The 55,466-nt window shown below is 39.8% G+C and overlaps 2 protein-coding genes across 3 annotated transcripts; one reads left to right on the top strand and one right to left on the bottom strand.

Annotated features, from left to right (window-relative positions):
• Nucleotides 1–1,093: 1,093 nt before the first annotated feature.
• TBP (TATA-box binding protein) lies at nt 1,094–19,758 on the bottom strand. Of its 2 annotated transcripts, none has more exons than XM_004044987.4 (8): nt 19,546–19,758; nt 16,927–17,128; nt 11,803–12,221; nt 9,346–9,433; nt 6,977–7,068; nt 4,180–4,347; nt 2,455–2,549; nt 1,094–1,773 (listed from the first exon to the last, which is right to left on the bottom strand). In XM_004044987.4, exons 2-8 carry the CDS (start codon nt 16,978–16,980, stop codon nt 1,694–1,696), a joined length of 996 nt encoding a protein of 331 aa, XP_004045035.3. In that variant the 5' UTR covers nt 16,981–17,128; nt 19,546–19,758; the 3' UTR covers nt 1,094–1,693. The 2 variants fall into 2 exon arrangements, with proteins under 2 accessions (XP_004045035.3, XP_018885303.2); XM_019029758.4 differs by having other exon boundaries at nt 16,927–17,131; nt 19,546–19,757.
• An 814-nt stretch (nt 19,759–20,572) lies between these two features.
• On the top strand, nt 20,573–38,821 carry PSMB1 (proteasome 20S subunit beta 1). The gene is made up of 6 exons (XM_031011887.2): nt 20,573–20,873; nt 24,871–24,978; nt 27,800–27,881; nt 30,259–30,388; nt 36,606–36,712; nt 38,536–38,821. Exons 1-6 carry the CDS (start codon nt 20,761–20,763, stop codon nt 38,719–38,721), a joined length of 726 nt encoding a protein of 241 aa, XP_030867747.1. The 5' UTR covers nt 20,573–20,760; the 3' UTR covers nt 38,722–38,821.
• Nucleotides 38,822–55,466: the final 16,645 nt, after the last annotated feature.

Below are 55,466 nucleotides of genomic sequence, written 5' to 3'. Positions count from 1 at the left end.
TTCTTAGATAGGAGATAATATTGGAATGATGTCTTTCCAATTAATCCATACATTATTGGCATCACTAATGATTGGGAAATGCAAGAAAAGGGCATTTCATGCACCGTTCTCTTTGGACTGCAATCTGGTATCAACTGATTAAAACTCAGAATGTATAGTCTTTAGTTCCTCTTCTAGGAAAGTCTACTACATGAATACCTGCACTCATCCAAAAAATACACATACAAGGATGTTCCCTGCAGCGCTGTTGATGATCTTGAAAAACTAGAGGTCATGTAAATGACCATAATGACAGGAATAGCTCAGTAAGTGAGGGCACCTAAGAAGAGTATCCTAGATTCCCAATCATGGAAATAGGGTTATGATACATTGACTGAAAAAAGGGAAAGCTATAAAATTGAATGTATTATTTCTTTTTTCCAAAAATGGGATCAAATGCCATGCCCAGAGGATAGACAGAACAGGGCTTAGAAGATACCCACTCATCTGGTCGTTATCTTGGGGAAAGAGGCAGAAGAGAAAGGAAGGAAGGACCTCCCCTTTCTGATTTTATTCCTCTGAGTCAGCTGAAGATATACTTTTACAATTAAAAAAAACAAACCACTCTAACAATAAAACCTAAGAACCCACAAATGTCCACCTGATAGTCCATGAGAAAGAAACTGCAAAACAAGCAAAAAAAAGTTACTGCAGAGAGTTGGCAGCCTGTGGATAGGGCACCAGCTTCTACACCTGAAGGACTCACTCATTTTTACCACTTACTAGCTGTGTAACCTCAGCCAAGTCCCTCAGCTGGGGCTTCCTTATCTCCTCACCTCCAACAGAGGAACAAAACCTAACTGAAGCTTTGTGAGGATTCCAGGCATTGTATGCAAAATACCTAGAAAACAGGAGTTGCTCAATATATGGAAGGTAATAAATACACATTTCCTGAGCAACTGTGAGTTCTCAGATCATTAATCTGTTTTCATTGCAGCATACAATGAAATATTGACTGAAGCAAACACCAAAATGGTTTCAGGCATTATATCTAAAATACAGCTTTGTAGAAAACAGTATGATCACATGACTCTTACAAGGTATAACAACAATCTAACACTTTTATAAACTGCATTTATTGTACAGAGTACTCTGAAGAAAGAAAAAATATGTACAGCCATTCATTTTCATTAACACATGTATTCTGTCCTGCAATACTGGAGAGGTGGAATGTGTCTGGCACAGAAATAACCCCTAGGAGTTATAAATTAGAAAAACAACACTTTTAAAAAAGATTTTTACTTTTCTGGTAGAAATATAAAAACTGTGGTTCATGGGGAAAAACATTAAAATTAAAAAGTCCAATCAATTATAGAGGTGGCTTTAACACTTAAAGTTTTCTCCCTCAAACCAACTTGTCAACAGCAGTGTTTAAAATCTACATATAAATAAATGGGCAGCGCTGCCCAGATAGCAGCACGGTATGAGCAACTCACAGTCACGCTGCGCGGTGTTCTCAGTGCACAAATAATGCCCCTTTCTGGCATCCCGCGGTGGGCACTTACAGAAGGGCATCACCTGGTGCCGCACCCTGCAACTCAACTCAACATCCATCTTCTCACAACACCACCATTTAAAGGTACCAAAACAAACTGATTTGTTTAAAAAAAAAAAAAAAAAAGGGGGTGGGGGAGGCAAGGGTACATGAGAGCCATTACGTAGTCTTCCTGAATCCCTTTAGAATAGGGTAGATGTTTTCAAATGCTTCATAAATTTCTGCTCTGACTTTAGCACCTAAGAAGACAAGTTGGAGTAGAGATGAGAGACTGAAATGGCATTTCTTAACATATTAAGACAGTAAAATTCTTACCTTAAAGCTGCAAGCACAATTCTCACCATACCCAGTCAGATTAAGGCACAGGCATGAAAACATTAATGGTGGAATCCCTTGTCACAATCTTATTTTTGTTTATAAAACAATACTTTTAAAAAATCATCTTAGTGACTCCAGCATCTCATTCTATAACTCAAGAGGCATGTATTCACGCTTCTCTCCTTGGTCCTGAACCAGGCCATAAACCAAGCAGGACGGCAATGATAACAACTGAATCTTCTTCTCTGAATTGGTGCCTTCAACTAGACTCATTTCTGAATCTTCCTTTCTTGTCTCATAATCATATTGCTGAGGAATCCTAAAGCTTCAGATAACTAATTCCAAGTGAAAACACCATCTTTTGTTCAATGCAATGCTCACCTCCTCACTGTAAATGGAAGTCTGCTTGCAGAGCTGTGGTCAGACTTCCCTGCTCTCACTGTGCCTTTAGTGGGCACGTTTCTCATCAGACTTTGGGTGGGAGGCGTTTGTACAAGAAGCTAGCCCACTGTCCGAACACTGAAATTTCTTTTCAGCACTGAGAAAATGCCATACCCAAAACACTTACAAACTTTCAGATACTACTTCCTGTTACAACTTACCTGTTAATACAACTTTTCCAGAAACAAAAATAAGGAGAACAATTCTGGGTTTGATCATTCTGTAGATTAAACCAGGAAATAACTCTGGCTCATAACTAGAAGGAAAATTGCAAAAAGTTTAGAAATCAAGAGCTTTGTGTGCTTTTAGATAAAATGAGGACCTGTACAAGGAAAAATACTGAATAAACAAGCAAACCAGTCAAGAGGTAAAACACAGTTCTTCAAGCAGCATCAAAGGATAGAATAATTAAAGCAAGTGAGGCCGACTTGTAGTCGTCAGTTGATAACCACTGGATGGAAGGCTATTTGTCCTCCTATCACTTTACCCTATTTCTATTGAATCTGGATTTTCTGATTTAAGAAAAAGAGCCCTGTAGTTATGTCTGCAGTCTCTATATCATTAGATATAATGATATCTAATGCAGATAATAATCCTTTACTTTTACAGTCCTAATAATTATTATTACAGTCCTAATAATCATTTACTTCTAAGATCCAATACTGACAGTTTAACTTTTAATCATATCTTACTTCCTTAAATTGAAATATTCTCTAGCTGTCAATTGTGGTCAGGAAATTTAATCAAACTTATATACTAGCCTGAGAATTAACCTATACCTGATTAAGCTGTCTGACTGAATGGACTATTGGTATATATTCTTTTTTTTTTGAGACGGAGTCTTGCTGTGTCGCCCAGGCTGGAGTACAGTGGCACGATCTTGGCTCACTGCAACCTCCACCTCCTGGGTTCGAATGATTGTCCTGCCTCAGCCTCCCATGTAACTGGGATTACAGGCATGCACCACCATGTCCAGCTAATTTTTGTATTTTTAGTAGAGACGGGGTTTCACCATGTTGGCCAGGCTAGTCTTGAACTCCTGAACTCAAGTGATGTGCCTGCCTCGGCCTCCCAAAATGCTGGGATTACAGGCGTGAGCCACCAGGCCAGGCCTGGTACATATTCTTCTAAGCCTAGTAATCTCATTTTTCTCAGTTTGGAGAGACTGAAAACAGGATGCCTCTGTTTCTGTGTGTCTGACCTAAGACAAAATTCAGGACAGGCTTCTCTGAGGAAGAGTGGAATGGGTAGACATATGGAACTCAAGTGGGAGCTTCCTAGGTGAAAAGGGAAATGAGCATACTAGGCATAAAAGTGGCAAGTGCAAAGGCCTAGGGCAGGAGGAACCAAGTGAGCCCAAGGGACACACAGAACTAATGTGCCTGTGAACAGACACCAGAAGACCATGAGATGAAGCAGTGAGGTGGGCAGGGCTGCCTGCCTGTGAGTCTTCACCTGCAAGTAGCAGGGAAGATAATTAGAAAGTTGTTCCTATTGCTCAACTTCACACTTTGCTGGTAGATCTGACACAATGTTGACTAAAAGAGAAGATCCAAACTGGGAAAAAAAATTGATACAAGAGGTTAGGGTCAATTCATGCATTCCAAGTGTATTCAGCAATAAAATGATAAAACATACAGAAGTAGAATCAAATTCATTCCAGTAAAGGGGAGTTATGGGTACCACAAAGTGATAAGGGAAGCAGAGGCTGGTGAGGGTGATAAATATGACTGAGAACATCAGGAAGACAATGCAAGAATACATACAACTATAACCATGTCAACTGTTCTCATATACTGAATATTTTGCATGTGTTTTATTCTGAACAATGTTTAGATTATAAATGAACTGTTGCCAAGAACAATCATAATACATTTCAGACTTACCTACTAAATTGTTGGTGGGTGAGCACAAGGCCTTCCAACCTTATAGGAAACTTCACATCACAGCTCCCCACCATGTTCTGAATCTTGAAGTCCAAGAACTTAGCTGGAAAACCCAACTTCTGTACAACTCTAGCATATTTTCTTGCTGCCAGTCTGGACTGTTCTTCACTAGGGAAAGGAAAAAAGTGAGTTATTCATACTCAGAGCCAGCTAAAATACTTATTTAGACTAATAACTTATAAAAAGTCCAAAACAGTAAACTAATAAAGTGTAAACTGGTCAGCCTTCTTGCAATAGGAGAAAAGACTGACAGGCATTCACAATTCCTTATAAAGTATTCCTGGATCCTTGACAGAAAACTGTAGGCCTGCCAAATGACCTTTCAATCCGCCAAATTATTGTAGCCCTAGATTTTATGGATGTGAATTATCACCATCATCAATCATCACTATTTCTGTATTTTAGCCCATGCATTTCTACTGAGAGGAAAACTAACAAACTTCATTTTGATCAGAAAATGTTGATGAGATTTATTATTGAACAATGTATTCACTAATTCTATCCTCTTTTATACCAAGACTCATCATGAATAGACATTCCTATGTCATTTGTTGAATAAATACGACTCAGCAGTTCAGAGCTTACATAAGAAAAGCAGAATGTGGGCCAGGCATGGTGCCTCACGCCTGTAATCCCAAGCACTTTGGGAGGCCAAGGCGGATAGCTCACCTGAGGTCAAGAGTTCGAGACCAGCTTGGTCAACATGGTGAAACCCTATCTCTACTAAAAATACAAAAATTCGCCGGGCATGATGCCAGGCACCTGTAATCCCAGCTACTTGGGAGGCTGAGGCAGGAGAATCACTTGAACCTGGGAGGTGGAGGTTGCAGTGAGCCAAGATTGTGCCACTGCACTCCAGCCTAGGTGACTCTGCCAAAAAAAAAAAAAAAAAAAAAAAAAAGAAAAGAAAAGAAAAGAGAAGAGAAGAGAAAAAAGAAAAAAGAAAAGAGAAAAAGGAAGGCAGGCAGGCAGGTCGGGCACGGTGGCTCACACCTGTAATCCTAACACTTTGGGAGGCTGAGGCAGGCGGATCATGAGGTCAGGAGATTGAGACCATCCTGGCTAACATAGTGAAACTCCATCTCTACTAAAAATACAAAAATTAGCCAGGCATGGTGGTGGGCACCTGTAGTCTCAGCTACTCAGGAGGCTGAGGCAAGAGAATGGCGTGAACCCAGGAGGCGGAGCTTGCAGTGAGCCGAGATCACGCCACTGCGCTCCAGCCTGGGCGCAGAGCGAGACTCCATCTCAAAAACAACAACAACAACAAAAAAGAATGTGAAAATATTACCATAAAGAGACTATCAGGTGCAGGGGATCAGGAAGAACAAAAATCAAGCATATATATATATATATATATATATATATATATATATATATGCTACGCTTTTAAATTTCAGGTAAATTTATTGGTGGTTTCTTGTCTTGATGAAATAGTCATCCAACTAGATATACAATATTCAGTTTTCAGATGCTCTGGGACAAAAAGGCTAAATGCTGCATGAAAAGCTTGCCTTGATAAACCAAAAGTTTCTGATGTTCCATGCAGGGGAAAACAAGCAAACAAAAACGCTCTTAATTAAAGAGGTTACTACTGCATGTTGTGGCCAAGGGGAAGTGAAAGGCAAGAACACATCCTTGTCCTGCATTCTGAAAAAACTTGGAGATCAGGAGCCAGAATGTCCACACCAATGGCATTCCCATCACTGAAAGACAATTTCAAACTTCAGAATAAGCAAAAATATCCACAGCCCCCTTCTATGTGTTGGATACCTCCAAGTACATTTAATACTCTTTCATTTAAAAAGTTTTAGTTTATTTGTTCAGTTCATTTATGAAGCTAATGTCACTAATTTTCCCCCTAGTTTTTGACTTCTACCAAGTATATAAGCTCTGTTTAGAACAGTCAGGGCCGCAGAGTACTAACCTTCAGACAGGATCACTTCAGATGGAGAATATAGGCAATGACATTTTATAACAAGGGTGCATTCCTTAAGATCTGCACAACTCAAACACTATTAATGAAAGCTAGTTCCAGTGAGAAGGCAGGTTTCTGCGGCCAACACATGTGATGCTGTCACGCTGCCAGGCCCAATAAGGTCTGCAAAGCCCTTACACCATTAGCTTAGAAGTGTTTTAATTCTTGATCAATTTTTTCTTCCAAGATGTATTTGTGTTATTTACAATATTTTTCACATAAAGGGAATTTTATTAATAGTTCTGATGTTGTATTACATCTTACCTAATTTTTTTTTTTTCCTGGAGAAAGTGTCTTGTTCTGTCTCCCATGCTGGAGTACAGTAGCATGATCTCAGCTCACTGCAACCTCCACCTCCCGGATTTAAGCGATTCTCGTGCTTCAGCCTCCCAAGTAGCTGGGACTACAGATGTCCACTACCACGCCTGGCTAATTTTTGTATTTTTAGTAGAGATGGAGTTTCACCATGTTGGTCAGGCTGGTCTCAAACTCCTGGCCTCAAGTGATTTGCCCGCCTTGGTGAGACACCACGCCTGCCCATATCTAATTTTTAAGAAAATGAAATCACTGCTATCTAACATTAATAGAATCAAATAATAAATAAATAAATAAAAATAATTAATAGAATCATATTAAAATGGTTTTTATAAGAAAGCAATAATAACATGTTAAAGTGCTAACCTAATAACCTAAAAACAATGAGATATCACCTTTTCATTCATAACCCATAGACCAGAAGAATGAATTTCTTACGGCTACCTCTTGGCTCCTGTGCACACCATTTTCCCAGAACTGAAAATCAGTGCCGTGGTTCGTGGCTCTCTTATCCTCATGATTACTGCAGCAAACCGCTACAATGGTCAGAGAGAATCATTAGTGAGGTCATGCCAAATTGCTCAATTTTGTTAGGAGAACCACCCATTGACAAAAAAATCACAACTGGTAGGAAGGACATAGTACATCTAGTTATCAAAATATTTGTCCTGTATTTCTGTATATCTGTAAAGGATTTGCATACACCACACGTAACAAATATTCCTTTGCATAAGGAGCAGAAAATAATCAATTGTGACTAAGTTATACCAAATCTGTATGTTCTTTCACATGAGCATTCCATCAAGAGAAATGTTTGCAAAATTTGGTTATGTTCTCAATAAATACAAGTGCTTCTGTTTCTACTTTATATTTGCTGCTTATCATGACTATAGCTTCTCTAATGATACATTTTGTTTTATTAATATGAATTTTGAGGCAAATAAACCAATAAACCTTTTCTACCTTACTGGAATTAATAAATCAGATTACAAGCCTATCAATACGTAATGAAGTAAAATCATGCTTCCAATTGGTCTTTAGAAACAATATTAATGTATTAAACATTAGGAAAAAAACACAGTTTTAACTTTTATTTTCTGCTTTTTATGCTTGAAACATGTTAATTCTTTCAGAAGATTTTCTTGCTAAGGTGGTAACTCAAGGGGAAAATATTCCAACTGTGGGCTGAATTAATGGCCTCAGTTATTAGGTACATGATAAAAAGCAAATAATTACTTTGAAACAACTTAAATATTTTAATACATTTAATTATACAATAAAAACCTATATGTTTCTAATTAAGACAACTCTTTGACAAACTAGATTGCTTTAACAATTTTATTTTTTTATTTTATTAATTTTTTTTTTAGAGACAGAGTCTCACTTTGTTGCCCAGACTGGAGTGCAGTGGTGCAATCATGGCTCACTGCAGCCTCGAATTCCTGAGCTCAAGAGATCCTTCTGTCTTAGCCTCCCAAGTAGCTGGGATTATAGGTGTGTGCCACCAACCCCAGATAATTTTTTAAATTTTCTGATGAAACAAGGCCTTGCTATGTTGCCCAGGCTTGTCTTGAACTTTGGCCTCAAGCAATCCTCCCACCTTGGCCTCCCAAAGTGCTGGAATTACAGGTCTGAGTCACCATGCCTGGCTTTTAACAATTTTAGTTTAAAACCTGCTCTATGTCTTCCCTGTAATTTTATCAACATCTAAAAAAGCTAGCAGTATATAGTAGTTTATATACGTCCCAAGAAAAGCCTAGCTATTTTGAATTTCCAGAATTTCCTCTACTATTTTTATTGGTTAAATATCACTTCACTTAAGATCATAAAGTAATAAAATTATGTATTCAACTAAATGTGATTATAATAGATGAAAGATTAAATTCTTAGAATGCTACATGTCATACAGACTCATTATGAGTGGTTAAAAGGTGATTTTCAGACCCTTAGCTATCTTTCAGATCTTAGGCATTATGTTTCAGGGATTTTAAAATGCACCCTAAGTCCATTACTTAACATTTCTCTCAACCCAGCTAATGTTTATCCAAATTACTTTGCCTACTATAGCTGGCTAACATCATCCCTATACATATATAAAATTCTTCACATGATCCCAATACAATACATATATAACTTAGCTTATTTTATAGACTGCTGTACTCCCAGGGATTCTTATATCACAGACACTCAATAAAAGATACAAAACAATGCACATTTTACTTTAGATCTTCATTTTATTGGTGTCAAGGAATAAGCATAACACAAACTCTTTGATATACAGATTTTTTTTTTGAGGCAGAGTCTCGCTCTGTTGCCAGGCTGGAATGCAATGGCGCAATCTCCGCTCACTGCAACCTCTGCCTCCCAGGATCAAGTGATTCTCCTGCCTCAGCCTCCCAAGTAGCCGGGATTACAGGCGCATGCCACCACTCCCGGAAAATTTTTGTATTTTTAGTAGAGACGGGGTTTCACTATGTTGACCAGGATGGTCTTGAACTCCTGACCTCAGATGATCCGCCCACCTCTGCCTCCCAAAGTGCTGGGATTACACATGTGAGCCACCAAGCCCGGCCAATTTTTTTTTTTTTTAAGAGACAGGGTCTTGCCATGTTGCCTGGGCTGGTGTTGAACTCCTAGGTTCAAGAAATTCTCCTTCCTCAGCCTCCCAAAGTGCTGGGATTACAGGCATTAGCCACTGTGCCTTGCCTGATCTACAGACATTTGTTTTATAGCGTGAAATACATTAAAATATAGAGACATGGCAGAGGAGACAAAAAAGAAAAAAAAAAGAAATACATTAAAATAGATCTAACCTTGGGATTATATTCGGCGTTTCGGGCACGAAGTGCAATGGTCTTTAGGTCAAGTTTACAACCAAGATTCACTGTGGATACAATATTTCTGTAAGAGATTTAAAAAGAAAACACGACTATTTAAATTACTTAAGTTTCATTGGATGAGGTGTTAGAAATTATGCAGACATCTGATTATTTCAACCAGGCTTTACTTTTTTTTAATTGCTCACATTTATTGTTTAACAAGTATCATGCACATGTTGAGCATTTTATATAGATTATTCCATTTAATACTTATAACGCACTGAGGTAGAAGTTACCAGTATTCCCACATTTGGATAAATAAGCTGAGGCTTAAAGGTAGTGCAACTTGCTCAGGACGCAATGGCTCCCAAGTGGAGGAGCCAGGATTTGAGTCTGTCTGTCTCCAGAGCCTGCCCTTAGCCTTCTCACAGACAAACTCAATTCTCATCTGTGAGCTCTGAAAAGCTACCACCACCACCCTATTCCTAAGTAACTATTTATAATGAAAACAAGCAGGCATGAACTGCCCAGTTCTCTCAAAGTAAGTATCTTTTGAAAAACAAGAGCTAAGTGTCTTTAGCAAAAAAAAAGGCAAAACCCTGCTTTCTCTTCTAATTAACTATCAGTAAAGAAGGATAACTGGAGCCATCTGGGTCCACTGACCCTTTTCATTTCTCAGTGTTCTTAAATCACTTAACGAATAACTTATACAAGGATAAGGATATACTAAAAAGCAACTCTATTAGAAATTTTAATAAAAATTTAAACAACAAACCCACATTTTCATTATACATTTTTCTGCTTATAAAAGTATATATAGTTGAAATGGGCAATGCCCTTTGAATGCAATTAACTGCTCAACAACTGTCTCGCATGGACCTGGAAATCACCATCCCAAGAATATGGAGTCCAGATTTCAAATACATAGGTTCAAATACAATAGGTTTTAGCTCATTGTTGCTTCTGGTTCTTTTTCTTGTACTGTCAAAATGCAATACTTTTGAAAACTTGATGGCTCATAATTTTTTTCAAAAGAGAATGGCAGTCTATGATACGCAACTGTAAAGCCAATTAGCTTGATCCACACAACGAATGTTTTCATTTCCATATCATCTATTTCCTTCCAATCACCGTTGTATACACACCTGCCTTTAGCATTTGTCCACTTATGAACTATACCAAGTAGATTTTAGTATATCTATCACAACTTTAGTCACATAATTGTTAAATGTATTCTTACACATTTTCATTAATTAAATATTTACCTTAATCCCTCTTAAGCCTACAAGATTGAGAGGGCACTGAACTACCACCCGGGAGGGTTCTTAGTAGATAGTGGAAATTCAGGAATGTGGATGACTGGATGCTCTGGGGAGTATCAGAACAACAAAGGCACTCGCAAGAAACAAACACCTGACTGTACTGTTTATAATTTATTATTTAAATCAGAAATGCAAACTTAAATATTCCTGGGAGTCAGACAAGCATGCTGGACACATGGGAGTGGTATAGACAAGGGTGAGCTAAAAAGGGCTCTCTCTAAAATCACTAAAATTACTTTGTTTTTAAAATTGGGTGTGGGGTCAAACAAAATTGTGGAGGCAAGATTTAGGTCTTTGGGTGAAAGTCAGCATCCACGATTACACACCACTTAGTTCCAAAAATGATCAGAGATAGCTTATAAACAACAACCGTATATGTAACAAGGTGAATAAATGCAAATAGGAAATACTAGATCTAAAGGGAGTATGAAGGAGGAAGGTATCTGTACAAGAAAACTGAGGAGATGCACAGACTGCAAGTAACCTTTTAATTTGGTCATAAGCTTTCTAAAATGAAAAGCTATACACTTCTTATTGACTGGGATTATTTGGAAATATTTGCTGGTTTTTCAGGAAGATGAAATTATTTCCTACCCCTACTACACTGTTACATATAGAACCCACTTCATTTAGGTAGAAAAATCCATTTATGACAAAAACAGTCATCTTCATTTTGTGGGAAGGACACAGACCTTCAAAGATTTATATGCAGCCCCCATAGTAAAAACAAAAAACAAGAACTACCAGAAATTATACTGATATTGTGACTAAAGACCTAAAATAGCATAAGGGAAAGAGACTACATAACATTGTGATTTAGCGATATCAGATACAGGGAAATGTCTATAATATAATAATAACGACAGTGAAAGTCAGATTAAATTTTATTGGCTCAGGTATGTAAACACAAATGATCACATTTCTAAACCTGTTAAGAGCCTTTTACTGAGGACACTGACTAAGATAGCTTTGCTTCCCTTTCCCAAGTGTGAAATAAAGCAAATTTTGATACACAATTACCATTAGTGCCACTCCCTCCCTTAATAAAAGGATCCATCTGAAAACAGAGCAGGAACACAACTCAAAGGGACTCCTAAGTGGGAGGAAACATAAAACACCAAGTACTCACTGCAGCTGCGGTACAATCCCAGAACTCTCCGAAGCTGGCGTGGCAGGAGTGATGGGGGTCATGGGGGTCATGGGGGAGGGATACAGTGGAGTGGTGCCCGGCAAGGGTGCAGTTGTGAGAGTCTGTGAGTGGAAGAGCTGTGGTGCCTGGCCTGAGGTTCCCTGTGTTGCCTGCTGGGACGTTGACTGCTGAACGGCTGCAGCTGCCACTGCCTGTTGCTGCTGCTGCTGCTGCTGCTGCTGCTGCTGTTGCTGTTGCTGCTGCTGCTGCTGTTGTTGCTGCTGCTGTTGTTGCTGCTGCTGCCTTTGCTGCTCTTCCAAAATAGACAGACTATTGGTGTTCTGAATAGGCTGTGGGGTCAGTCCAGTGCCATAAGGCATCATTGGACTAAAGATAGGGATTCCGGGAGTCATGGCACCCTGTGGAAAGCAAGGAGAAAAACAGGTTAGGCTGACTGCTGCTAAGTGTTTGTGGAACTTTCTTGGTGGAACAGCAGGTCAGATGTGCAAAGACAGATGCCTTCGGAGAATAATGGGGTTATTAAACATTAATTACGGAAGAACCAGCTATTCTTATACACATTGCTTTCTTCTTTAATACCACACAGTGGATAAACATGAAGAAAAATTGATAAACTGAACTTCGGAAAAATTAAAAACTTCTGTTCTTTGAAAGACACCATTGAGAAAATTAAAAGGCAGGCCACAGACTGGGAAAAAAAATACCTATAATACATACATCTGAGAAAGGACTGATAAACAGAATAATAAAGAGCTCTGACAACTCCATAAAAGAAGATCAACAAATAAAATAATAAAAAAGGGGAAAAGATGTGAAGGACATATTACAAATGAAGATACAGGCATACCTCGGAGATACTACGGGTTAGGTTCCAGACCATCTCAATAAAGCAAACAGCATGAATTTTTTGGTTTCCCAGTGTCTACAAAAGTTATGTTAGCACTATAGTCTATTAAGTGTGCAATAGCATTATGTCTAATAATATGTACATAACTTAATTTAAAAATGCTTTATTGCTAAAAATGCTAACAATCATGTGAGCCTGCAGCAAATCATAATCTTTTTGCTGACAGAGGATCTTGCCTCAATGTTGATGGCTGCTGACTGATCAGGGTGGTAGCTGTGGCAATTTCTTAAAATAAGACTGACGAAGTTTGCCACACTGACTGACTCTTCCTTTCACTGAAGATGTCTCTGTAGCATATGATACTATTTGACAGCATTTTACCCACACTAGAACTTATTTCAAAATTGGAGTCAATCTTCTCAAACCCTGCTGCTGCTTTATCAGCTAAGTTTATGTAATATTCTAAAGTCATCAGTTCTTCACCAGGAGTCAATTCTATCTCAAGAAACCACTTTCTTTGCTTACCCACAAGAAGCAACTCCTCATCTGTTCAGGTTTTATCAAAAAATTGCAGCAATTCAGTCACATCTTCAGATTCACTTCTAATTCTAGTTCACTTGCTATTTCCACTACACCTGCAGTAACTTCTAGCACTGAAGTCTAGAACCTCTCAATGTCATCCACGGGGGTTGGAATCAACCTCTTCCAAACTCTTACTCATGTTGATATTTCACCCTCCTCCCAAGAATCATGAACATTCTTAATGGCATCTAGAATGGTGAATCTTTTTCAGAAGGTTTTCAATTCACTTTGCCCAGATTCATCAGAGGAATCACTATCTATAGCAGCTACAGCATATGTCCCTCCCTGCTTCCTTTCTTTGAGACAGGGTCTCCGTTGTAGCCTTTAACTTCTGGACTCAAGTGACCCTCCCGCCTCAGCCTTCCAAGTAGCTGGGACTACAGGCACATGCCACCATGACCAGCTAATTAAAAAAAAATTTTTGTGTGTGGCAACAGGGACTTGTTTTGTTACCCAGGTTGGTCTCGAGCTCCTAGCTTTGAGTGATCCTTCCACCTTGGCCTCCCAAAGTACTGAGATTACAAGCATGAGCCACCATGCCCTGCTGTATTTCTTAAATAGTAAAGAATTGAAAGTTGAAATTACTCTTTGATCCATGGGATGAAGAATGGATATATTATTTAAGCAGGCATGAAAACAATATTAATCTCCTTGTTCTTCTCCATCAGAGCTTGTGGACAACTAGTTACACTGTCAGTGAGTAATATTTTGAAATGAAACTTTTTTTCTGAGCAGATCTCAAAGAGCTTAAAATATCCAGCAAATCATGCTGTAAACAGATGTGCTCTCATCAGGTTTTGTTGTTCTGTTTACTGAGAACAGGCAGAGTAGATTTAGCGTAATTCTTAAGGGCTCTATGATTTTAGAACAGTACATGAGCATTGGCTTCAATTTAAAGTCACCAGCTCTATTAGCCCCTAACTACAGTCAGCCAATCCTCTGAAGCTTTGAAGCTAGGCATTGATTTCTCCTCTCTAGCTATAAAAGTCCTAGACAGCATCTTCTTCCAGTAGAAGGCTGTTTCATCTACATTAAAAATCTATTATTTAGTATAGTCACCTTCATCAAGTATCTCAGCTAGATCTTCCAGATAACTTGCTGCTTCATGTTGCATTTTTATGTTGTGGAGAAGGCTTCTCTCCTTAAAGCTCTGAATAAACCTCTGCTAGTTTCAAAACTTTCTTCTACAGCTTCCTCTCCTCTCTCAGCCTTTACAGAATTGAAGAGAGTTAAGGCCTTGCTCTGTATTACACTTTGGCTTAAGGGGATGTGTGGGTGGTATGATCTTCTATCCAGACCACTCAAACTTTCTCCATATAAGCAATAAGGCTGTTTTGCTTTCTTATCACTTGTGGGTTTACTGGAGTAGCACTTCTAATTTCCTTTAAGAACTTTTCCCTTGCATTCACAACTTGGCTAACTATTTGGTGCAAGAGGCCTAGCTTTTAGCCTATCTCAGCTTTCAACATGCCTTCTTCACTAAGTATAATCATTTCTAGTTTTTGGTTTCAAATGAGAGATGTGCAGCTCTTCCCTTCATCTGAACACTTAATTAAAAGTCACTGTAAGGTTATTAATTAGCCTAATTTCCATATTGTTGTGTCTCAAGGAATAGGGAAGACCAAGGAGAGGGAGAGAGATGGGGGAATGGCTGGTCAAGTTGTAGACATTTATCAATTAAGTTCCTGTATTATACAGATGCAGTTTATGGCATTCAATAATAATTACAATAGTAACATCAAAGATCACTGATCACAATAACAGATAATAATGAAAAGGTTTGACTAGGCACAGTGGCTCATGCCTGTAATCCCAACACTTTGGGAGGCCAAGGCGGATGGATCACTTGCAGCCAGTAGTTTGACACCAGCATGGTGAAACTCCGTCTCCACTAAAAATACAAAATTTAGCTGGGTGTGGTGGCGCATGCCTGTAATCCCAGCTACTCGGGAGGCTGAGGCAGGAGAATCGCTTGAACACGGGAGATGGAGGTTGCAGTGAGCCAAGACTGCACCACTGCACTCCAGCCTGGGCAACAGAGTGACTGAAAAAAAAAATAAAAAAAAAAAAGAAAAAGAAAAAGTTTGATAACAGTAACATATAATAATGAAAAAGTTTGAAATCCTGCAAAAATTACCAAAATCTAATACCAAGACATGAAGTGAGTACACACTGTTGGAAAAATAATGCCAACAGACTTGCTGGGTCCAGGTTTACCACAACCTTCAATTTGTCAAACATGCAGTAAAGTGAAGTGCAGTAAAGTGAGGTGGGCCTGTGTATGAGTGGCTGACAAGCACTTGCCAAGGTGCTCAGAAACATTAGTAATCAGGCAAATAAAAATCAAAACCACAATAAGATACTACTAAGCAATCATTAGAGTGAAAGTAAAAAGACTGACAGCAGAAAGTGTTGGTGAGGATGTGGAGCAACTTAAATCTCTTATGCTGCAAAACAATACAGCCACTTCAGAAAACAGTTTGGCAGTTTCTTATAAAGTTATACATATACCAATATAGGACCTAGCAATCCTACTCCTAAGTATTTACCCATGAGAGTAAAAACAGTGCATTCAAAGTCTACACAAATGTTTACAGTGCTTTCATTCACAATAGCTCCAAACTGGAAAGACCCCAAATGTGTGCAACTGGAGAATGGATGAACTGTGGAACATCCAAACGATGGAGTGACACTTAGCTATACAATGGATTAACTACTGATATACAAACAGTATACTGGGCTAAGAAGTCAGACATACACAAAAAAGCATACACTCTAATTCCATCTATATGAAATTCTAGAATAGACAAAACTAATCTTCAGCATTGAAAAGCAGATTCAGTAGTTACCTGGGGCCAACAGAGTGACTATAAAGGGGAAGAAGGGACTTTTTAAGGTAACTGAAATGTTCTGTAACTTATACATTATATATAATTATCAAAACAGACACTTAAAATGAGTTTTTTTGTATGTAAATTATATTTCAACAAAAGTTATTGATTTTTTTTTTTTTTTTTTGACACAGAGTCTCGCTCTGTCTCCCAGGCTAGAGTGCAGTGGCACGACCTCTGCTCACTGCAACCTCCACCTCCTGGATTCAAGCAATTCTCCCTGCCTCAGCCTCCCGAGTAGCTGGGATTACAGGCACCCACCACAACACCTGGCTAATTTTTGTATATTTTGTAGAGATGAGGTTTCGCCACGTTGGCCAGGCTGGTCTCGAACTCCTGACCTCAGGTGATCCGCCCACCTTGGCCTCCCAAAGTGCTGGGATTACAGGCGTGAGCCACTGCACCCAGGCTGAAAAATTTTTAAAGTAGATGGGTGGTTGAGAGCTTGAAATGTAAAAGGGGAAAAATAAAACTAGAAAATAATTTGGTGAGGGTGATTTTCAAAATCAAAGACCCTATACAGTCATTTGGAACATTCTCATAAGTGTTTATCAAAAGATTAGGTGTTTCATAAATATATAACTTAGCTTCCAAACAGACTTCCCAAATAAACACCATTGTGCCTATTCAAAGCCTAATAGAACTTCTCAACAAAATAAGGCTTAAAAAATATATTAAATCATTTTCAAAAACAGATCATTAAATGCCCTTCCTTGCCTTTTGATACCATCTCTTGCAGTTCAGATTTCCACCCTCCCTATTCTCTCCCTCCTGCTATATTACCTGAGGGGAGGCCAAGCCCTGAGCGTAAGGTGGCAGGCTGTTGTTCTGATCCATGATGTTCACTTTCTTCTTGGCAAACCAGAAACCCTTGCGCTGGAACTCGTCTCACTATTCAATTTTTTCCTAGAGCATCTCCAGCACACTCTTCTCAGCAACTTCCTCAATTCCTTGGGTTATCTTCACACGCCAAGAAACAGTGATGCTGCTTTGGAAAAAAGTCTAAAGTTTAATTTAAGGATCCAGGTAACCTGTACAGTCCTATAAGCCAGTTCTATGGCTATACAAAACACAAACATGAAAACATGAAAAGTTATTTTGGAATACATTTGTTTTTACCTTATAATCCTAAAGTTTTATTCCTTCCATGTTTCCGGCGATTGCATGTAAAATCGCCAACAAAACAAAAATCATTTTGTTACATGTTTAAATACTCGGAAAATGCTCAAAATCGAGCTGTCATAAGCAGCATTAAAAACTTTTGAGGAAAAACACCTAGAGAAAAATAATTCCTAAGCAAAATATATTATCAGAGCAGAATATTCACTAAGCACTGTATACACAGCACTGTTAGGCAAAGTTTAGATCTTTAAATATTCCAATTTTACATCCTCTACAATGTCTTGGGCAAAAAATTAAGTAAATATCAAATTCAATCCAATATACTTCAGAGTGATCATTTATCAAGCTCCTACTGTAATGAAACTGTAAAAAAAAAGCTGCACAAAGATAAAACCCTGAATTTTTATGAATGTAATAACCTTACCTCTTTAGAACACATTAATGCAAACTGTGCCTGTTATCTGACTTTTCTTAAATCATCATCACTTTACTCACTACACATCTGAAATGAGTTTATAACAACACATTCTCACATAGAACTCAGAGGTCTCAAAGTTACAAATTATATGTCCAAAGATCCTTCAGGCATATGCACTTCAAGCATGTGCTGGTACAGAACAGACACTCAGATATTTGCTGAATGTATGAAAGACTCTGACGATCACTTTGAAAAGGCAAAGGCCCCCAAAGACTATCTATCCTACATACTCATCACTGAAAAACAGTCCAAAAAAGAAAGCAAGCTCTGCTTCTGGAAATAAATATATCAGAGATATTTTTTAAAATATACTTTTTTTTTTGACAGTTATCCTATAATAACAATAACAGAAGTCCTGCAGATGAGGATATACAGATAGGAGGATATAGTCCTTGGCATCAAAGTGTTCAATATGAAGGGTATGCAAATAACTACTGTAAAACATAGTATTATAATAGCAGGTATGGTCTAAGCTAAGTTCCTTGAATGCAGAAACCAGCCTACATGTGTTTGTGATCTCTGCATCTAGCACTGTGCCTGGAATACAGTATGTGATCATGAATGAGCCCATATACACCCCTGGAAGAGAAGACAATATAGACTAACAGCCAATCACTGTGAAGAGAGCGCAGTGTTTTCACAAAGCAGGGACCATCTAACTTGGGTCTCACAAGGTAAGTAGGAATTTACACATCAGGGCTTCAGACAAAAGAGAAATCAAGCAGAAAGAGACAACAGATTGAAAAAGCACGCAGTATGCAGGCGACAAGCTTAGTATGACTGTATAGAAGGTCACTGCAGGAGATGAGACAGCACATATTGGTGGGCTCATACTATCAGGAGTTTTCAATGTTATTGCATAGGCAATAATAACAGTTATGGAATTTTGGAAGTGCAGTATGAACAGATCTAATTTGGCAAGACTAGATGAATTTGAGAGGAGTAAAACTGGAGGATGGAAGTTCCGTTTCAGGAATCTAAGGTTGAGGCAAGAGATAGTGACGGCAGGATTTAAAGCCAATATAAGTATGATTAGAGATTTATCCAGGATCTTCGGTGGCTTCAGGCCACTTTTTGCAAGTAAGTCTACAGAAGAAACCGCATAGTGATTACTGCACTAATTTATCCTCAGAAAAGGGTTGTTTGCTGGGTATCTTCATCTCTTGGAAATTGAAACATCAAATCCGATATTTTTTGGAGGCAATCAAATTAATTCTGCATAGCCTTCTAGTGTCTGTATAACTAAATGGAGCACAGCCTTTTCACAGAAAAGTCTACCTAGAGATTTGGAAAACCATGATGGCCTGAACCGAGAGACGGGAGACCCTGCAAATAAAGTGGTGTGTATTATATCTTAAGCGCTACCGTGCCCGCTGTCTCAGGCTTCTGACAAAATATTTAAGTCTCAATGTTGGCAGCAAACAGGCGGCCACAGATCTGGGTGAATCTGCTTCTAACATGGAGAAGAAGCGGATGGCAGGACAGGGCAGGGTAAACTTAGGGTCTTCGTTGCAAGGGACTGTCCTGTCCCGCCCGCCGCCGCCCAGCCAGCCAGTAGTACCCTGAGCCCCACAATCGTACGATGGGAAGCCGCCTGCGAAACACAGCAGAGTAGGGCACCAGGCAGGAGCGGCGGCCGAGTGGCCGTTACAGGCCGGAACGGCAGCAGCACGAAAGGGAGGAACGTCCCCCGAGGGGCCTGCACGCCCGCCAATTCCTAGTCTCTTCCCCACCATTGCCCCCAGGCCTCAATACAGTGGTCGCCTTCGCCCGAACCGTCAGAAAAGAGTACAATCTGTTACCTGGGTCACTGCAAAGATCACTATGGGCCAGCGGAAGCGAACTTAAACAGCCGGCGGCCCAGGCGCCCGCCACAGCGAACCTGCCCGACCTCACTGAACTCCTGGCGCGCGTTGATAATGTCACTTCCGCCAGTTCTGCCCTCGGCTTCAGCGAGTTGCTCCCACTAGGGCCGAGGCCATGAGAAGTGTGAGCATAGGTCACTTCCTGTGTTTCCATAGGTAAGGAGGGGCGAAGCTCTTGAGGAGTTCCGGGGCGGGGCCGCCGTGCCACAGCCATCTCTAATTCGCCCTTGCTGGACGTAGGAAAGATCGATTTTTAGATGGCGTGTGTCTGTATATGTGTGAGTGTGTTTTGTTGTTGTTGTTGTTTAAAGCAACTAGCGGCGTTACCTTTGGCAAGTTACCTGACCTCTCCCCCGCATTTTTTTTCTGTAAAATTGAATAATGATAATAGTGCTTACCCTTGGGCTGTCGGGAGATTGACAGAGATTGACAGAACCAGTGCCTGAGCAGTGCTTGGCACTCAGTAAGCGCGTCCTCCTTACCTGTCAGCAAGAACGCTAGCTGATCTTCAAGCGTGTAGAATGACAAGGAACACTAAGCAAAACAAACAGCTTGTGTTTACACATGCATTTATATTCAGTTCTGCCACTCCCGGTTCATGCGCTGCTGTCACATGGCTCTTTCCGCAGTTGTTTCTTAGTGGGACTTCAGCACGCCTTGATTTTCCCTTCTGTAGTTCATTGTGGCGTAATCATATGTTATACTGCTTGTTTTCTTTGTACTTTTTATTATCAGTGAGGTTGTGAGCTCTTTAAGGATAGGAAATGTTATATACATTTTTTATTAGCCAGGACAATTAATGCTCCCACCGTTATTCGAGTTGCCGTTGCGCCATAGTTCTGACAATTTTTTTGTATGGTCAGACTTAAATTTTTGTCCATTGGGGTGAATTCCAATGTTTTCTTCGAGGGGGAAAAAAACAAAAAACAAACAAAAAAAACCCTTTACATCTCTGTCAGCGCTTTTTGGAATGGGCGGGATTCAACTACCAAAGGGACAAGCGGCCGTGCAGCCCTCCAGGAGCAACGACTAGCGCGAGATAGAGAGGCCGGGAGCGAACTTCAGGAGAAGCCGGAAGTGGCGTAACGTCCGGTCAAGGCAGCCATCTCGCCGTGAGACAGCAAGTGTCGGATCCGCGGGCGCAGCCGTGCGATGTTGTCCTCTACAGCCATGTATTCGGCTCCTGGCAGAGACTTGGGGATGGAACCGCACAGAGCCGCGGGCCCTTTGCAGCTGCGATTTTCGCCCTACGTTTTCAACGGAGGGTAAAAACCCCAGAGAGCTGCCGCTTTCACTTTCGCCCTTCCCCCATCTGCTGAAGCCTATTTAGGAGTCCCCGCCGTGATGGCGCTGCCCCGGGCTCCTGCAGGCCTCAGAACCCTGAGCTGAGGGGGTCCGCACAAGGCCGGTCTCCCTGCCGTCCTCTCATGCCCTGTGTTTCCCTCTTCAGGCTCGCTTTGCTCAAGTTTACTTGGTGATTGCGATACAGCCTTGGTTTTTAGGGTTTCCCATTACAGTCATGTCATTTGAGTTTTTATGTGGACCGCCACTCCATGCTCTTTGCTGCTGTAAGACAGTAAAGTAGAAATTTGAAACATAGCCTCTGCTCTGTGGAAGACCATTAAAACTGGACCTCATGTACACGTTTCTTATGCCAGCAGGCGAGGGTAGAGGTTTAGCGTCTGAAACTTAAAAGTTAGGGTTGTTTGGTCTGTGTTGTTAGATGCATAGCTGGGTTGGTAGCCGAGATGTCTAATTGTAGCCGCCTGATTTCTGTTATCTCTAATTGTAGCAGTTTAATCATTTTGTTTTATTTCAAATAGAAGGTGGGATTGGCTGAGCAAACTTAGTTTCATAGATAAGCGCTTTTTTTTTTAACGTTTAGCTTAAGTTCAGGAAAACAAAATACTCAGAAGATGGACCTTTTAGTATGTGTGTTCTTGTATGTTATGTTCAAGTTTTGGTTTTTATTTTAATTACCAGCTTTATCTTGAGTAGTATAATTTTCCGTGGTGGCACGCCAGAGATTTAGGGTTATAGAAAGATGCTCTGTTTAAGACTCTTGACAGGGAAGAGCTGTAAATTGAAACAGTGGTTATAGTTACCAATCAAGCCTTGTACATTAAAATATACACACGCAATTTGAACGAACCGATGGTTCTTAAAACAGAAAATATTGGCTGGGCAGTGTGGCTCGCACTTGTAATCCCAGGACTTTGGGAAGCCAAGGCAGGAGGATCATCGCTTGAGGCCAGGAGTTGAAGACCAGCCTGCGCAGCATAGCAAGACCCCATCTCTACAAAAATAAATTTTAAAAACAAAGCAAAAATGTTAATTGCTTCCTCATAAATTTGAAATATAAATGCACATTTTTGGAGTGTGTTAGAAAGATAACGAAAGTCTGATTTTAGCCTTGGTTCTGCCACTAAAGGACACTTTGGGTACTTCTGAACTTCTTGAACCTAAATTTCCTTATCTTCCTTAGTAGCTTCATAGTTTTTGGTGAGAATCAAGAGAGATGCATTTTGTAAATTGCAAGCTGTCATCTTATTTAATCCTCATGAAAAGTGAATGTTAGATGATATTAGCATCCTAGGGTTATATTAGACGTTAAACTGTCAGGGTCAGAGAGCTGGTGTGAAGTTGAGCCAGGACTTAATTCATAGCTATTTCACCACTGAGTTTATGGATGCTTTTCCATTATACACCTTAACACTTCCTGTGATGACTAATTAAGTTGTATATTGTAGGGAGGGTTATTGGACCCGTTTCGTAAAGCTATTCTCTATAAATAAGAATTTTCAGTGTTCAGTATGCCCTACTCATTACTCACTTTTTAATTCCTTGTAATCCAGTTTAAGCCATTACTGCCCTAAAAATTACTTAGAACTTTCTGATTACTTTTTCTCAGTCATTGTTCTTTTTCTTTAGTGTTTACTGCAGCTGGCTCTCAGGCAGCCTTCGCTTCCGCAAAATGAGGCCTCGTTCTCTTTTTCTACTCTGTCTTTAAATGTAGTTAAACAAGTTATTAGCCGCCTTGTTTATCGCTCAGCACTCTTTCATGTCTCATTGCTGGGAGGATTACTCCCAAATCTGGTTTTCCGGTTCTGCCTCTCATGAGTCCCTCGATTCGGCTTCTTCAGTAAAACATTTTTAACTGGTTTTTCTGCTCTCAGGGTAACTCAAGACAGCTAGCAAAACAAAAAGTAAGCTAATTATTCCCCTTCATCTCCTCTTCTCCTGTCTTCTTATTTTTTGAGACAGAGTCTCACTCTGTCACCCAGGCCGGAGTGCAGCGATGCGATCTCAGCTCACTGCAACCTCCAACTCCTGGGTTCACGCATTTCTGCCTCAGCCTCCCGAGTAGCTGGGATTACAGGTGCCTGCCACCACGCCTGGCTAATTTTTGTATTTTTAGTAGAGATGGGTTTCACCATGTTGGCCAGGCTGGTCTCGAACTCCTGATCTCAGGCAATTGACCCCCCTCAGCCTCCCAAAGTGTTGGGATTACAGGTGTGAGCCACCGTGCCCGGCCTCCTCTCCTTTAAAATATTTATAATTATGCCATCATTCTGCTCATCTAAGTTCTAAATCTTGGATGTCATAATTGGTTTTCCCAGTTCCTAAAACATTTGCGTAGATATAAAAATTTGTCTATTTTGTGTGTTTGTGATGATTTTGGATTTACTGTTCACCCTGCTACCTTACTATTGCATTAGTAGTATTAGAACAGTGTTTCTGTCCCATTTCACATACTATGTTATTGTCAGAGCAGTCTTCCTAAAACCCCACTTTGTAAATGGAACTTTTCTCTCTCTTGCATTCCTTTTTTAAAGACCAGGTCTCACTCTAATGCCCAGGCACGATCATAGCTCACTGCAGCCTTGAACACCTGGGCTCAAGCAGTCCTCCCACCTCAGCCTCTTGAGTAGTTACAACTACAGATCATTCTTGCTCAGAATACCTTCATGATTTCTTGCTAAAATTCCAAAATCTTTAGCTTGGCATTTGGGATTTTCTACAGTAGGAACCCTGTCCATCACATAAACCTTAACGTCACTACATGTGCTTATGCAAAAAGGGCTGCCTGAATGAGTTGCTTGAATGTATGTACTATTTGAATAATTACCTGTTTGCCATTGCTTGCTGTTTATATTACCTGGAATGCCATCCTTTTCTTCTTGAGAGCTTTAGCACAAATCCCTCCTCAGTAAAAATAGTGGCTTAAGTTTCCTGAGTGCTTACGTCTGTGAGGCACCATGCCTTTAATTTCCACTATTGCATTGAAGCAGTGGTTATAGTCATCAGTCAAGCCTTGTACATTAAAACATACACACCCAAATATATATACACACCTTGTGACACAGGTACTGTTATCATCAACTTGCATTTGGAGGATTTGTCCAAGATCACATACCTAGTAAGTAGCAAGAGTGGATCTCTGTCTCATGTAATTCCAGAGCCCAGGTGCTTAGTCATACTCCAGTGCCATAGCACTTATAGCTAACACTTACTAGAGGACCAGTTACATGTCAGGGACTGCTATAAGGGCTTACATATTTGATCCTTTGAACACCCTAATGAGGTAGCAACTGCAGTGATCTCTGTTGTATATATGATGAAATTGACGCTTTGAGAAGTAACTTACCCACAGTCTCATATCTGCGAATTAGAACCCAGGCAGTCTGCTTTTGGAATTCTACTGTAAGTCTCTTTGATAAGCTGTCAAATTGTACAGCCACAGAGGGAAAAATTTACTGTTTGTCCATTTATGTGTCATTATATAAGGGCTTGGTTATAAAGAAATAAGCATTATATAGGCGTTATATAAGGACTTGGATATAAAGAAATGAAACAAGAAAAAAAAATCCCATCTTCTCTAAACTCATAGAGCTTGCGTTGTAGTACCACTGTCTATACCTGATCCTCAAGGGCACAGATGTGGTATTTAGTTGTTCTGTATTAGTAGTACCTTGCGCGAGTAAGTATTTAATGTGTTGGTGATGATAATTCATTGGCTTTTCTGTTACCTCCTGCCAAGGAGACTTTGCCCTGATTTAGGCTTATTAATAATTTTTTTTTTCCAGACAACTCATAGCCAGACGTTCATTCTCTTCCCGCTCATCTTTCCTCTTCCCATTTGAATCATGTTTTTGTTGACATCTAGAGTATTTTATCCCATTATGTGCTATGGAGCATTCTTCTATTTGTAGGGATAGGATTACCACCCTGGAGAATTAATTTTTTTTCTTTTTTCCTCAGTACTATACTAGCAATTGCTGGAGAAGATTTTGCAATTGTTGCTTCTGATACTCGATTGAGTGAAGGGTTTTCAATTCATACGCGGGATAGCCCCAAATGTTACAAATTGTAAGTAAATATTTCTAAAGACATTTCACAATGCCTTTGTAATGATTTAATGCTGTGAGAGTTTCTACTTCTAAATGATTTGTTTCATGAGTTTTTAAGTTGCTGTTGGGAGCATTTTTATTAGAAAACCATTTTCTAAGTTAATGTTTCCTAATAATTTAATGTGCAGTCTTAATAATATTTGCTGTATTCAGGGTACCAAAAGTGCTTTCGGTAACCTAAATGTGTTCACCCCAGCATTTTACCATGAAAAATTTCCCGCTGTGTCTTAACATGGTGGAAGGCCAGAGAAAGAAAGAAGAGCAAGCGAACCCACTGCTGTGATAATGTCCATTCATGAAGGCTGAGCCCTAGGACCTAAACACCTGGTCCCAACTCCCAGTACCATCACAGTGGCAATTAAATTTCAACATGAGTTTTGAAGGGAATATTCAAACCACAGCACCATTAATCCATTAAATGATATTTTTTTAAAATCTGCCTCCCCACACTTTTTTTTTACCTGAAACATTCGTTTTAGAAATATCCTAAGCAATTATATCCACAGCTCAGTTTTAATAGGCTAGCTATGTTTTTCCTAAAACATGAAAATAAAGCCAAAACTTAAAAAAAAAAAAAAAAAGCCTGCATAAATCACCTGAATACATACTGCAGATTGGCAGTGGTCTGTATTTAACAGTTTTGGAAATGCTTATAAATGGTCATGAATTCCTGGGTTAATTAAACTTGGATTGTAATAGGAATGGGACTTACGAGGTTTAGGTCCTTTGGATGGACCCTCCTTGTATTATAGGAAGTAGGTACAGAAGAAAAGATACGTTGTCTTTCCTGCTCCCAGGGATGGCCCACATCTTAAAAAGCAATGAAGTTTGTTTTCGTCTTCCCAGTTCTCTTTCTCTCCACTTGCATCTTTTGATACCCCCTTTCTGCTTTCTGTTTATGGTGCTCTTGTGTTACTTTTTTTCTCCTCAAGGACGACACTTGTACAACTTGAAAGTAGTAAATATTAGAAATAAGATTTTAAAACAACTTTATGGATACCATCCTTGTACTAGCTTTTACTCATCTTTTAAATATTGCTTTAGTTACGTTTGCTGGTGAAGTGAGCACTTTTTTTTTTTTTTATGAAACACGTCAGATATAGAGATAGAGAATAAGAACAATGCAGCATTAACAAATGCCTGTATATATCCCTCATCCCACGTCCTGTGGGGCTGACCTAGAACTAAGCTTGCCTCTTCCAAAGCTGTTTCAGACTGTATTCTTTGCATGAAAACTCCCATTCCTTTGATGCACCTGGATATTTGGGAAAAGCATCTTGAAGTTCTAAGATTTCTGTCTTTCCCTGTTGGTATTGTCAACCAATCTTGTCAGTAAAGGCAGTAAAGCCTTATAGGGGATTGGACGTCTTCACCTCAGTGCAGTGAGGTTGATGGTAGGCATAGATCAGGTGATGTTAGTGATGACCCTAGAGGTGTCAGCTGCTCTCCTAGTAGGACAGGTATGGTTTGTGCGAGTCATTCGTAAGTTTCCAAGAGGAATTATGTGGCCTCTGCAAAATATTGTTTAGGTTTCTTTATAGATTCATATCAAGATCTAGAAATTAATTTTTGAAATACACGGTTGAATTTGTATGTCTATACCAAATTTTAATCCTTTCCATACAGATGGACATTTAGGTTTTGTTTTGTTTTGGGGTGCTATTTAAATGAGTACTCACTGGTGAGTCTAGAGCATCCCTTTGCATACTTGGATAAGTATATTGACAAGATGGATTTCTAGCAATAGAATTGGTGAGAGTGGTGTGTATTTAAATTTTTAATAGATACCACCGAATTGCCCATCTAACAAGTTAATCAATTTATACTGTTTCCACAACCTCACCAGCATTTAGTTAGTTAGGCATTTTTAGCCAGTATAATTGGTTGAAATAGTCTCTTTTTTAGATTTGGATTTCTGAGTAACATAGAGGCTCTTATGTTTGTGGTGACTTAATGTCTCTTTTTTCTGTGACTTGTCTGTTCATAGAATGTTACCCATCTTTCCTTTATGTTATTGCTTTCCTTATTTGTAAGAATTTTTATAGAATTAAAATTAGACTTTGGGGGTAGATGCTACTAATATATTTTCTTAGGGTTTTAAAAAGCTATTCTTAAATTTCCCTGTAGAATTTTATGTAGTCAAATTTATGAAATTTTTCTGTGTGGCCCTTGGATTGTGTTGTTTAAATCTACCTTCACGAGGCTGGGTGCAGTGGTTCGCACCTGTAATCCCAGCACTTTGGAGGCCAAGGCAGGCAGATTACCTGAGGTCAGGAGTTTGAGACCAGCCTGGCCAACATGGTGAAACCCCATCTCTACTAAAAATACAAAAATCAGCTGGGTGTGGTGGCGGGTGCCTGTAATCCCAGATACTTGGGAGGCTGAGGCAGGAGAATTGCTTGAACCCAGGAGGCGGAAGTTGCAGTGAGCCAAGATTGCGCCACTGCATTCCAGCCTGGGTGACAAGAGCGAAACTCCATCTCAAAAATCAGTCAATTAACCTACCTCCGTATCTTCCTCAGGCCAAGATAGTAAAAAAATTCACGCATGATTTATTTAGTCCATTCATAGTTGCATTTTTAAAGTCTTTGATCCACCTGTAATTCATCTGGAATAAGGGTTAAGATGGAATACAGACCCCTCCTCCCCAGAAGGGTGGCTGTTTGTCCCATTACCATTTAGGGAATAGTGGGAATCAGAATTTTAAATTTAAAATTGCCGAAGATGTGTTTTGCTCTCCTATCTAACCAGCTCAATATTCTGAAATGTGCTTTTTACAGAACAGACAAAACAGTCATTGGATGCAGCGGTTTTCATGGAGACTGTCTTACGCTGACAAAGATTATTGAAGCAAGACTAAAGGTAGATGGTTTTGTACATTTCTACACTATTTTAAATTAATAGTAATTCATTAAATTCTTTTAAGCCTACAGCATGACTGTTGGTCAGATAGCTAGAGAGTCACTAGGTTAGTAGATGAATTACAAATGTATGCTAGAAATAAAATGATACCATTAATGCAGGGTCATTAAAGTAGCATAATGTGAAACAGCAGCACATTCCACTTGTTAAAGTCTTGTATCATATGAAGGGTTCTCTACCCTTTTAGAAGGAGCCTGGGAGGAGTTCTTCTTCTGAAGATACTCTTCCCTCAAAAACAAAGCAAATCAATTTCTGTGGCAGGAGAGAGCCCAGGAAAGATTTGACACAGGAGCTTGGTTTGCATCACCATCAGTTGACAAGCTTTTTCTCTTTACAGTGCTGTGCTCTTCGTTGGCAGGATGCATGAGTAGAAATATGAAAGAATGAATAAGCCGGGAGCTTGGATGGGAGGCACAACATGCACCATTAACTTCTGTCACCTGACAGGCTTCAGTTGATAGCCAGCTGCCAGAAGTCAGGGGTGGTCACATTCTGTTTTGCCTATTCATGAATAACACTTGAGATTATTTACACTTATGAGTGGTTACTGGAGTATATAATATATTTATTTAACTGACATGCTTTTTGAATGTGTAGAAAGGATTTCACTCAGTATTTATCAATTGTTAATGCTTTTTTAGAAACTTACATTGAAAGCCATAGTGACTTACGTTTATTGGCATATTTATATGATAATTCCTAATGCTTATTTTATAAATGGGAGTTAGAAGACAAAAGTAAACATGATATCGTTAATAAAACAAGGAATGGTGAATTCTACATAATACACACCCCTTCCTGAAGTTTTTCTCTCATACTTTATTAGGTGGTGAAGTAAATAAATGTTGGTGCTTGGTTTCGAAATGAAATGGAATGAAATTTTTTTTTTTTTTTTTTTTTTTTTTGAGACAGAGTTTCACTCTTGTTGCCCAGGCTGGAGTGCAATGGCATGATCTTGGCTCACTGCAACCTCTGCCTCCTGGGTTCAAGTGATTATCCTGCCACAGCCTCCCGAGTAACTGAGATTACAGGCACCTGTCACCACCCCTGTCTAATTTTTGTATTTTAGTAGAGACGGGGTTTCACCATGTTGGCCAGGCTGGTCTCAAACCCCTAACTTCAGGTGATCCACCCATCTCGGCCTCCCAAAGTGCTGGGATTACAGGCCAGCAGTGAGCCACTGTGCCCGGCCTATGAATAATTTTTTTACAGTTTTTATCTTGGAAAGACATTCCTCTATAAAAAACTTACCTGTTACTTGTAGTTCATTTCTAATCATTTTTCAGTGTTTTGACTGTCATTAATTTTACGGTGCTAGTTAGGTATCTATCTGTCTATTTATTTAGAGACAGCGTCTCGCTTTGTTGCACAGGCTGGAGTACAGTGGCGCCATTGTAGCTCACTGTAGCCTTCATCTCCTGGGCTCAAACATTCTCCCGCCTCAGTTGAGATTACAGGTGTGAGCCACTATGCCTGGCCATTAGGTTTCTCATTAGAGATGTTTGCTATGTGGTTAACAAAAATTGGTGATCTTGAATTCATTTTATGTTTATAATTTTTGTGAAGTTTCTCTACCAGTGGGTAATGTAGGGCTCGCAACGGTATAGTAAAGCTAGGATTTGCAGTCACTGTATTGTCATGCTAAGACCCTGTTTTGGATGCTTGTGTTCTCTACTGTAGATGTTTTAAGGATCACGACCACTGCTGTGTATTAAAATCATGCAGAGTAAGGGTGCTGCCCTGTGTCTTCTGTTCTCACAGAGATCTGCTCCACAAAGAGAGGGACTTACATCTAGGTTTGATCAGGGATTGCCGTAATTTTTTCTGTAAAGGACCAGATAGTAAATATTTACAGCTTTATGGGCCATTTGATCTGCTTCTATAGTGAAAAAGTAGCCACGGACAATATTCATAGCAATAGGGAGTAGGCTGGATTTGGCCCCTGAGCCAAACTACGGGGCTAGTTTGTTGACCCCTGGTCTATATGCAGAGTGAGGGAGAGAGATGGATTTAAACCCATCTTCCTTAGGCCACTTCATGTGCCCTTTCATGCACATTAGCTCTTGGATTAGCAGTACCTGAGATAAGGGTGGTATGGAAAATAGAGTCTTTAAACCAGAGAGCTGAGGGCAAACTTGGCATTCCTTCCCTTAAAATTTTATGTTAGTAATACTGTGTTGGTTGATCATGAAGGAAATAGGCATGCTTTCCCCTTCCACTGTGGTATGCATTTATTTATTCACTTTATACTGTTGATTGTTCTAGTCTATAATGGCCTCTGCCTCTACATGCCTGTGACTTTTATCAATAATTGCAGATGTATAAGCATTCCAATAATAAGGCCATGACTACGGGGGCAATTGCTGCAATGCTGTCTACGATCCTGTATTCAAGGCGCTTCTTTCCATACTATGTTTACAACATCATCGGTGGACTTGATGAAGAAGGTAGAATTCCTTCTTTCTGGAAAATGGTGGGGGGGGGGGGGGAGAAGTTATTATTCCCTAGATGTGTGTATCCATCTAGAGTTGAAAAGAACCATAAATACCATCTGACACAATTCTCATTTCATTTCTGATAATGAAAGTGATGAAGAAACTGAAGCTAATGTATGACCTCCAAAGGCACATTAAAGCTCTAATAGTGAATGTTGAGCAGCCAGTTATTTTGCTATTTTCTCAGGATCTTGCATGAGTTAGTAGTAAATAATTAGGCATTTTTGTCTTATAGAAAGAAATCGGACCTAGAAAGCTTGACCTAAACGTGATTCTGAGTATTGAAAATTTTTTTATTAACAAATATACTTCAAAAAATTCTTTAACGGTTCTAGAAGTCATTTGGGGTAATGAATAATAAGCATCCACTCCAGTGTTTTCAGAACTTTTTGAAACACCTCTTTGATTTTTTGTCAGAGTCAGACCAGGATTCCCTGAGAATATTAAGTCTTGTTACTTAATATTCCATCCCATTTTTGTTCCACAGCTGCATTACGCCACATGGGCACCAATGTTTTCCACCAGTTCTCATTTGGATTGGCTTTTGGTTGCATCTAAAAATCAAATACAAGTACAGTGTCCCAGGACAGATCTGTGTCACTTAGAGTAGTCCATTTGACACAGATGGATAAGTAGTCCATCTGTGTCATTTAGAGTAGTCCATTGAGATAAGAAGTTACAGAAGTGTCTAGATGAGGATATCATTGGAGTAAGCCCATCTTCTGTGTTCCTTCTGGCTGAACCTGTGGCTGAAGTTGCCCTAAAAGTAGGGGCAGAGGAATTCCTGTAAGGGACTGCCCTGAACCTAGTTGGGGTTCCAGAACACTAAATCTCAGGGTAATCAGTCAAAAGCATTTAGTGCTGCAGCAGTCCTCTCAGCAGACAGCAGGAAAAGATGTGTCCAAGGTGAGGGAGTTGATTTGAGTGTTGAAGGAATTTGGTTCAGGGCCAGGGATAGTTTCTGTGTGTTTAGCAACAGGGGTAATTTCTCAGTGTTTCAAGCAATAGCCTAAACAACATTGTCAGCGCCTGGGAATGTTCAAGGCAGGCCTTGGCTTGGGTCAGAGCCTCCAGGGGAATACATGCGGCTGGCCACATCACAGAGCATCTCAGTTGGACACAGAAAGAAAGCAAGGGGACTGGGGACCCTAAATCCTGTGAGGGAAAATTCTAAGAGGAAAGGGTCAAGCTTCATTTCAGCGCCCTGCCTCTCGGTTGTTGACTCCTATCGCTTTCTGTTCCATGAGCGTTTTCTTTGCGTGCGCTATCTCTGACTCTTAACATCCGCCCCCATACACAGCCTTGGGGAACATTCTGATCATTTTACCTGCCATGGTTTAGGCGTAGACAAATTAGGTTGACACAATTTCTTTTTAAGGCTTTCAACCTTACTTGAAAACCAAGAGAAAAAGTAAAGTGTAGAAATAGTAAAAATAGAAATGAATTACCTTTAACCTGGGTAATTAGAGTCTAGCTACAAATTAATTTGCTTAACTTAGCATGCTGGATGCTTCTGGTGTCTTTTTTGACTTACATTATGCCTGGCTTTAATGTCAGATTAATAGATTCAGATTTTAGCAACATTAAAAATAGCTGCCATTGAATTTCAGCAGGCCAGACAGCATCCTTTGAGTTTTTCCGAGAGTTAGAGAGTCTAATCTGGGAAAGCTGATACCTACTAAGCAGCAGACCTAAGATTCAGGTTTGGCTTTTGTTTCACTTCAGAGCCCTGTTCTTTGATTTCCATGTAACAGTGTTGCTAGTTTTGGTGACAACCTCGGGTGTCTTTCTAAGCTTGTCTGTCTGGTTGGCTTTTAAGTGTTCTTTAAACTAATTTTTATTTTATAGAGGAATTTGTGTGAATAATAAAGCAGTCCTCTATCTTTTTTTTCCATTGCCCTAAGACAGTTTTCAGCTCTTTTACCTGTATTTTCTGGTACTTACCTCCATTTTGCAAAACTCTGTATTTGTACTGCACTCTTTTGAGATATCTTTTGGTGTTTTGTTTTAGTAGATGATGGTTCTTAGCTCTCTTGTGTCCTCTTCCTCATTGGCATCCTCCTTTAACACATTACACTTTTGGTAACATAGACCTTTAATGTTTTTATTATGACCAGATAGATACTGATCTTTGTTGCGCCAAGTAGCATGCATTAATATTTTCTTTCTTGTGTAACTCGTTTTTATTTTTTTCTTAAGTTAACTATCTCTGATTGGCTCAGATTTCTTTAAACTTTTTGTCAGTTCCTTGTACATTCTCTGAGTACAATTCATCTGCGTGTCAGACCTCACATACTAGGTGGATCCCTTTTCCCCTTGCTCCAGGATGGACCACTGCCATCCTGAGATTCCCCCACATCCTGTGTTCTCCTCTTTCTTGATTTATTTCCTTATTTTAGAGGCTTACCTCCTAAAAGATTTCTGAAAAAAACAAAACGGGACCTTTTTGAGACTTTGCTTTTAGGATCTTTTCTTTACCCTGGTGTTCTGAAATTGTATAGTGATGTTCCTTGCCTAGAGTTTCTTATTTGTTTTGTCCTGTTTCTCCACCTTCTTTCCTCTCCTCCTCCCCTACCCCTCCGCACCTTCTCCACAACCACCTGGATTATGACCCGGTACTTTATTTTTGACTCCTCATGTTATCCATGTCTGTCTTTTTTGTTCTACTTTATGAAGATTTCCTTAATTTTAGCTTTTCATCCTTTACTGATTGCTTTTATTTCTGGTGTCATTAATTTCCAAGAGCTTGTACTTATTTTTTGTCTTTTTAAAAAAAATCCTGTTTACTTTCTTTGCAGTTTTCTGTATTTCATCAGAATGCTTTTTTTTTTCATGTTGTGTGTTCATTTTTGGCCTCTGTCTTCTATGTTAGAGGCTTCCTTCAAATCTATGATTTTTTTTTTTTTTTTTTTTGCTGTCCATTCACATTGAAGAGTCTTGTGTACCAAAATTTGATTATGAAAGTCCTTGTTGACATGGCTTGTCAACTGACAGCCGTTAACTGGGTGCTTAAGTAAGCAGCATTTTCTTCAGATGAAGAATTTCTTTAATCTTTTTTCCTGAGATGAGGTGGGACTACAGGAAGAGAAGCCTGGTTGGCAGCTTTTTAGGCCTCGGAGGAGGAAGGGGGCTGAAGGTCTGTATTTTGTTTATATCACCTTTCCATTTCATGTGTTTTGCTCCTACCCTTTGCCACTCTAGAGCCTGGTCCCCTAAGTCCAGAGCCTCTGCTAATGTCTCAGGAGACTTCCTTTACTGTCTTCTGTGTTGGTGGATGCAGGGACCTGGAGAGCAGTGCTCCATATTGAAACCTTCAGGACAGCAAGGTCCACAGCTCTTTCCCTTGGTGTCAACCGCTGTCTGCACTAACCTCTCTGTCTTTAATCTCTTAGCTGCTCTCATGCCTTTTAAAAATTTTTCTCCCAAATTAAAAGTGGCTTTAGTTTTTCTGTAGTGAAAACAATCAGTACATGTTTATACATACACTCATGCAGTTTTATGTAAGTAGGACTTTGGTATCTGTTTTTCTGTAACTATACATTATGTATTATCAAGGAGATCTAAGCTATATGCATAATGATTTTTGTATTTAATTTAAAAAAAATTTTTTTTGTCTTCTGTTTTTGCTGCTGTAATACATACCATCATTTACCTAACCAGTCCTCTAAAGGGCATTTTGGCTTCCTGTTTTCTCAATATAAACACTATGATGAACATCCTTGTACATACATTTTTGTGTGCTTCCCCAATTATGCTTGTCTTGCTAGAATAAACTTCGAGTAGTTGAAGTATTGGGTCAGATAAATTTTTTTTTGTATTTTGTTGAGTGTACTCTTTCTGAAGGATACGCCAGTACCCCGAGTACCCGATTTTATATAACCTTCCCAGTATTAGAATTAACACATTTTGAAACATCTTTTTGCCTATTGAACAGTTTATTATTTTCATTTATATATATTCTTGGGCATGTTTTCATATGTTTATTGACTTTATAAATTTCCTCTTTGGAGACTGATTCATATATTAACCGTTGCCCATTTCCTTATTTGCAGGTTAGTTTTCTTCTTATTGATTTTCAAGAACTACATTCGACTGTGTCAAATGTCTGTGATATTATAGATACTCCCAAGAGTGGTATTTGTCTCTTTTGGATGGTGCCTTTTGCTACACAGAAATTGCTGTGTTTCATACAGTCTAATCTGTCAATCATTTCTTTATGACATTCAGTTTCTTGCCTTGTTAGAAAAACTTCTCCCATCCAAAGCTTAGCTGTATTTCTTTTAAGACTTGTCTGATTTTATTTTTTACATTGAAATGATTGTGCTTTTTGGATTTTACTTTGATGAGGAAAAGCACTTTGTAGTCAAGATTCATGCCATTCTACATTTATTTTTGTTTTTATTTGTCTATTGATTTTTGCTGTTTTATACTGATTTTACTAGTGTCTCTCTTGCTTCTTCTAGGGGGTCTTTAAAGCTGTGTTCTTGGACATAGCCCGCCCTTTCTTTGGTTTGTTTTTTTTAAATTTGTTGTGTGTCGTTTTCTGAGATTGGTTCCATCCTTGGGTAAAGCTTTTGGGCCTCAGTTTACTTGTGGCCTGTCATCCTCATGAGAGATACAATCATTTTTCTGCCTTTACACCTTACATCTCTTTCTTTTTTTGTATATTGAGGTTAGTGGATTGCCTGCTGTGATCTCATGTCTTGTCCCAAGCTTGCTTCCAGCAAAAATACTTCCCAGTTTCTTAGGTGACCTCAGATGGTGCCTTCTCCACCAGAGAATTCAGTTTACACAATCCTTTTTTTTTGAGACCAAGTCTCGCTCTGTTGCCCAGGCTGGAGTGCAGTGGCATGATCTCGGCTCACCACAACCTCCGCCTCCTGGGTTCAAGCGATTCTCCTGCCTCAGCCTCCCAAGTAGTTGGGAATACAGGCACGTGCCACCATGCTCAGCAAATTTTTGTATTTTTAGTAGAGATGGGGTTTCACTGTGTTGGCCAGGCTGGTCTCGAACTCCTGACCTCGTGATCGGCCCACCTCAGCCTCCCAGAGTGCTGGGATTACAGGCATGAGCCACCGCGCCTGGCCAAGTTTACGCAGTTCTATAGTAGAAAACATACAAAGCTAACAGTGGCAGTTGTACATGGTTAGTAAGGAGATTGTCCCTATATCACATCTCCCAGGGTACTGAGTTCTGGTATATAATGTGTTTTCTAAATCAGTTATGTTTTTAAAAAATCATAACTTGTAAATGACTCGTGATTTGTCATACCCAGAACACAGTTGTTTTTAACAGGCCTTTTTAAAAATTGTAGAATTACCTGTGTTCTTTGTAATAAACTCAAGTAATATAGAAGCATATGAATTAATTCCCTTCTTTTCTTGCCTCTAATTCAGTGCTCAAAGATGACCAACCACAGTTTGTTATTTATCTTTCCAGACTTTTTTGTGTTTGTACAAATAGTTTTCTTATTCTTTTAAACAAAAGCAGTATTGTATTTTACAGGTTACAGAATTCTCTTCGTTTTACTGTGTCTTGCAGATGTGTCCCTTGGACCTGTCTATCTACATAAGTCGTGCTTTCCTTCAAGTTCTCGTCTTCGTTAGCTTAGGAGAGCCAAGAAATAAAGACTTTCTTATAAATGACTGTTTGAGTTTGGCTGATGTGTCCTACAGAAACCTCACCATCTCTCTCTGTGTTCTCCCTACTCTCTTATGGGTCCTTACCTACTACCATGGCTTGGATTATTTTTGTGTATTCTCATGGCTTCCAACTGTTTTACATCTGCAGTGGTTAATTCTCTTGTCATCTTTACCTGAAGATCATAAAAATGCCTTTCTCCCTCTTATCCACCCTTTCTGTGTTACTCAATATTGTATTTTAACTCCCAAGCCTACAGTTTACCCTTGAACAACACACCAACACGGGGATTGGGGCTGTCTGCTGGGTGGCACCTGTGCAATGGTGACTGGGTTCTGGCTGTCACATGTGCAACAGTGTGTGTGCTGCAGCTGTCACCAGTGCAACAGTGACTGTGTTCCAACTGTTCCCTGAAGTTTTAGCCAAGGTGATAGTCCGTTTTGTGTCACGTTTTGACCTGATTTATTTTTGCGATGATTTGGGATTGTGATTGGATACTATCCTTATGAATACTGTTTTCTTCTTTAAGGAAAGGGGGCTGTATACAGCTTTGATCCAGTAGGGTCTTACCAGAGAGACTCCTTCAAGGCTGGAGGCTCAGCAAGTGCCATGCTACAGCCCCTGCTTGACAACCAGGTAATGATACTGTGTCCAGGTAATGATACTATGTCCAACTTGTCATGGTGTTCAGTTGAAGTGCTTTCCTCCAAGTTCTCCTCTTCATTAGCTTAGGAGAGCCAAGATAAAGACTTTCTTATAAATTACTGTTTGAGTTTGGCAGATGTGTCCTACAGAAACCTCATGGTCTCTCTCTGTGTTCTGCCTACTCTCTTGTGGGTCCTTACCTACTCCCATGGTTTTGATTGTTTTCCTGTATTCTCATGGCTTCCAACTCTTTTATGTCTGTAGTGGCTAATTCTCTTGCCGTCTTTACCTGAAGATCATAAAAATGCCTTTCTCCCTCTTACCCCCCCTTTCTGTGTTACCCAATACTGTACTTGAACTCCCAAGCATACAGTTGACCCTTGAACAACACGGGGATTGGGGCGCCAATTCCCCGAGCACTGGAAAATCCACATATAACTTTCGACTCCAAGAAAACTTACAAATACTGTTGACTGGAAGCCTTGCCAATAATGTAAACTGTGGATTATCACGTATTTTACATATGTATTATGTGCTGTATTGTTATGATAAATAAACTACAGGAAAGAGAATGTTATTAAGAAAATTATAGGAGGAGAAAATACATTTACAATACTGTATTTGTTGATACTGTAAGTTTACATCATCTGTTTACAAGGAGAATCATCTGTCTGGAGTGGTGGACAACCACAGCTGCAGACCTCAATCTACAGTACATATCAAGCAATTAAGCTTTTTCTTGTAATGTCATAACTTTCCCTGCTTCTTGGGGAGCACTTCCAGCATCACTAATAGTGCTTTGTTTGGGCCACTTGTTATTTAAGGTTTATAATAATTGCACTAAACACAATGAAAAACAAAGGAGAACATTGAGAGATCACTTTAACTTTTTATAATCAATTTATGTGTATTTTATGGTAGTAAATGATAAAATAGCTAGTATCTACATATAGTTTATACATTTGTGACATACCTTTCTCTTAATTTTTAAGATATTTTTAGGCTACTTGGCTCATCTGAGTTTTTTCAAATTGTTGCAAGTCTCCAAAAACTTTTCAGTATGTTTACTGAAAAAATTTATGTATAAGTGGACCTGAGCAGTTGAAAACTGTGTTATTCAAAGGTCACCTGTATTTCTAATTCGTCCCTATTTTTGATTACTGCTGGCTAAATTCAGACCTACATTATTAGATTATTGGATTTATTTCCTAACATCCTTTCTGCCTACAAGTTTACTTCCCTAATTCATCCTGCTCAGTTTTCTGAAGGATGTCATATATAGCTACTCCTCTGCTTATTGCTTATTGACCTCATCTCCTGTCACCCCACTACACCCAGACTCTAACTCTGCTTTTCTCAGAAAAGATGTGCTTTTCCTAACTCCGTCCCACATCTTCAGTCTGGAATGTTCTGTGCTCTTCAGTGTAGCCTTCAGCGCTCACCTACTTAAAAGTCCTTTCTGCTGAAGCCTATCTTCTTCTAGGAGACTTAGTGGACATCTGTTGGGGCTCTCCTGGCTCTTATTTTCTTCTTAGTTATAGCAATTCTCTGATCACTTTGCTTGCATACGTCCACCTCTGTGGGTCATGTGCTTCTCAAGAGTGGGAGCTTTGCCAGGGGATCGTTGTCAGATTTCTGATGTGTGTAATTCATCCAGGTCTGGAAGGGTCTTTATTCAGTCTGAAGGACATTTTAATTTTGTGTAGTATTTTCATCACAAATCCTCGTACACATGAGGGTATTGGAAGAAACTTGAACCTTTCCTTTGTGCTCACTGTCACATGACATCTCACCCAAGTTTCATGTCCCACCAGGTTGGTTTTAAGAACATGCAGAATGTGGAGCATGTTCCGCTGTCCTTGGACAGAGCCATGCGGCTGGTGAAAGATGTCTTCATTTCTGCGGCTGAGAGAGATGTGTACACTGGGGACGCACTCCGGATCTGCATAGTGACCAAAGAGGGCATCAGGGAGGAGACTGTTTCCTTAAGGAAGGACTGATCTGTGTGCTCTTATCACCAATCAGTTCAGAACTGGTTGATTTTGTACTTTGGAACTGTACCTTGGATGGTTTTGTTTATTAAAAGAGAAACCTGAAGTACTCATTTTGCTATAACTTGTCTTCTCTAAGCAGGACAGATATAGGAAGTAGAATTTCTTTTAATTTTCTTCGTTTTTCCCACCCTTTTCTATTTTTGTGAGGTTTTTTTTTTTTTTTTTTTTTTTTTGCATTTTAAGTAATGAAAACAGGTCATGTTAGTTTTCCCTTACACTAATGAGGTAGGAATTTCTCTGTAAAAGTTGACCTTTTGAGCAAACTTATCTTATGAAGAGGGCTCTGGTGTTTATGCAGCCAGCTTGCCTGAAGGGACCTTTAAACCATCCAGAAGGGAGAGTATTTACTAGGGTTTTATTAAGACTCTAATGGTTATAAATGAAATATCTTAAGATTTTTCACTTCTGGGACTGTTAAGCAATCTGGAATAGCTATTTTGGAGAAAAATCTTCAACCAAAATAAAACTGTAAAAAAAAAAAAATAGGCCTTTATACAAGCTTTAGCCAGAAATCTGGGATAATTTTTACAAGCACTTTAGTAATGTTATAACTGAGACCTAAGTTTTGATAGAGCCAAAATTTTTTAGATCTATTAAATACATTTTAACTCCATTATAATATTTGAGTAATTTTCTTGTTATTGAACAAGTCAAATTATACGTAACATGGGAGTTATTGTATGCTTTGTACCAGAACAACCTGTGGTATAAATGGAATTTTACTAAGTTGGTGGTTAATCTTAGATACCACTTTTGTTTATTTTGCCTTTTATAAATCAAATTATCAAAAGCTGCTAGTAGATACACATTGTAAACATTTATTGCACAAACATCAATACTGTCACTCACTATCACAGGCATTGGGGACACAGTGGTAACACCTGGTTCATCTCTTAACAGTGTCTGTATGAGGATTCTCCAAAGACTCAGAACCAATAGGATATGTTTGTATATAGAGAGAGATGAGAAAGGGTTTATTAAAGAAATTGGCTCACTCAGTTATTGAGACTGAGAATTCCCATGCCTGGCTGTCTGCAAGCTGGGGAACCAGAGAAACTGGCAGCATGGCTCAGTCCAAGTCTGAAGGCCTCACAACCAGGGAAGCTGATGGTATAACCCTTGAAGTCCTGAAAATAAGGAGTTGGGTGTGAGGGGTTGCTAATCAAGTCTCTGGCTCGAGGAGAAAGACAGTGAATTATTTGCCTTTGCCTTTTGGTTCTATCTGGGCTCCATTCAGTTGGATGGTGCCTGCTCACACAGGCTGATCTACACTCAGTCCACAAACTCCTAGGCCAGTCTCCGGAAACATCCTCACAGACAAACCCAGAAGTAATGCTTTACCTGCTGTCTTGATATCCTTTAATCCAGTCAAGTTGACACCTAAAATTAACTATCCCAATGTCCCAACTAAAAACTGTAGACTATCCCAATTTCAAATCTACATTTTTTTCTTCTTTATATACACTAGGTATATTCTTATTCTAAAGGATTTTCCCATTTTGGAATTTTCTGTTTATATAAAGTTGTGTATCTAGGATTTTCTATAAGGTTCTCACCTCCCAAGGTGTATAGGGAAGTTCTACAAATTGAGTAATGATTGATGGCACATAATTAGTGTTCCATGATGTTTTTTTACAACCTTCAGCTAACATTGTTTTAATCCAGTATTGCTGTAGACTTTGAACATGGTCTCAGTTTTGGAGTCAACACGACTTAGTCCAGAATGTGCTTGGCATATGGCTCCTAGAGCTAACCTGGCTACTAGTTATTTGGGTAGTTTTATAGATCATTCAGGCACATTCCTTGTGTGAAAAGAAAACCTTTGATAAACATTAGAAGTATGATTCATTCTTAAGAAGAGTTAGCCTTGAAGATTCCAGTGAGAAGCTGCTGTTATGTAGAGACTTTCTCTTCATTACTGCCTGCAAGGGGATTGGAAGTATCTGGTAATATTACAAGTGATTGATGGAAAACTGCTTGAGAGGTTGGCCATGACTCCATTTATACACACAGAATGCATGTAGATGTTTGGATTTGTCTTAATGATCCGACAGATGGCATAAAGACTTTCCGGCAGTCTGCTCAGTGGGGCTGTGCTGACTTGGGAGGTTAGAAACAAACTGAGCCCGTGACTGCCAGGTACCACTCTTGTGTCTCCATATTTCCCATGCAGCCATAGCTCCTGCTCTACTCACAGTGACTTTGCAAGCCTACCCAAGGGGAATGTAGACAATTTGTAGGAAAATAATATTTCTTACCAAAATGTCTTGGCCAAGCACAGTGGCTTACGCCTGTAATCCTAATACTTTAGGAGTCTGAGGTGGGGAAATCACATGAGCCCAGGAATTTGAGACCAGCCTGTGCAGCACGGCCAAACCCCCTCTCTACAAAAAATTAGCCAGGGATGGTGGCACATGCCTGTAGTCGTAGCTACTCAAGAGGCTGAACTGGAAGAATCACTTGAGCCCAGGAGGTCAAGGCTGCAGTGAGCTGTGGTTGTGCCACTGCACTCCAGCCTGGGTGATAGAGCAAGACCCTGTCTAAAAAAAAAAAAAAAAAGCATAATTATTACCCTAATAGGTTTCCTTTTTCTGCCTTTCTGTACCTGTTACCTGGGTGAGCACTTAATGGCCCAAAAGTGTATTAACATGCTTTCTGATTCTAGGTCTCTCATTCCTTGTATTTGTGAATTTCAAACTAACTGGAAGATTCCCTGTATCAGAATTACATAGAGCACTTGTTCAAAATGAACTGCTAGGTTCAACAGACCTATTGTCCCAGTCTCTGAGCTAGAAATCCCAGGTGATTCTTATGCATACACAATTTGAGAACTTCTTTAACTCCTCATCAGACAGGTTCAATCAGAGAAGCCCTAGGAGACATAAAAAGATTTATTACAGAGTTTGGCCTCACATAAGAGGAGCTGATTAGATGATCTATATAAGCCTGTTTCTGTTTGGTGCTAGGAGCCTAAAACCCATAGCACAGGCTGTCAAAGGGGCGATGGTGCAAAAGGAGGAGGGTCAACAGACTGGATTGTGACCTGGGACCATGGGGGACACCTGTGGCAGTCCCACTACCTTAGAACTTTCACTTAGTGATCAGGTACTGGCCTCCTTTTTCATGGCTAGACATGCACCTGGCCCAAGAGCTTGGGAGAAGTTGCAGAAGGGCCTGACAGGAGCTTAAGGAGCTGGGACCCCATATGCAGCCCATGCCACCAGGTGAGTCAGCAGGTAAAGAACACGCGTGAGCGGTGACAGCCCATCATGCTCTGCTCAGCAGCACAAGAGCAGATGGCTGCTGCCTCACTGCACCTTCTGCATCTTAGGCTCCCTTCTCTGAGTGCAAACCCACCAGAGCTGTTCAGTACCCATCGGTGGTCTTCATTACTGCACGAAGTCCAAGTCTTTCTCCGCTTTGTGAAATTAATTCAAACTTAAAGCTGTTGGAACTTCAAATTATTCTGAGCCTTGAAAGACATGTGGCTATGCAGAGCCTGAGTCATGCGGCATGCAGGCGCAACTTCTGCCTTTTCCCCTGTAAACAAGACAAAAAAGCACCAGACATAAGACCCCTCAAATCACTACTCCTCCGCACAGAGTAATAAAGTAATCTTGGAATGAGCAGCAATCTATAACCAATCAAATTGCTGTGGCGAATGCACCGGTCTTGTATGGAAAATGTGATCCTGCTAAAATTTCTAAGTGAAACCTTAACTTCTCCACTTTGAAACATTAACCTTGCTGGTTTAGAGTCAGTGTTTCCAGGTGGCCATTCTCAAGCTCTGCACTCGAATTAACCCTCTACTTAATCATATTTTCTAAATCTCATTATTTAAGGTTGATAGTTTTCAGATCCCTCCACGCCATCCTCGCCTCCCCACCCAACTCCCTACCTCTTCAACATACTTCTTCAACTAGCTGGGCTGCTTTGTTAAGAATGGGTGTGATATTCTCATTCTTCAGTGATTTAGCTAACATTGTCTGATTTTGTGTACTGTCCCCTTGAACTTTATAAATCATACTCTTAAAGTCCAGATCAAGTTTTATTTTCTCTATTGAGATTTTCCCAACTTTTCTAGATTTTATGAATTTCTTCTGAGCGTCTATTAACTTGATACTTGTAGTTTACATTAAATATGAATGCAATTGTTTGCTGTTATTTCTTAAATATTGCCCCTCCCATTTACTTTTCTTATATATCCATTATACAAAGTTTGAACACATAGGAGGCACCTAAAACCTATAAAGAGACATGGAACTTGTTTAAAGCACCCAGGAGTGACCCGTTTGTTAGTGTTGATTGAAAATCCATCCTGCTGCCTACTTCTGGTTGTGAGAGAAACATTAAATCTGTGAGCAGTGCAAACTTCTTTCCATCCCTCCTCTGGAGTTCCCAGCAGCAGGCCTGGGTCTAACCGTGGGAAGGAGCTTCAGATCTTTTATTTCAAGTTGTCACTTCTGCGGAGGAGGAGCTCTGTCCATGGGCAATTTGGAATGTTGGAGGAGCCTGGAGGCAAGTGGAATTAGGAATACAAGTGTCTCACCTTGAGTTCCGCTCAGCAGAATGAAGAGTATGGGTGCACTGCTTCACCCACAGGATCGCGCTGATTTATCTGTTGACATACTGTGCTAGTTTTCTCCCTAGACCGGGGGGACCGATAGTGTATGTGGGTGCATTTCAAGGCAGCCACTTTGTATGGCCACTATGTCCAATGAAAGGAGAGGCCTGTGGCCCCACTCTTGTCATGAGCACCCTCCCAGCCAGGCTCGGTGTCTTGTGCCTCCGCCAGACAGAGCTTCACATGCATCGGCTCCACTCTTGAATGAGTTTAGCTGCCAAGTTGCTCTCCCTTGTCTGAATGGCTCCTGGAGCTTGTGAATCATCTTTGAAAAATATTTCTATAATGGGAAAATACTTTAAAAACAGCATGGGGCGTGAGCAGATGTCCACAGGGCTGATTGTTAGAAAGTATACGTGATCGAAAGTGTGATCCTCCCACTTTGTCCTCAAGCTGACCAATGGTCTGACCTCTTCTGCAGTGAGAAGCTGCTGGAGAGTTGGCTGAGGGTCAGGAAATCAAGGGACCTTCATTCTTCAATGAAAGCCAGGCTCCACATCACCCTCCAAGAGGCCGCCAGATGGCAGTGTTGACTCATCCAGCCTCTGTGAGAACCGCAGTTTTCTAATGCTCAGAAAACTGCTACCACAGTTTTCCAGTGCACAGACTTTACTGAGTGACTAGGAACGGGCCTTGAGCCTAATCATTAATCCTGTTTTATAACCTGGAAGGAGGTACACCTTGTTGCTGTCCTAAATCTCAGCTATTCCTCAGATCAAAGCGGAAAGGACAGAAGGAGATAAACCCAGCAAAATTGGTAGTAACCTATGCTGGAGGTGTCCTAGGTGTATGCAGGGGTTGGGAGGTGGGTGGGTGCGGGAGAGGGAAAGGGGGGGAGAGAGAGAGAGAGAGACAGGGAGAGAGAGAGAGAGAAAGAAGAAGAAGAAGGAGGAGGAGGAGGAGAGAAGGGAGCAGGGGACTGGTTGTGGTTTGGAGAGACAAAAATCAGAACACGGAATTTTTTTGGAGCTATATACTTTCATAAACAAGGAAACTAATGGACAGAGAATATAATAAAGTGCTCTGTGCAGGCTGCTGACTAGTGGCAGAACAGATTAAGACTCAGTGTTTAGTTTTTCTACTCTCTCTCTCTCTTTCTGGGTTTCAGTGTTTAGTTTTTCTACTTCTCTCTCTCTCTTTCTGGGTTTTCTTTGTTTTGTGCTATCAAGTTCTTCTTATTTCTTTTACTTCAATAAATTTCTTTCAAATGAATCTAGATGTTATGATGATCTAAGGACACAAGTTGATAAATGCAATTAAGATTCTTGGTTGAAGATTTTGTGTAGGTGGTATTAGTAGAAAGTATCCACAAAGTCATGGAGCAAAATCTCAGATATTTACAAAGTTCTAGGTCTGCCTTGGCCTTCCAAAGTGTTGGAATTACAGGCACGAGCCCCTGCGTCTAGCCTTATATTGACATTTTTCACTTGCATTTTAGAATTGATTGTGGAGAACCCCTTGAGTGACCTAGAAGGTCAAGAGACTGCTGATCTGTCTGTGATGGGTTTGATATTTTTTTCTCCTCACCGAAAATGCTAAGAACATTCATTTACAAAACTGGAGACATTGGTAAGCTCTTACCTCTCTCATCCTGTGGGACTGCACCAGCCTGTCTTACTGCTTCCTGGGAGGTTCTATGCACAAATTCTCTGGGACCTTCTCAGGTTAGGCAAGACCTCCAGAAGACCTACCAGCTACCTTGCTCCTGAAGTTCAAGGCTCTGAAAGCCTTAAATGTCATGAAGCATGAAGCATTTCCAGGAAATTTGTGGTTTCCTCCTGAAACTTCCCTCAGTGCTGCTTCTGTACGTAAAGACTGTTAGTTTAGATGATGGCCTCACCAAAATAATATTCTGATTTGTCTGCTTGATTATGAAATTGCACAATTAGCAAGAAAAATCTGAGACTTTTTAGACAGATGTATACAAAACCTCTGGGTTGTCTTGAGAAAACCCAGAAAACCAACTTCTCTCAGGCTTCATGAAGGGGAAAAGGTGTTTTAACCTTTAGCACACGTTACAAAAATCTAATACGGCAAAAGATATTGAGAAGTGGAGAGTTTCACTAAAAAATATTGGGCTAATAAATGCTTAGAGCCAATATGTACACACAACACACACACACACACACACACACACACACACACAAAGGAAAAAGCTAATGGAAAACGACTAAGCCCCATTTTATTCCATTGGAAGCCGTGAGCAATGCCAAGTGTCCACACTTAAAAATGAGATACAAACACGTTTTCTCTCACGTTTTTCACAAATTTGAAGGAAACAATTATCAGTCAAGACTTGTCAGAAGATTTGGTATAAGTTTGAGGGCATATTTACTTTCTCTTGTCACTTTAACAAGTTTATGTTGTCCCGTGTCCCTTATAAATCTGCTAGAAAAATGTTTGGAACTTCAAAGTAGAAAAACCTTGGAAATAAGATCTTCAGTGGCTTGAAGTTTACACCCAGTCTGGAGCTAGGCCCTCCACATGCATCAGTACATCTCATTCTTGTGTGAAATTTTTTAAATTGATATGTAATATTTGTACATATTTACAGGGTACATGTGATATTTTGTTATTGCATAATGATCAAGTCAGGGTATTTGGGGTGTTCAGCACCTTGAGTTCGCCACCTTTCTATGTGTTGGGAACATTCCAAGTCATGTCTTCTAGCTATTTTGAAATATGAAAACGTTGTTAACTGTAGTCACCCTACTCTACTGTCGAACAACAGATCTCGCTCCTTCCATCTAACTGTCTGTTTGTACCCATTAATCAACCTCTCTTTCCCCTCTCCCCTACACATACCACCTTCCCACCCTCTGCTAGCGACCATTCTAGCTTCTACTCAGCACATCTCATTCTGACTCTTCCATCTGATGTGAGCAAGTCTGTCCTGAATCAGAGCTGTTTTCTAGGGGGCAAGATCTTATCTTTGTTTATTATTTAAAGTTTCCAGCATGCTTTGATTTATTACTAAGCACGAGCTATTTTTTACTTGAATTTCTATAATGCTTTGTTCATTCATTCGTGTTTTTTATTATGGAAATGTCAAATAAGCCCCTTGTATATTTCACCCACCACTATTCATGGTAATCTTATTATCCTTGTTTATTTTGAAGTAAATCCTATAATTTTATTAGTAAATATTTTAGTGCTCCTGAAAGATAATGATCGCATTTAAAAATATAATCACAGTATCACAATTGTACCTTTAAAAATTAACTATAATCCCTCAACATTCAATATCCAGTCCATGTTCAAATTTCCTTGATTGTCTCATAAATGTCTATTAACATGTCATTCAAATCTGGAAACAAGCCTTTTTATCTCTCTCTCTCTCTCTTTCCTTGAAATTTACATGTTGAAGAATCCAAGTCGTTTGTCATGCAGAATCCTTCACATTCTAGATATAAATGATTGCATTCCTGTAGGTTCCGTCCTGTCTTTTCCTATAAATTGGTAGTTAAATTTAGAGGCTTGATTAGATTATGTTCATTTTTCATCAATAAAGCAACTTATGTTCATATAAATGTTATCATTGCTTTAGATGAGCAGATTAGACCTGTTTCTTCTTCTTTTCTTTTCTTTTTGAGAGAAGGCCTCCCTCTGTTGCCCAGGCTGGAGTGCAGTGGTATGATCATGTCTCACCGTAGTCTCTATATCCCTGGGCTCAGTGGTCCTCTCACCTTAGCCTCCTTAGTAGCTGGAACTACAGGTGTGTGCCACTATACCTGGCTAATTTTTGTACTTTTGGTAGAGACAGAGTTTCGCCATGTTGCCTAGGCTGGCCTGAAACTCCTGGGCTCTAGGGATCCACCCCCCTCAGCCTCTCAAAGTGCTGGGTTTATAGGCATGAACCACAGCACCTGGCCCAGACCTGTTTGTATTGGTTAAATGATAATGTACTAGAGGAGAAATCTTTTTTGTGATATGACATATCTCAAAGTATCATTGATTTTTGAGTTTGTGTCAATATGAGATAAACTTTAGTTTCTAAAAATAGCCACAAACTTTCTTTAGATCACAGAATCACAGATTCCACTTGGGCAGGACTTGAGCCTCTCATTCATGTAGGGCCCCTTTCCACCTTCCTGGAGGTATGGTCACCTGTCCTTTGCGTGACCAAGTCGGGATGAGGAGTTAGTTACATGCAGACAGGCCACTGGTAAGCCTCTCACAGTATTCCAGCTTTTCCTTCAAGGCATTTTTCTTCTAGGATTGTTGTCTATTTTGTTGTTGTTGTTGCCTGTTTGTAAAAGGTTTCTATTCTATCGTGTTACCCTGCTCTGTGTTAATAATATAAATACCTAACAAATTTTCTAGACTATCTAACCCTTTAACTGAGGGGTTTTTTTTTTCTTTTTCTTCTGATTCTTTTTACAGCTAAGCCCCTATACTTAACACTCTCTTTTCTATGCTCCTGATGGTTAACAGCTTGATTTACATACTTTATTCAAGGGATAATAGTAATACTGTGTTGCTATTAGTCTCAGTCACCTCTGTGTCATCTTTCCTACTGCTGTGTTGAGACTATTTTGGGGAGTGTGCCTCAGCGACAGCTGTGAGCCACATTTAACCCACCAGCTGAAGTCTTGCAAAGTGCCCTTCATGTTCCCGCGTGTACAGATGGCTCTGCCTGATACTAATGGCAGCAGCAGGGTAAATGTGACTGAGGCGTCTTCTGGGGAGGCTCAGGTGGTCCAGGTTCCCTTTTAGAAACTTCAGAGTCAAGCTATTCGTAGTGATGACTCTTGCACGCTCCAGCTGCCTGGCCTGTTCCCTACCCATGGGGGCTCAGATCCCTGATGGCCTTAAAAGGAGAGGGCTTGAGAAAAATGCCACCCTGAGTCAGGGTGTGGGCTGCACAGGCCAGCAGCTTGTCTCTGAGAGTGATGCCAAGGGAGTGGTTTGCAGGAGAGAGAGAGGGTTCTCCAAGATATCAGCCTCAAAATAGCCTGGCCATCCTGAACTTCCCTTAATAGCCTGCCACAGATCAATCACCCACAATCTAGGGAAAGCCTTTGTAAGCCTATTTGGACATTATGCTTGTGCTGCCTTGAAGAGCAATTGAATTCCACCTATTATTCTGAGGCATAAGATATTTTTCCATCCTATTTTCCTAAAACTAAAGCTATCTTTAAGTTTTGAGAGTATCCTCTTGCCTCTGCGGCCTGGGAATGGTGGAATGTGATGAGAGTGACAGGGTGGCAGCTGCACCCAGGATGCTGACTCGGTGTCACTGTCGGCTTCAGTTGATGTGGCCACTACACGTTAACCACGTGACATCAGTTTCTGGGCAGAAGTTAAGTGTATTGCCTTCTGCAGTAGATTTTATCTCAAAGAATTGTCCAGAAAAGGAAAAGCCTGTTTATCTCAGTTTCCTCTGTGATTATATTCCAAAATAAGCTTCCATAGGAAAAACATTCCATGCAAGTGTGGCAAATGGCCTGGGCTAGGCCACAGCGATTCTCCCTTCCTTTAGAGAAGTACAGCCGTGTCAAGTGTGTGTCCCCGAGGATTGCATTAAGGAAGACTTTAAGAAGAGTTATAGACTGGAAGGGAATTTATGTGATTTTTCCCTCCAGAATGCATCTGAGCAGGGCTCACTCAGCAGGTGGATGACTTGGGTCCTCAGAGAAACCCTGGGTTTTCCAAGGTGCCCTGAACATTTATAAGACATCAGGTTAGAACAGGAGTCCAGGGGCGATATGTTAGAAAACCTAACAAGAACTGGACATTTACAAGAAGTAAGGTGTAAGGACTGAGGAGACGTGGTTTCTTTACTTTTGCAGAACAGCTGTGCAGCCAGTCCCTGGGATGGGCTCCTGTCCGGGGCTGCGCACTCACAGGCTGCCAGAGTGAGCAATGGAAAGGTAGGTTAGGCTTCTCCCCATGCTACTCAGGCCGCTGTGCTCCACCACAGCCTACGGGAGGCAGCCAAGCTCCTCTGCTACGTGTACTGTCAGAGGCTGGTCACCTCCCCTCACTTTTAAGGGTCTCTGACCCTCACTTTTCTGGCAACAGCAAGTTGCTTATCGTTGCCCAAAGATACTGAAGTGGTTGTAGGCTCTGGAATCCAAAAGACAGAGAATCAGGCCTACCCCATCTCTTCCTGTCTGTGTGGCCTCAGGCAGTTAGTGGAAGTCCGTAGGCCTTGCTCCCTCACTTATGAAATGTGGATGATAGTACCTTCCTCATAGGCACCCAGTGAAGAGTACATGAGATAATGTTTGTAAAGCTCTTGTTCCAGTGCCTAACGCAGTACGTCCTCAGTGAATCACAGTTATTCCTGTTATGCCTTACATGCTATTTTCCCAGCGAGGACCCACAACCCCTACATGCACCCCTAGGTCCCATATGCCTGGAAACTCACATTCATCTTTCAAACGTGAGTCAAGTTTTGACTCAAGTGTGCCTCTCTGTGAAGCTGCCTCTGATCCCGTCCCCCACCTTCTTTTTCTCTGTCCATTTCCATTTCTTATGACTGCATAGTATTCCATAGTGTGTATGTACCACATTTTCTTTATCTAATCCACTGTTGATAGGCACCTAGGTTGATTCCATGTCTTTGCTATTGTCAATAGTGCTGTGATGAATGTGTGTGTGCATGTCTTTTTTTTTTTGAGACAGAGTTTCGCTCTTGTTGCCCAGGCTGGAGTGCAATGATGTGCAACCTCTGCCTCCTGGGTTCAAGCAATTCTTCTGCCTCAGCCTCCTGAGTAGCTGGGATTACAAGCATGCGCTACCACACCTGGCTAATTTTGTATTTTTAGTAGAGACAAGGTTTCTCCATGTTGGTCAGGCTGGTCTCAAACTGCCAACCTCAGGTCATCCTCCAACCTCGGCCTCCCAAAGTGCTGGGATTACAGGCGTGGGCCACTGTGTCCAGTGCATGTGTCTTTTTGGTAGAATGAATTGTTTTCATTTGGATATATACCCAGTAGTGGGATTGCTGGGCCAAATTGTAGTGCTGTTTTAAGTTTTTCAAGAACTCTTCAAATTGCTTTCTATAGTGGCTGAACTAATTAACCTTCCCACCAACAGTGTATAATTATTCCTTTTTCTCCACAGCATCACAGCATCTGTTGTTTTTTGACTGTTTAGTAATAGCCATTTTGACTGGTGTGAGATGGTATCTCATTGTGGTTTTGATTTGCATTTCTCTGATGATTAGTGATATGGAGCATTTTTTTGCGTTTGTTGGCTGCATGTCTGTCTTCTTTTGAGGAGCGTCTTTTCATGTCTTTTGCCCATTTTTTAATGGGGTTGTTTTTTGCTTGTTCATTTGTTTAAGTTCCTTGTAGATTCTGGATATTAGACCTTTGTCAGATGTGTGGTTTTTGAATATTTTCTCCCATTCCGTAGGTTGTCTGTTTACTCTGTTGATAGTTTCTTTTGCTGTGCAGAAGCCCTTTAATTATGTCCCACTTGTCAATTTTTGTTTTTGTTGAAATTGCTTTTGAGGACTGAATTACAAGTTCTTTCCTAAGGCTAATGTCTGGAATGTTTTTTCCTAGGTTTTCTTTTAGGATTCTTAACAGTTTGAGGTCTTACATTTAAATCTTTAATCCACGTGAACTAATTTTTGTATATGGTGAAAGGTAGGAATTCAGTTTCATTCTTCTGTGTATGACTAGACAGCGAACCCAGCACCATTTATTGTTTAGAGAGCCCTTTCCCCATTGCTTATTTTTGTTGACTTTGTTGAAGATCAGATGGCTGTAGGTGTGTGGCTTTATTTCTGGGTTCTGTATTCTGTACCATTAGTCTATGTGTCTGTTTTTGTACCAGTGCCAAGTTATTTTGGCTACTGTAGTATTATGGTATAGTTTGAAGTCGGATAATGTGATGCCTCTGGCTCTGTTCTTCTTGCTTAATATTGCTTTGGCTATTTGGATTTTTTTTTTGTTCCATATGAATCTTACAGTAGTTTTTTCTAGTTATTTGAAAAATGACATTGGTAGTTTGATAGGAATAGCATTGAATCTGTAGATTACTTTGGGCAGTATGGCCAGATTAATGATATTGATTCTTCCAGTCCATGGGTAGGGAATGTTTTTCCATTTGTTTGTGTCATCTATGATTCCTTTCAGCAGTGTTTTGTAGTTCTTCTTGTAGAGATCTTTCACCTTCTAGTTAGGTGTATTCCTAGGTATTTTATTTTCTTTGTGGCTGTTGTAAATGAGATCATGTTCTTGATTTGGTTCTCAGCTTGAATGTTATTGGTGTATAAAAATGCTACTGATTTTTATACATTGACTTTGTATTCTACAACCTTACTGAAATTGTTTATCAATTCTAGGAGCCTTTTGGTGGAGTATTTAGGGTTTTCTAGGTATAGAAACATATCATCTGCAAAGAGAGATAATTTGACTTCTTTTTTTCCTATTTGTATGTCTTTTATTTTTTTCTCTTGCCTGACAGCTTTGGCTACCACTTCCAGTACTATGCTGAATAGGAGTGGTGAGAGTGAGCATCCTTATCTTGTTCCAGTTCTCAAGGGGAATGGTTCTAGTTTTTTGGCTATTCAGTGTGTTGTTAGCTGTGGGTTTATCATAGACAGCTCTTGTTATTTTGAAGGGTGTTCCTTTGATACCTAGTTTCTTGCGGGTTTTTATCATGAAGGGATGTTGGATTTTATTGAAAGCTTTTTCTGTGTCTATGGAGATGATCATACGGTTTTTGTTTCTAATTCTGTTTATGTGGTGAATCAGATTTATTGATTTGTGTGTGTTGAACCAATCTTGCCTCCCAGGAATAAAGCCTAATTAATCATGATGAGTTAACTTTTCAATGTGCTGTTGGTTCAGTTTGCTAGTATTTTGTTGAGAATTTTTGCACGTATGTTCATCGGGGATATTGGCCTGCAGTTTTCTTTTTTTGTTGTTGTTGTGTCTTTATTAGGTTTTGGTATCAGAGTGATACTAACTTTGTAGAATGAGTTAGGGAGAAGTCCCTCCTCCTAGATTTTTGGAAACACTTTCAGTAGAATTGGTACTAGCTCTCCTTTGCACATCTGGTAGAATTCAGCTGTGAATCCATCTGGTCTGGGGCTTTTTTGTTTGATCGGTTTTAAAATTATGGATTCAATTTTGGAACTTAATATTGGTCTGTTCAGGGTTTCAATTTCTCCCTGATTCGATCTTAAGAGATTTTGTGTTTCCAGGAATTTATCTATTTTTTTTTCTAGATTTTCTAGCTTGTGTGCATAGAGGTATTCATAATAGTCTCTGAGGATCTTTTGTATTTCTGTGGGATTGGTTGTGTAATGTCCCCTTTGTCATTTCTGATTGTGCCTATTTGGATCTTCTCTCTTTTTTTCTTTGTTAATCTAGCTAGTGGTCTATCAGTCTTGTTTATCCTTTCAAACAACCAACTTTTGGTTTAGTTGACTCTTTGTATGGATATTTCAGTCTCAATTTCATCCTGTTCTTCTCTGATTCTAGTTATTTCTTTTCTTCTTCTAGCATTGGGGTTAGTTTGTTCTTGTTTTTATAGTTCCTCTAGGTGTCATGTTAAATTGTTAATTTGAGATCTTTCTAACTTTTTGAGGTAGACGTTTAGCACTGCAAATATTTGTCTTAACACTGCTTTTGCTACATCCCAGAGATTTTAGTATGTTGCGTCTCTGCTTTTATTTATTTCAAAGACTTTTTTGGTGTTTGCCTTAATTTCATTGTTTACCCAAGAGTCATTCAGGATAGAGTTGTTTGATTTCCATGCAGTTGTGTGGCTTTGAGAGGTCTTCTTAGTATTGACTTCTATTTTTATTCTACTGTGGTCTGTGTGTATGGTTGGTATAATTTTGATTTTTTTGAATTTATTGAGACTTGCTTTATGGCCAAGAATATAGTTGATCTTGCAGTATGTTTGGTGCAAGATGAAAAGAATGTATATTGTGGGTTGATAGGTGTATTCTGTAGATGTCTATTAGATCCAATTGGTCAGGTGTTGTATTTAAGCCCAGAATTTCTTGGTTAGTTTTCTGCCTCTATGATCTGTCTAATGCTGATAGTAGGGTGTTGAAGTCCCCCACTATTATTGTGTGGCTGTCTAGAAGTACTTGTTTTATGAATCCTGTTGAATTGAACTCTTTATCATTATGTAATGGCCCTTCTTTGTTCTTTTTTACTGTTGTTGGCTTAAGGTCTACTTTATCTGATATAAGAATAGTGATCCCTAATCTTTTTTGTTTTCCATTTGCATGGTAGGTTTTTCTCTAACCCTGTACTTTGATCCTATGGGTGTTGTTACATGTGAGATGGGTCTCTTGAAGATAGCAGATAGATGGGTCTTGTTTTTTAATCCAACTTTCCACTCTGTGTCTTTTGAGTGGGTGTTTAGACCATTTACATTCAACACGAATATTAATATATGAGGTTTTAATCATGTTGTGAAGTTCTTAGCTGGTTGCTTTGTAGTTTCTATTGTGTGGGTGCTCTGTAGGATCTGTAGGCTGTGTACTTCAGTGTGCTTTTGTGGTAGCCAGTATCATTCTATTGCTTCCATGTTTAGACCTCCTTTAAGGATCTCTTGTAAGTCTGGTTTAGCGGTAATGAATTCTCTTAGCACTTGCTGGTTGGGAAAATATTTTATTTCTTTTAGCTGAGTTTGGTGGGATATGAAATTCTTGGTTGCACTTTCTTTTCTTTAAGAATCCTGAAAATAGTTCCCCAATCTCTCCTGGCTTGTGAGGTTTCTGCCGAAAAGTCCACTGTTAGCTTGATAGTGTTCCCATTGTATGTGATTTGACATTTTTCTGTAGCTATCTTTAAGATTTTTTTCTTTAGAGTTGACCTTGGACAGTCTCATGACTCTATGCCTTGGTGATATTTGTTTTGTATAGTCTCTCACAGGTGTTCTCTGGATTTCTTGTATCTGCATGTCTACTTCTCCAGCAAGAATACAGAAATTTTCTTGAATGATTCCCTCAAATATGTTTTCCAGATTATTTACTTTTTATCCTCTCTCAGGAATGCCAATAGTTTATAAGTTTGGTCTATTTGCATAATCTCTTAGTTCTTGAAGATGTTGTTCATCTTTAAAAATTCTCTTTTCTTTATTTTCGTATGACTGGGTTAGTTCAAAAGACTGGTCTTCAAGCTCTGCAATTCTTTCTTCTGCTTGGTCCGGTCTATTGATAAAACTTTCAATTGTATTTTTAAAATTTCTTAAGTGAGTTTTCAATTCCAGAAGGTCTAATTGATTTCCCCTTTGGAAGATGTTTGTCTCTTTCTTCATTTCGTGGATTGCTTTGAAAGTTTCTTTGTGTTGATTTTCAACCTTGTCTTAGATTTCATTCAGCTTCCTTGCAATCCATGCTTTGAATTCTTTATGTGTCATTTTTGAGTTTCCATTTTGGTTATAGATCATTGCTGGAAAGCTAGTTCGATTCTTTGGTGGAATCACTATATTCAAATTTTTCATGGTGTCATAATTCTTGTGCTGGTTCCTTCTCATCTGGAGATGTTGACACTTCTAATTTTTGTGAATATTTTCATCCAGGATTCTTATCTTTTTCTTTCTTTTCCTATAGTAGTATTATTAGTTTTCTTTCCTTTTCCCTTTACCACCCCCCTCCCTAGGGGTGCAACTGTAGAGAATGCTGGGTAGGGTCTTTTGGCTTTATTTCTATATCCCTATGCACTTCTTTCAGAAGGTTTTATATTGGGCTGTGCAGTTTGACCTACAATCCAGTAGATGGCACTTATAGGTAAGAGCCAGCAGCAGCCAACGTGGCTGGGTCTATACTTGATCCTTCTTTAGTGGCAGAAGCTTACCGTTGCCTCAGGCAATGGGGTGATTCTGGATTGCACAGTGGTCTGAGCTCCCTGCTCAGCCCTAGGGGGTGGAATGGGGGCCACAATGGGCAGGCCTGGACTGGGCAGGTCTGCCTACAGGTCCACCAATGGCAAGCACAAGCATCCTTTTACTTTCAATCTGCCTGTATCATTGTGTTTGAAGTGAGTTTCTTATAAACAGTGTATATTTGGGTCATGCTTTAATTCACTCTGCCAATCTCTTCCTTTTAACTGGTTTATTTAGAGCATTTACATTTAATGAAATT

This window comes from Gorilla gorilla, chromosome 5 (genome assembly GCF_029281585.2).
Source record: "Gorilla gorilla gorilla isolate KB3781 chromosome 5, NHGRI_mGorGor1-v2.1_pri, whole genome shotgun sequence".
NCBI classification, from domain to species: Eukaryota; Metazoa; Chordata; class Mammalia; order Primates; family Hominidae; genus Gorilla; species Gorilla gorilla.
This window is presented reverse-complemented; position numbering and strand designations above follow the sequence as displayed.

Coding starts and splice junctions, on each gene's coding strand:
- TBP (XM_004044987.4), bottom strand. CDS start 16,980: ATGGATCAGAACAACAGCCTGCCACCTTACGCTCAGGGCTTGGCCTCC. Junction 7,069..9,345: donor ACGCCGAATATAATCCCAAG/GTTAGATCTATT, acceptor TGACCATTGTAG/CGGTTTGCTGCAGTAATCAT. Junction 2,550..4,179: donor ACCCACCAACAATTTAGTAG/GTAAGTCTGAAA, acceptor TTTTCCTTCTAG/TTATGAGCCAGAGTTATTTC.
- PSMB1 (XM_031011887.2), top strand. CDS start 20,761: ATGTTGTCCTCTACAGCCATGTATTCGGCTCCTGGCAGAGACTTGGGG. Junction 24,979..27,799: donor AGCCCCAAATGTTACAAATT/GTAAGTAAATAT, acceptor TGCTTTTTACAG/AACAGACAAAACAGTCATTG. Junction 30,389..36,605: donor CGGTGGACTTGATGAAGAAG/GTAGAATTCCTT, acceptor TTCTTCTTTAAG/GAAAGGGGGCTGTATACAGC.